This window comes from Canis lupus, chromosome X, assembly GCF_003254725.2.
Source record: "Canis lupus dingo isolate Sandy chromosome X, ASM325472v2, whole genome shotgun sequence".
In the NCBI taxonomy this organism is placed as follows: Eukaryota; Metazoa; Chordata; class Mammalia; order Carnivora; family Canidae; genus Canis; species Canis lupus.
In genome coordinates this window covers 120239725-120291944 of record NC_064281.1, presented here as the reverse complement: position 1 = coordinate 120291944, position 52220 = coordinate 120239725, and the positions used below count along the sequence as shown (strand labels likewise).

Genomic DNA, 52220 nt, shown 5'->3' with positions numbered 1-52220 from the left:
CCAAGAAAGATTTGTCTTCTATTATTCCTACTCCTTCTCTGCTAGGAACAGGCCCTCCCTTCAGTCTTGTTGCCCAGCAACTGCCCTGCCACACACATTCCAGTTCATAAGACCCACCCCCTCATGCTGCTTGCCAGAGAGCAAAGGCAGGCAGCTATCTCCTGGCAGTGCAGGCAGCTATGCCAGTGGTTCTCATCTGCATCTAGTCCTAAGGCTTCTAGTACCATCATGTCCCCAACCAGGCATCTCTCCCAAGCCACTCACCCATATCTCCAGCAGCCTGGTAGACATCTCCTTTGAGGTACCTCAAATGCAACATAGCTAAAACTAAACTTGACACCTTTACCTACAAATTGACTTCTCCAAGTTACCCATCTCTTAAAGGGGGACTACCCTATACCCATCGTCCAAATCAGAAACCTGGATGTCAACCATAACTCTTGGTTTCCTCCAATCAGCATATCCAGACAACCTCTGTCCTCAGTCAGTCGTCCCCCCCAAAGTGTCAAAGATCTGTCCATGTACTGCCCTCTATTCCCAAGGCCCTGGCCTGCTCTCAAGCCTTCACTGTTGCTCTCCATACATGCTGCAGCAGGCTCTGGACTAGAGGGTTTGCTGGGGGTTAAAGCTCTCAGAGTGGATGACCAGAAAAGGAGGCTGAGGGGAGCATCCTGAGGATCTGCAAAGGCCACATGGAGCTGAACAAGTGAAGGAAATTGGTGACCTTATCAAAAGCAGTCTCCTGCCCCCCTCCCATCTAGCAGCCAGTAGTTTTTTTCTCCGTATTTACAGGTTTGATTCTGCTGCTTGTTTGTTGGTGGGAAGATAAGCAAAATGGGTTAGGCAAAATGGGTGAAAGAGGGTGAGAGATACAGGCTTTCAGTTGCAGAATGAATAAGTAACAAGGATTAAAACAAAACAAAAAGGATGAAAACAGTACAGTGTGGGGGATATAGTCAATGTTATTGTAATGGCATTGCATGGTGACAGATGGTAGCTACACTCGCAGTAAGCACAGCCTAATATACAGAGAAGTTGAATCACTATTATGCACACCTGAAACTAATATAACATTGTATATCAACTATACTTCCAATTTTTTTTAAAAAAAATAGCAGCCTCAAGGAGTGATGGTAAAAGACAGCATGTTTTACAGGGTTTCATAATGAGTAGTAGGAGGTGAAGAAAAAAGCTATGAATATGTCTAACTCTTTCCAGGAGCTTGATTGAGAGAGAAAGGAGAGAGATAGAATGGAAACCGAAGAATGTGGGGTTGCAAGAGGTTCATTGTGTTGTTTCTCTTATTCTTTTACTGAAAGGAGATAATAAAGCAGGTATAAAAATTCTGAGGAGGGATTCAACAGATAATGAAAATATCTGCATATCCGTCCAACTTCAGTTAAGACATCATGAAAGATGGATGTAATGAGTGGGCCTAGGCACTAGAGGAGTAAGAGGAGATTTATCAAGAACATAGGCCAGGAGGGAAGGAGGTGACAGACAGTTTAGATGGGGATAGGGATACAGTGAGAAACAGCTGAAGGGGCTCATTCATATAAAACCCCAGAATTCTCAGTGAAATGACATCAAGTTTCACCTTCAGAGGCACCAGGCAACAGTAGACACAGACTTTGGAGGAGGTCAAAAGGTTTGAAATAGCTGCTGCAGAGGTGCATGGGGAACCTGAGCAAGTGTGAGGGCAGGACTAGGCTAGGCAAAGAAGACAGGAGACCATGTAATTGGCAAAGACGAGAGAAATGGGCTAGGTCCTAGATAGAATGTGGAACCCTCAAGAAGGGAGGCTTTCAAACAGAGTAAGACGTAATGATTCTGTAAAAAGCCTGACATCAGTCACGATATACTTCTGGATCTCTTTCCTTCTCACCCACAAGTTGAACAACAGACCCAAGACTTTTATAGAACAACCAGCCCTGGTCCAAGTAGTCTCTTGGACCCTGGTTGAGAGCATTCTGAGGACAATTATTTAAGAGATGCTAAGACCAGGGACATAAGGGACAAGTTACACATACAGCCAAGAGAAGAAGCCAGAACTACTAACTTCCAGTTTGTGTCTCATTCAAATGCTCATTGTTGCCTGGTACTCTTTTATTCATTCATCTAGCCCATGCATGTTCCCAAAGCACCCGCTATGCATCAGGTCCGTGCTAACTGCTGAGGTCAAAGAGATGTTTCTGGCCAAGCCTTTGACCTCAGTGTTGCTCCCAGAATAAAAGAGACGATAGGAGCACAATTCATCCTCAGAGTCACTTCTAGATTCATGCCTGTTCTGTTTCTCAGAAGCATTTGACACAGCTTGTCTACTCTCTCCTCTCCTCCTTTCTCACTGGCCACTTCTTAGTGTCTTCTGAAAAAGCCTCTTCCTCTTTCCTAACTCCAAACTTTGGAGTTTCCTGAACTCAGTCTTTGGATGGATTCCTTATAGTTCTCTTCATCATTTCCTCATCCAGTCTTGTGGCTTTAAACACATCTGTATGATGATGACTTGCAAATTTATAACAACAGCTCAGCCTCTCTCCAAAACTCCAGTTTGCGTCTCAGATATTACCACTTGAATGTTGAATAGGCATCTCAGACTGAATATGTCCAAAACTGAGCTCTTGATCTTCCTCTCCAAGCCTTATCCTCCGGTACTCACCTGCATCTCAATAAAGACAATGCTATTGTCCCAGTTATTCAAGTCAAAAAACTTCAGAATCATCCTTGACTTCTGTCTTTCTATTATATCCACACACTCTACCTGTGCAAGTCACAAGGACTCTACCTTCAAAACATACCTTGTATCCAGTCATTTCTCACTATTTGTACCATTAATATCTTAGTCCGAACTACCATCTTATCTCAGTGCCTGACATATAATACGTGCTCAATAAGTTTTGAACGAATAGTCAATGGACGGTACCTGCACTTTCTCCAGTCCATTACTCCCTCTCTTTATACATCCATTACTTTTTTTAAAAAAGATTTTATTTATTTATTCATGAGAGACACAGAGAGAGAGAGAGGCAGAGACACAGGCAGAGGGAGAAGCAGGCTCCATGCAGGGAGCCCAATGTGGGACTCGATCCCGGGTCTCCAGGATCATGCCCTGGGCCGAAGGTAGGGGCTAAACCACTGAGCCACCCAGGGATCCCCACTACATCCATTACTTAGCTTAGGCCACTACTATATAGAATAGGTCATTTTAAAGATTTTATCTGTTTATTTGAGAGAAAGAAAGAGAGAGAGAGGGAGAGAGAGAGAGAGAGAACAAGCATGGAGGAGATCACAAACAGGGAGGAGAGGGAGAAGCAGATTCTACGCTGAGCTGGGAGCCTGACACGGGGCTCGATTCTAAGACCCCAGGATCATGATCTGGGCCAAAGGCAGACGCTTAACAACTGAGCTACCCAGGTGCTCCTAAATTAGTCATTTTAAAGGACTATATGAGACTTCTGCTTCTGGACAAGATGGATTATCAGGGACTGGATATACCCTCCAGAATGAAACCCAAGTTCGGCAAAATAAATGAAACAGCAGCTTTAAAGACATTAGGCAACAATGTCAGTGACCCCTAAGAGTCAGGAAACAAATGAGGTGATCTCTACAATTGCCCCAGATTACTTTTATGAGAGATGCCGGGCCATGGCACAGAGAGAGGAAATCCAGGTGGAGCCTGATAGATTACCTGGATTGAGAAGACAAACATGAGAATCCAAGGAGAGCAAGGCAGCTAGAGTTTGCAGAATAGAGTACGGGGGAAGAGAAAGCTGCACAGAGAGAGAATTCTAGAGATCTGCGGAGTCCCTTTCAAGTTGTCAGCTGAGCATTTATCAACACATACCTATGAGGAACGAAGTTATCCAAGGCTGGGGAAAGAACCATTCCAAAAAACTAGAGTTACATTTCCCAACCCTAACACAGGGCATGGAAGAGTGTCTGATGCCACCAACTACACTGGAAAACCTAGTAATTCATGGACTATCTGGTGATGTATCCAGGAGGATCCTGTTACTATAGTGGGGAATAATTTGTTCCTCGACTGAACACTGTTCTGGTCCTGCTGAAAAAGTCTGAAAAGCAAGACTCAAAAAATCAAACTCTCTCCAAATAAGTTAACTTCATACCAGGGCAAGACCCAAAAATATTTTTAAGAATAAAAAATAAGTATTTAGCATCCAACAAGGTAAACTTCACGATGTGTGGCATCCACTCCAAAATTACCAAGCATATAAATAATGTCTCTGCAATGAAGAGCAAATGATCTATCAATCAAAACAAACCCAGAACTGACACAAATTACCAGACAAGGGTATTAAAACAGTTAATATTACAAAGAGAAAAGAGAATCCGAAAAAGAAAGAGCAAAGCATCAAAGAGCTATGGAACAACTTCAAGTGGCTTAACATAGGTGTTGGTGAAGTTCCCAAAGGAGGGGGGGAGAGAAAAAAATATTTGAAAAAATAATAGTCAAAATTTTTCCAAGTTTGACAAAAACTATAAGCCCACAGATACAAGAAGCTCAATGAGCTAAGCACAAGAAACATGAAGAAAACTACACCAAGTTATTCTATATGTTGGCAAATCGAACTCTAATTAAAAAAATATATACCAAAAAAAGGACTACATGTGCTGTGATGAGCCCTGGGTGTTGTATGGATGTGTCGAACACTGTATTGTATATCTGAAACTAAGATTACACTACGTTAACGAACTGGAATTTTAAATAAAAACTTCTTTTAAGAAAAAGAAAAGAAAACTACACCAGGGCATATTATAATCAAATTCCCCAAATATATTGATAATAAGAAAACCCTAAAAGTAGCCAGAAATATAAGACACATGATGTACAGTCACAAGAGTAAGGATGAAATCAAATGTCCAATGATAACAAAATAATAATGAAAATCCCTCTGCTGAGCTTCAGACTTTCCTTCCAACTTCCAACTGGACATTACTTTCTGGCTACCCTTGAACAGGGGCAGTTCACCTCATCCCAAATCACACTGAATCCACCACCACCATCAGCCCTTAGACAGACATTTGTGACTGACTGAGACTGCAAGCCTTCAGCTTCTGGCCTTCGAGGTGCCTTGGCACTCAAGCTTCTCCCTAAAGAGCATGTCCAGGCTCATTGTCCTTGTGCACAGCTTCCTGCCAAGTTCCCAAAGTCCTACAGTGAAGCCCGAGTCCAGACTACGCCACTCTTTTTGCCAGCAGCACCCCCCCCCACTAGATCCTGTACTGCCTGAGGGCATACATCAGGTTCTGCATTGTTATGCACTGCATACCCATGTCTCACCACAGCTGGTTCCTGGAAAGCACTCCACACATGCTGATGGAAGGAAAAAAGGGATGGAGGGATGGAGGAGAAGACATAAAGGCTAGACTGTGGTGCCATTCTGAGAAATCTCAGAAGACAGAGCTTAGAAGAGGGAACTGCTAGTAGAGAGATTTCCTCCAGTGAATCCTTCCAGGTCACCGGGTATCCCAATGTCTTTTATCATTCAGGCCATCCTGGTCTCAGATTCAAGTTAAGACTAGCCAGATTTTTTTCTCCTATGACTTGGGAAGGGAAATCTTCCATAACTGACAGCCTAGAGAGGCAGATTCCGAGTCTCAGCCAGACGCTTATCACCCCAGATATTCAAATCCGGCCATTACATCAGAGAAGGTCCTGGGCTGCAGGCAGAGAATGGTACTAACAGGTAATGGGGATCATGTACATCATAGGTGGCAGGACAGTAGGGGCAAGCAAGCAGGAAAGCAGGGAGGTAAGGTGGGCAAGCAGTCAGTGACAAGGAGAGCCAAGAAGAAGCCAGAACCTGGGAGTGCAGGGACAGTTTCTAATTCATTAAGCAGCTACCATGTGCTAAGTACTTGCCCTGAGTTAATCCATTTAATCCTCACAACAACGTGACAAGTCTGATGCTATTGATATTCCCACAGCGTGGATTCACACCTAAGCAATCTTGCTCCAAAAAGTGATCCACCTTTGGTTCTGGCCAGCCATCCAGAGGTGAGGTTCTAGCCTGCCACTTTTATGAAACAGATGCTTAAGAACTATTTGTTGAATAAATTAAATCTCCAGAAGGATGCACAGGAAGCAGGGCTTTGTACAAAAGGTCTGGCAGGTCAGTAGAGCTGGCCGTTCATTTGACAATGGGCTGCAGCCTCTTGTGTGGACACCATGACATCAGAAACTTGCCATGGTAAAAAAAAAAGAAAAGAAAGAAAGAAAGAAAGAAAGAAAGAAAGAAAGAAAGAAAGAAAGAAAGAAAGAAAGAGAAAGAAGAAAGAAAGAAAGAAAGAAAGAAAGAAAGAAAGAAAGAAAGAAAGAAAGAAAGAAAGAAAAAGAAAGAAAGAGAAGAAAGAAAGAAAGAAAGAAAGAAAGAAAGAAAGAAAGAAAGAAAAGAAAGAAAGAAAGAAAGGAAAGGAAAGGAAGCTTGCCATGGTTGGGCTTCTTTTACCAAGATAGACTTTATTTCTTTACAGACAACTATGGGAATGGGGCAATATATCTGACATCAGCCACACTGAGTCCGTACTCCAGGCCAAGGAGGCCTCTCCTAGGATAGGCTGGACCCTAGAGACAGTAGCCAATCCCATATCCCCAAACCCTGTTGTCCTCACTGAGAAGCCCCTCTTGTGCTCTACATTTCTAGGTGCCCACAGGCCAACTCTATCTCTGGGTGCAGACATGCTGAGCCCTGGACTCAACATGTCCCAATCTGAAATGACCTTCTGACCCTAGCCCTGGCTTTTACCTCCACAATGCCTTATCTTAAGAAAGTCACACCTCTCCCCACGCGTGCTCAGTCCAGAAACCTAGGAATCATCCTTGGTACCCACCACCCCATCTGCAAAGCCTGTTGGTTCTACTGCTGAAATCTTTCTCCAATACCTTCTTCTTTCTCCAGCCTGACTGCTGCTTCCCCGGGTCTGGCCTCAACCTTGCCAAAGCTCTCTGACTCTTTACTTATTCACCTCCAGACTCCCAAGCCTACCTCTTCTCTACCTTCCGCACCATCAGGGTGAGTTTAGTAAGTCAATACCTGGGTCTGTCTGTCACTCCCGCTTCTAAAACACATGGACAAATGCCCTCACGTTAGAAATAAACTTCACCAGAGCAGGAATTTGTCTGTTTTGTTTAGTCATTAACCTCAAGACCCTAGCCCAGTGATAAGCACATATGTATTTGGGAAGTGAATGAATGAACGAATTAATAAACAAATAAATTTCCTGAACTGGCAGTTTCCCATATCTACACCTCGTTTCAGTTCACTATTCCCCACTTTCTTTGTATTGTAAACTTACCATGTCCTTACATTAGTTTACTGTGTCTCTCATAAAATGGTCAGTCACATCCATGTGAGCAAGGACTGAGTAGGCCTTATTCCCTGCTAAGTGCCAGAATTAGGGACAGTGTCAGGTACTTATTGAATGGATGGAGGAACCATCTACATGAGAAATACCAAACTCTGCTTTGGGGCATTCAAATCCCTTCTGGATCTCACCAGACCCACCTTTGCAGCCTCATGTCTTGTGGGGCCATCTCACTTTGGAGCCTGGTGGAGTGTGGCTATATCTGGTCCTGGCAGTTCTGAGGATGCTGCTCACACTCTGCCAACTGCAGGGCCACGACACTGGCAGGAAATCTAAACACCAGGCCACCCCAACATTAGCTGCTTCTTTTTTTTTTTTTTTTTTTTTTTTTTTTTTACATTAGCTGCTTCTTACGACCACAGGCCAACAAGGATGAAGCTGACACTTTCTGGACTGGCATCAAGATCAGCTGAAGGGCCAAAATGGAGAGCCTATCCCTGCCCCAGGCCTGAATGTGGAATCTTCCCTCAGCCAAAAGTTCCAAGAACTTCATTGCAGATGCTTTTGCCCAAATGGCAGAGGGGCTGGTTCTCAAAACCTGAGAGACCTGCAGTGGCCATTCTCCCTCAAGGCTCTTCAAAAGAAGCCAGGGTGCATTTGAAGGGCCAAAAACAAAGACTGCAATCCCAGTAGGGTTTCTGGAAGAAGCATTACATAACCCCCACCCCTACCTCCATCACTTCTCATATGCAGAGAGCCATGGAGCTCCGAGTGGCACATTCCATGCTCTGAGACTGGGATGCCCAGAAATGCCCTGGGTCAGGCAGGCAGTGGAGGAGGCAGGGGCAGGTGGTAAGGCCCACAGGCTTTTCCTTCCCTCCCACCAAAGCCTGTCCGGCCAAGCAGCCCTTCAGCCCCTCTATTCCAAGTCTTCCTCAGCCACTCTCCCTGCCACTCTCCTAGAAGAGAACAAAGACAGCTGCTTTGGGCCAATCCTAGCATGGCACTCAGTGCCTCCATACTTCTGGAGCCCCAGGATTTGATTCAGCTGCTTTGACAAGGGACAATGGTTCCCCACACAGTCACTTTCCCTCAGCTGGGAAAGACCAGTCACACGAAAGCCCTGTCAAGACACACTCTAGGACCTGCACACTTTCATGGGCTCCAGCTCCTACCGCATGGAGGCCACCAGCCCTGGTTACAAGAAGGTGCCAACCCTTGATCAGCGGCTGCTTCAATCCAATGCCAGCTCCTTTCCTCACCAATCAGATGGCTTCAGAGGCAGGGTGTCCCCTGGCCACAGTCAGCATCCGTTGGTCCGTCTGTGAAGCTTCCAACCAGAGATAAGCCCTTGGGGGTTCATCAGCACCTGAAGCCAGCAGTGATTTCCTGGTATTCCTGTTCCCAGGCCAGTAGGGTCCCTGATTCCCCCACACAGCTGGCAGCCTCCCAGTCAGAGAGCTGTCCCACCCCACCTGACACCAGCATGGGAAGCTGGCAGTGGCCCAGAGGAGCTCATGCCTACGGCTGCAGCAAGCTCAGGACCCTGGCCCCAGGGGGCATCTGCCCACTGGAGAAGCTGCCGTGCCTGCTGGCTGGATGCGTGACCCTCTCACTATGGGCCCTGTACAGGTCAGGCTGCAAGAAGGTGAAGGCTGGATGCTGGGCTGCCTGGCTTGTGTAAGCTGCTTGTCCGCCCAGATCCACGAGCCAGCCCCTCCCAAGCTCCCTGAGGAACCCTCCCTTACATGGAACATGCATCACTCAGGGCTTTGTGTCTGGGGACTCAAAGCTGCGAGCTCACTGCCCCTATGCACCTGCCTCCCGCCTTGGCCACAGTCCTGGCCAGCCTACCTCCCAGAATGCAAGCCAGGGAGAAATCTAAGAGGGGCCATGGTTGGAGAAGTGAAAGACGACAAGAACCATCGGGTGACAGATCATTAACTCCTTTTCAAGAGGCCAAGTACAACCAAGCCCCCTCTGTGCACCTCACATCTTTCTCTCCACATGCCCACCTTCCTCTGCCAGGCTTCCCCAGCTGCTGGGAAGCCAACCTGAGACAAAAGAACCAGGATATGGAGTTTCAGCAATTACAAGGGCTGGCGGGGGTCTCAGTGCCAGCCTAGTGGGACAGGCATGATCAGAGGCTTATAGCTGCTATAGTCACCCGCACACGCAGCTAGGAAACTGGCCCATCTCTCAGTGGGTTGTATGGGGCAGCTCACGTGAGATCCCATGCACGAAGCCCAGGACTCAAACAAGTAGACACATCTGCATAACACCAGGAAGTCACTGCTGGCTATGTCACATATGTGACCGTGAGAGTTTTCAGGGGTGCGTAGCAAGCTGATCGTGGGAGTTAGTTCTATAGTGAGGCTTAACACTGTGGGACAAGGGGCTTTGTTAGGTCCACCTGTAAGGTTTGCCTTTCTCAGGAGGCTATTACCAAGCAGGACTCGTGCAATTGTTCAGATTGTCACCAGAAGGCCTGGTAGGGGGTGCCAGCCCCCACAATAGGGCCCCTCCCAGAACTCTGCAGAGGAGCCCACTGCCTGCCTCTCAGGCCATCCTGGAGGCCAGCATGGGGCAGATCTAGCTCCAGTTCCCTTCTAGAGGCCTCTGTAGATGGAGCAGGCAAGGCTAGCAACAGTAGTCACACCACAGGGTGAGGTGTGGAGGGGAGCCAGGGTCTATGCAAGTGCTCCACCTTAGCTCACCTAGCCCAGGAGACATCTCTCCAGGGGGCTGCCGCAGTGTTTGTTTGCATCTCGGCTAAATTGCTCCCAAGGGTGAACCTTTGTTTCGCAACATATATTCAGCCAGACTTTTTCTGCAAACATGTCCGTGTCTGCTCTCACACACATGCACACCCATGTCCCAGAGGGCAGGTCTTGCTCTGACCCTCAGCAGACTTCTCTTTGAGCCTTCTGGCACAGCCAGCTGGAACAGAAGAGAGGGGCAGCTTTCAGAGGGCCACTCAAGGGCAGGCTTCCTGGTATCCTTAAATCCAGGCCTCTCTGCTCGGCTTGCCTGGCCTCCTTCCACATCCTCAAAGGCAGTGGGGACTTTGGACTTGTGGCTGTTCCCCTTGATAAGTCCCTGCAGCTTGGGCCCTGGTCTACCCTGAGGCTGTGGGGAGGGATGGGGTGGCCTACAAGGACGTTACCCAGCCTTCCTTTTAGCCCTTGGATGATTCCTGGGCAGCAGGGTCCATTTGGAGTGGACAGGGAGGCTCCAGGTCATCTCCAGGCCTCTTGGCCTTTCCCAACTAGAAGCACTTGTGTCTGGAGGCCGCCCTCTCCCCATTCCACAGAGGGCCTTCCTCTGGCACTCCATTACCTTCTCTACTCTAGGACCAGAGGGGGAAGCTCTCAACTATCTTCATTAAGTGTTCTTGTCTCCACTTTCACCAGGGCCCAGACCCAGTGGCCACATGCATGGTATCCCACAGGGCTGACAGGCGGCCTCCCAGAGTCAAGAGTAGAAGAACCCCCTCGTTGTCTGGGGGCCACTAAGTATCAGAGGATGGGGCAGGAGCAAAGCAGGCCCACAGCTCCAGTCTCTCTCTCCTTCCCTCCTCCCTTCCATCCCTCTCCCACTGTCTCTCTCACATCTCTTCCCATTGTCTCTATCTCTGTCTCTCTGCCTCTGTCTCTATCTCTCTCTTTCTCTCTCTCTCTCTCTCTCTCTCTCACACACACAGTCATGTTGATTTTATATCTAATGACTAACATACTCTGTTACCTTTATAGATGAAGAAGCTGGACAGATTTGGGGGATTGGGGAAGGTCCAGTTAGCCACTAAAGCCAATGAGAATTTTCTGGGTCCCTGCCCCCCCAAGAGACATGTATTTATTGCTTGGCGCCAGGCAAAGGGGCAACAGCTCTTCCCAAGGTCTCCTGCAGCCCAGCGCATCTGGGATCAGGCCCCAAACAGTGACACTCCCATTTGTTCAGCCCAAGTCCCAGCGCCCTACCAGCAATCCGCCCTTTGTGAAATTAGCTTCATGGGGGCTGTGGACATGGGGGAGAGGGGCAAAGCCCCTCCATGTGGCCTCCCATTTGCCTCTAGAGCTGAGTCAGGGTGTTGCCCTCAGTCAGTCTGTATGAGACAGGCAGGGCCTAGGCTGGAACACAAGAGAACTCATTCCAGACCTAGCCCTGCCCCAGGCTTGCTGGATGACCCAGGGCCATGCTCTTCCTCTCAAGGACTCAGTTTCGTCCTAGGCAAATGGAAAGGCTTCTGGTGCACTCCAAGTTTCCTCTGATTGAGTCCTTGCAGCACCTGGCCCGGACACACTGTGGAAGAATAGCTTCCCCACGAGCACTCATGGGCATGAGCCCAACAGGAAGGACCTTGCCAAGCCCTGCCCCTCAGAAGGCTCCCTGCCTGGGCAGGAGATCTTGGGGGGGAGGGGACCAGGACCCCTGGGGTGGGGCATCAGTCTAGTCCCTGCAACAGTGACTGTCCACAAGGGCTGTCCCTACATGAATCCCGGATGAAAGAAGCTCAGCCACCAGGGTTTGCTGCTATCAGTAAGCGTTTATTGAGCATGTTCTGCGTGTAGAGCCCCGTACACAAAGTGGAAGAAAACTGGGAAGGCGCAGCCAGGGCCCTGCCACAGACGATGGAGCGGAAGGGACACCGAGGGTGCATTGGCAAGGTTCAGCTCTCAGATGGTGATCATGGAGCGCTGATGGGCCAGCAGGACGCTGCCCTTTTCCGACCTCCCGGCAGCACAGGCCTCCCCAGGCCAGCGGGGGAGAGGTGGACAATGGCTCTGATGCTGCTAAGGGCTGCTGGGAGATGGAAGGAGCACGAGCAAGAGTGGGGCAGGGAGGAAAGGCAAGAGGAAGGAGAAAGGGGCTCGGGCGCTGGAGGCATCACTGGCGCATCCACAGCCACAGGTTGGCAATGCAGGCCGACACCAGCACGGTGAAGAACAGAGCTTCCCTGTGGCGCCAGGTGGCGCCCTGGTCCTCCAGGGCTCGCAGGCGGCTGGTGATCACCTGCAGCTGTATGGACGAGGGGCTGGTGAGTGAGTGACGGGGGAGCCCATGGCTCACCCCTGGGGAAAGTACGAACTTAGTACAGGAAGGGGCTTTGCTGCCCTCTGGGTGAGAAGCAGGCAGAGCCTCTGAAACCAGGGGCTGGGGTCGGCCCAAGGGCCGGACCACCTGTGTTGGCAGGCGCAGCGGCCTAGGCCCCTGGTTGGGGTTCCAAACCCCAGTTGTGTGGAGGAAGCCAGCCTGTCCCAGCTGTGCCTGGGGAGTTGGGGGAAGGCGTTGCAGTCCTGGGAAGCAGCCAGCACCTCCAGAGTGAGGGCTCCAGGATGGGTGACACCCAGAGGCTGAACAGGGCCACCAGAGCAGATGTGCCTCCAGGCCTGCTGTCCTCTGTCCCTAGGAAGACAACACCTCCGCCAGACCTCTTAGCAACATTCTCTCTGCACAGACTTCTACCCTTTTCTGTTGCCTCTTCATCCTCCTTTTGGCTTCTCCCATTCCCTCCCCACACATCTCAGGGAGAGACACAGAGCTGAGGCTGCCATCAAGATGGGACACGAGAGCCCCGAGGACCAAGAGGGAAAGGAGGGGAGCTTGACTTCACCTCTACTGCCAGAGGCTAAGATGACTTCAAAGGGGGTGGTCTGGTTGCTGCCGAGGCCCACCTGCCCCTTCCACCCTCCCAGTGGGTCCATGGCATGGGAGATACTTACCTGCCTTTTCATGACTTCCATCTCCAGTCCATTGAGCTCTTCTAGGCCAATCTCTGTCATCATATCAGTCTCTGGGTTGCTGGGAAAGAAGAAAAGATGGAGGGTCAGAGGTGCTGGTGGTCCTTGGCCAGGCATGGCAGGGAGCATAGGAAGGCCATGAGGGCAAGCAGGTAAAGTCAGGGGCTTTTGTAGACAATGACTCTGTCTTCCTGAGTCCTTCACTTCCCAGGTAAGTAGGTCCTGGGAGCTGAGGGCTGGAAGCCATCCTAGCCCAGGCTCAGGGTACTCAGAGTCCACAAATGGGTAAGAGGCCAGGAGTTTCATGAGTGATGGTGAGGGGGCAACAGAGCCCCAGAATTCCAAGCATGGCCAGCTGTTCACAACACCTTTCTGGTCAGTCTGCTTGCTAGCCCATCTGATCCACTCTGGTTTCTGCCCAAAGAGCTCCAGCTTTCCTCCTGCAGGGGCCTGGGATCTTTCTTACCGCTCATAATGGAACCTCATGTTTTGGAAGCCATGAGGATGCTCCTGGGAATGGGCATCACCGTGGCCTGGTTCTCTCAACATTCTGGGTAATGGCAGCTGGGGCCCCTAAAGAAAGGAATGGTCAGTAAAAGTAGCCTACTCAGTCTCAGCTGAGCAGCTGCCTCACACTACCCAAGACCAATGGTGTACCCTATCAGGAGTCATGTGGTAACTGATCCTCTGGAATCAGGGACTGGCAGCTTCAGACCACTAGAAGAGCCTGGGAATCCCACAAGTTGGCCAACTGTCACCACTCCACCCACACCATGGTCCTCAGTAGCTTCTAGCCATCCAAACGATGGGGAAGGAAGGATCCCTGTTCTCTGCCAATGCTGTCACATGCAGACATCAGCTGAGTCAGAGAGGAGAATAGAAAAACTCAGTTTTAGAGCTGAGTAAATTGAGGCTTGGCAAACGACTGGACTTTTCAAGGACACACAGTAAGTGTTGGAGCTCAGGATAGAACTCTGGCCACTGGGAGACTCTGAGTCTCTGAGTCTCTGAGTCTCTGAGTGAGCACATCTCTGAGTCCCTGAGTGAGCACAGCCATCTCAGCAGCTGTCATTTTTATCCGTATCTGGAGTGGATGTGTCTGGCCCACAGCTCTGGGGCTAGGGTATGTCATGCCTTGAGGAACTAGTGTGGGCTAGAGGAACAGAATGTGCCAGACCCACCTGGGTTCAAATCTCAGCTCTGGGCTTCCAATGCAAGAAGAAAAATGTCACAAGCTATTTGGTTTCACACATGCCACATGTCATTCTCTAAGCCCTAACCAACATCAAACCATTAAATCCTCATCACAACCCCTCAAAATAGGTATCACTATCATCTCATTTTGAAAGATTGGAAAACTGAGACACAGAGAGGTCATGTTACTTGTCCAAGTCACACAACAGGTAAGTTGCAGAGCAGTCATTTAAAGCCAGGAATGGGGGCAGCCAGGGTGGCTCAAAGGTTTAGCACCACTGCCATCAGCCCAGGGTGTGATCCTGGAGACCCGGGATTGAGTCCCACGTCAGGCTCTCTGCATGGAGCCAGCTTCTGCCTGTATCTCTGCCTCTCTCTCTCTCTGTCTCTCATGAATAGAAAAATAAAATCTTTTAAAAATAAAATAAATAAAGCCAGGAATGGTTGTGAATTTAGAATTATATGCATAATAATATATAAGAATTTTATAGCTAGCACTTTGATGGAGATTAAGAAAATCTATGAACTTCATTAACTCCTAGCTTCTGCCTACTACTTCAAATAGTGTTATTTTTATTTTCATTTACTCTTCAAGGCACACTACTTCCTCAACACCCAAATCAGCAAAACACTATCATGAAATTTTGGCCTTTCATGCTGTGATTCTGTCAAAGGTGGTGGTAGTTCCATTTGGGGGGGGAGGTGCTCAAAAGTCAATGATAAATAGAATTGGTAAATTTCTTATTTCTAAATGTCTAATTTCTAAATTCAATATATTTAGTATATAATATATATCAGTATATCAGCTGTTTCTTTTTAAAGTATTCCTGTGGTCCTAAAAGGTAACTGTAATTAATCCAGATATTATATCTCCCCACTGCCCCCCCTCATCCCATTCTGCCTCAATCTCATGGGCATGGGTGGCTTGCTGGAGCCTGACCTGCTGGAGCAACCTGATTTGACTTCTGCCATTGGAGACGAAACCAATTCAGTATTTCTAGCTTATTTCCATTCCCAAGAGGTCTCTGGGAGCTCTTTTTCTCTTTATTCATTGGCAGTGGAATCACTTAGGCATTTATCATATCTCATTCCCTAGAACAGCCAGGCCTCCGGAATCTCCAATCTTATTGACTTTCCCCACTAGCTTCTGCAACAGTGTAACAACCATGGTGACTCTGGCTAACAGAATCTGCTACAGAACTACCTGACTCAACTGATTCCCTAGAATAGTCGAGTCATCCTTCCTCCAACATGGCTACCTTTTCCCAGTAATCTTTGCAACAATATGGCTGCCATTTTTTTTCTAGAACATTCCCTCACCCAGAGTGAATGTAGCTTAAAGGATTAGCTACAGAACAATGAGACTCAGATGATTTCCAAGAACACTGGGTTTCCCTTCCTCTGCAACCGAGTTGCCTTTTCCCAGTAACATTTGCAACAGTATAACAACCATTTTTCTAAAGCTTTCCCTCCCTCACAGTGAAAGTGTGGAACAGATTGGATACAGAACTTGAAACTCAGATGACTCCCTTCAACAGTCAGGTCCCTCTCCTCTCCAACTGGGTTCTCTTTTTCCAGCAACTTTTGCAACAGTATAGCAACCATGTTTCCAAAGCTTCTCCTCACTTAGCAGTGAATGTAACCTAAAGGATTGGCTACACAGTGAGAGATCTCACGGGATTCCCTAGAACACTCAGGTCTCCCTCCTCTCCAAAATGACCACCTTTTCCCAGTATCCTTTGTAACAGTGTACCTGCCAGTTTTCCAGAGCTTTTCTTAACCCACATTAAATGTACTTTAAAGGATTGGCTACATAATGGTCAGATTCAATTGATTGGATTTCCTAACAGCCAGGGAACATAGGAACCTAACTTGTCTTAATCTTTTTCCAGACTTGAGAATCATATTGTTTTATGTATGTATATTTCTATTTAATAGCGTAGATGAGGTCCATCTACAGTATCAAGGATTACTAATGTCTTTTACTTAAAGTCCACAGAGTGTAGATGCTAACTAAAATTCCAAAATGATGGGGATCCCTGGGTGGCTCAGCGGTTTAGTGCCTGCCTTTGGCCCAGGGCGCGATCCTGGAGTCCCGGGATCAAGTCCCGCATCGGGCTCCTGGTGCATGGAGCTGCTTCTCCCTCCTCCTGTGTCTCTGCCTCTCTCTTTCTCTCTCTATCATAAATAAATAAATAAATCTTTAAAAAAAATAAAAATAAAAATAAAATAAAATAAATTCCAAAATGCCTTCATGGCAACACCTAGACTAGTGTTTGATGGAATAACTGGGAACTACAGGCTACCCAACAAACAGGTAAACTTGACCCTCATAGTGATCTAATCATTAGGGAAGCTGAGGGAGAATTTGGACTTAGACCAGAGACTGTAGGACCTGTATGGGGACAGTGGGGCCTCCAATGGCTACAGACAGATTCTTTCTTTCCTATCCTTCCTTCCTTTTATTCATCAATGATTCTCATGATTCCAGGCTGATTATTTAGTTGATAATTAAATAATTTATATAGTTATAATTTATATAGATAATATAGATAATATAGATATAGGAAGGAAATATACATATAGAATTATTTATTTATAAAGGAAAGTGTCATTTCACACACAATAGAGTTTTGCAAAATAAAGTGTATATGTAGTCCCCAAGGAATATGTGAATCCGGTGTTCTGGAAACCCAAGGTTGAGCTCCCAGCCTACCAAAGGATGGCCCTGACCTCTCAAAGGACATCCCTGCCTTCATTGCCTCACTGGTACACAAAAGCTTTTTCCTTTGGCCCCAAGTCAACATCTGGCTCTGCTCAACCTACTGTCATGAAGCTGGAGCCCCTTTAGTCTGTTGTCCCAACCCCAGCCTAGCCACTGCATGCCAAGGACTCCATACAGTACCGCTTTCTTGCTCCGGTTGCCAGTCATATTCCAACCCGATTGACCTGCAGCAGAGCCAGCAGCCTTTGGATCCGCCTTCTGTCGCCGCTGAGAAGCACCCACAGACTGGGATCCATGCTCCATCATTTCTAGGCAAAAGAAGAGAGGCCCCAGAAACACCCATAGAGGCTATACCAAGGCTTCCTGGACACAGGACACACCAGAAAGAGGATAAGGTACCCAAACTTCTTAGGAGTCATTCAATATTCATTCACTGTTGTCCCCTGGCAGATCCCAAGCCTCAGTCTGTTCATTTGTTTAAAAGTTTAGTAAGTATTTCTTGAGGGCCAAACTCTGGGCTAGGTTACTGGAGGGAGAGCAATGACCAAGACACAAGATCTCAGCAATCTAGTAATCAACTGTCTATGTGTGCTTAGCTGAAGTGAGGGGTGCAAAATGGGTATAATCTATCAGTGTTAACTCAGATCAAGAGATACATGCTCCCAAAATGATAAGAACAGGGCAACATGGTGGAAGGAAGGGCTACTTCTAGAAAAGCCAGAAACACCTGTGAGGCAGAGACCTGAAAGACAAAAATGATGGCAGCCATGGAAAATCTAGGAAAACAGCATCCCAGGCAGAGGTAGCAGTCAACACAAAGGCTATCAGGAAGAATCAGCCTTCGGGTATTATGAGGACAAGTATAAATGCAGTGTGCTGTGGGTCATCATACCACAGCATGAAATATATTGAGGAGGTGGCATTGGCTGGCTCTTGTAGATCAAGGAAAGGAGTTTGGATTTTACTCTAAAGGAGGAAAAGGCATTAAAAAGGAGAGAGAATTGGTCTGAATGATCTTATAAATTGAGCGCTCTGGATACTTTGCCATAAACACAGTGGTAGCTTGGACAGGGGGAGATAAGGACCACACATGTGGATCCCATCCTACTCTCTCACAGGCTTCAAAATGTTCACATCATCAATACCTTTCCCCCCCAGCTTCCTGTTCATCAAGGCACAAATACAGGTATACGCACACCAAGGCACAGACACACACATAGCCACACATACTTGCATATATATGACTCTTCCCAGCCATGAACACACCTTCTCCAACACATGTGACTGGGTGCAGACACCCAAAGGAAAGGGACATTACAGGGGCTCCTCACCTGCTATCACCAGGTGCTCCTGGCTTTTCCCATAGTTTCCAGGAACCAGCTCTTCAGCGATGGATGTTTCCATCTCCTCCTTGATAGTAGGGGGGCCTCCTGCCATCACAGCTAGCGCTTAGCTATTAAGCTATAGCCAGGATACACAGGAAGCCGGGCACAGAGCAGACTCTTGGAAAGTCTGCTCTTCCAGGGGCAGGAGCTCGAGGAAGATATATCTGGCCATGGGGGTGGAGCCACACTCTCCCACAGGACTCAGGCCTTGGACCCAGCACCTTGTGTTCCTGTTGTATCTTATTGGCTTGGTTCACAGTCTTCTCCCCTGCTACTCTGTAAGCAACTTAGGAGGAGGAGTTTCTGATACTTATCTCAGAAACTTTGCCTGTGAGAACTACCCTGGCTCTCGGGTCACATGATTTGGCCCCATTGAGGGGCCAGTGGGATCTACTCTCCATCATTTCTAAAGAGAGGTAGATACTGGCACAGGACCCCAAAGCCAGTCAGTAGCCAGAACAGGGTTAGATCCCAAACTTGTTGTGGCTTCTGCAAGCCCAGCTCTGGCAAGTATTTCAGGCCACAGCTCCCCTCAGGAGGCATCCTCTACAGAGCACATCTTGTTTCCCCCCAATGTAGAGTTCCCAGGGGAGATGGCCTTTTAATGCCTTGGGTCAGTCTGAGCAGGAACCATGAGAATCTAAGGAGGGAAGGGCAGGAAAGAAGGGATCTACCTGTAGCCACTGGAGGGCCCACTGTCCCCAGGCAGGCCCTGCAGTCCCTGGTCTAAGTCCAAATTCTCTCTCAGCTTCCCTAATGATTAGACCACTGTGAGGGTCAAGTTTATCTGTTCGTTGGGTAGCCTATAGTTCCCAGTTATTCCATCAAACACTAGTCTAGGTGTTGCTATGAAGTTATTTTGGAGCTTTGGTTGACATTTGCACTCTGTGGACTTTAAGTAAAAGACATTACTAATCCTTGATAATGTGGATAGGCCTCATTTAATGAGTTGAAAGGCCTGAAGAGCAAAGACTGAGGTTTTCCAGCGAAGAAGAAATTTTGCTCAAGAATGCAACATCGGGAAACAAAAGCAAACAAAAACTCCTGGGACTAAATCAGAATACAAAGCTTTGGCACAGTAAAGGAACCTGTCAACAAAACAGAAAGGCAACCTAGTGAATGGGAAAAGATATGGGCAAATGATGTATCTGAGAAGGGGTTAAAATGCAAAATATATAAAGAACTGATACAACTCTCAGCACTAGAAAAACAAAAAAATCCAATTTAAGAAGGGGCAGAGGACCTGAATAGACTTATTTCCAAAGAAGACATACAGATGGCCAACAGACATGTGAAAAGATGCTCAGCATCACTCATCATCAGGGAAATGCAAATCAAAACCACCATGAGGTATCACCTCACCCCTGTGAGAATGGCTAAAATCAACAATACAAGAAACAAGTGTTGGTGAGGACATGGAAAAAAAAAGGAACCCTCACGCACGGTTGGTGGGAATGCAAATTGGTGCAGCCACTATGGAAAATAGAATTGAGTTTCCTCAAAAAATTAAAAATAGAAATACTGTATGAAACAATAATCCCACTACTGGGTATTTACCTAAAGAAAATGAAACAAAGGGCAGCCCCGGTGGCTCAACGGTTTAGCGCCACCTTCAGCCCAGGGTGTGATCCTGGAGACCGGATCGAGTCCCATGTCGGGCTCCCTGCATGGAGCCTGCTTCTCCCTCTGCCTGTGTCTCTGCCTCTCTCTCTCTCTCTCTCTCTCTCTCTCTCTCTCTCTCTGCCTCTCGTGAGTAAATAAATACATTTAAAAAAATCTTAAAAAAAGAAAATGAAACAAAACAACAATAAAAAAAGAAAATGAAAACACTAATGTGAAAAGACATATGCACCCCTATTTTTATGGCAGCATTATTTACAACAGCCCAGATACAGAGTGACCTAAGTGTCCATCAATAAGAATATTGGATATCGAATGAGGAAGACATGACATATACACATACAGTGGAATATTGTGCAAACATTAAAAAAGATGAAATCACGCTGTTTGTGACAATGTAGATGGACCTAGTGGGTATTATGCTAAGTGAAATAAGTCAGACAGAGAAAGACAAATACCATATGATTCCACTCATATGTGGAGTCGAAAACAACAAACAAAAAGCACATTCAGACCTATAAATACAAAGAACAAACTGCTGATTTCCAGAGACGAGGGGGGTAGGGGATGGGCAAAATAGGTCCAGGGGAGTGGGAGATATGGAAGGAATAAATCATGGGAGTAAAAAGCACGGCAGGAACACCAGGAACACGGAGTCAGTGATATTAAAATAACATTGTATGGTGACGGGTGTCAGCTACAATTGTACTGAGCATAGCATAATGTACAAACTTGTTGAATCACTATATTGTACACCTGAAACTAATGTAACATTGTATGTGGACTATGCTCAAACTTTAAAAAAAAAAAAACAATTTTTTTTAAAGACTGCAGCATCTCTCCCTGCCTCAGATTCCAATGTGCAGGCCTGCCCTGCAGATTTTGCCCTTGCAAGCCCCATAATGGCAGGAGCCAATTCCTCAAAATAAATCTCTGTATACACACACATAGGCATTTGCACATACATACATGTACTGACATAAGTCCTACTGGTTTTTTTTCTCTAGAGAACCCTGACTGATACAATCACCAGAGGTGAACCCTGGGCTCTAGGGAATAGCTCCAGAGTCCCTGGGGGGAAGAGGAGGTGATTTGCAAAAGGAACCAAGCCCAGCTGGGGCCAGGAAGAGGAGGGAAGAAGAGGAGGAAGCAGGGAAGGAGGAGGGAGGAAGGAAAGTGTGAGAGAGAAAAGGAAGGGCTGCAACTTGCCTAGAGAGGGTGACATGGTCTGGACTGCCTGGCCCCCTCCCTGGCCCCACCTGTCCAGCACTGGGACTAATCTGGAGCCCAGCAGACCCAGGCCCTGCCTGCATTCCTGAAGGCCCTGAGGAAGCCCTTCCCAGATCCAGTGGAGCAGCTGCAATGAAATCCGAGCTTTCTGGAAGGCCACCTTAAGAGTGGAGAAGTGTGCTTTGGGGGGACCCAGGAGCCTGGGAAGCAGGAACCATAGGCTTCTGCTGGCCAGGGCTGCCAGACTGAGCAAATACAAATACAAACCGCCAACTAAATTTGAATTTCAGATAAAGGACAAGTAAGTTTCTTTTTTTTTTAAAGATTGTACTTATTTATTCATGAGAGACACAGAGACAGAGAGGCAGAGACACAGGCAGAGGGTGAAGCAGGCTCCCTGCAGAGGGGCCCCAGATGCGGGACTCAATCCCAGGACCCCAGGATCACGCTCTGGGCCAAAGGCAGGTGCTCAACCACTGAGCCACCCACGGGTCCCAGGACAAGTAAGTTCCTAGTGTGAGTACACTCTGCGCAACGTTTGAGACAAACTTACACTGAAGATGTATTCTCACGGTTTATCTGATATTCACAATTGACTGTGTATCCTTTATTTTATCTCTGGCAGCCCCTGTGCTCTGCCCATTCTAATCATGATCTCACGATTTGGCCTTGATCAAGTCTTTCCTTTCTTTGGGCCTCTGTCTCCACACTGGACGATGGAGCTAACAATCCCTACCTTACAGCATGGCTGGGAAGCCTCCACTGCCTAGTGTGACAACCTTGGGGCCCGAGGCCTGGAAAATCCCTAGAGCACAGGGGACTGGGCCAAGCCTTATGGCGCCTGAGAAAATGGCTCATGCTTAGTGAAGGTGGGGGGCTACAGAGACCTAGACCCCAGTGGAAGGCTCCCAAAGAAGAAGGCCAGAAAACACAAAGCTCTTTTCACCCTGGAGATTAGACAGATGCCTCTGGAAAGAGGAAGGAGGGGCCCAGAGAACATCTGGCCGAGATGTGTGTATACGTTTGCAGTGCTCTACACAAATGAGATCATACATTTGAGGTACGTGCTGTTCCGCAGTTGACTGTTGGTTTTGGTTGGCTTTTTTTTTTCTTTTTTTTTCCAAGTACCTGACACATATTAGGAAAACCCTTATAAAAGGTAAAAAGAAAAATGGATAGAAGTGTGTGACCTTACATGTATACATTTACATGAAGGGAAGGACAGGGGGTTCTTGTCTATCACTTTTCTTAAAAGGGTTTTGTGGAATTTCCCCCCAGTTTATTGAGAAATATGCAAGTTGCTTTTTTAAGTGCACAGCGTGCCTTGGGGATCTTGCATGTCAGAACAAATCTCCCTCACGTCTTTGAAACACAGCTTTTGCTGCACAGCTGCGCCCCTGTTTATTGACCTGTTCGTGGACATTTTAGGTGTCTAAAGCTTTTCGCTTTTATAAACAAGATGCAGTGAGCGTTCCTGGACATGCCTCTTTGCACACATATGTAAATATTTTTGTAGGGCGGGTGCCTAGAAGTGGAATTGTGGGGTTCTAGGGTGTGCATGTTGACGATTTTTGCTAATATTGACCAATAATCTCCATGCCCCTCCTAAGAGACTGCAGCAGGTGGGACCTCACCAAGTGGAAGAAAGTTCTGTTTTCTTCAGAGCCTTATCAGCAGGAGGTATTATGAGACTTTCTAAAAGGCATTGGTATGATGGGTAGAAAATGATATCTATCTTATTGTTGCCTTAACTTTATTGCTTTAATTATGAATAAACCTGAGCAATTTTTAATATGTTTATTGATTTTTCTGTATTTCTTTCCCGTGAACTGTCTGCTGGAGGGCTTGGATCCTTATTAAAATAAGAGTGGTTTTATTAACAGAAAAACATGGGGATGAAAGCTCCCCCTCCCTTCAAGCTAAACGTCTCCAAAGAAAACATATCATCTTTTTCACTAAAGGTGATCATGAGCACAGAGCCTCCACTGGGGGCCAAACAAATCCAGTTAATTGCATCCTCGTTTGTGCTGAAATCTAGAGAGCATCCAGCCCCCCACAGAGCAGGTGTCTGACTCCGGCTGCTGCCTGCCTGTCTGCCTGCCTTTGTCTTACGTCTGTCTGTCCCTCTGCCTGCTGGAGCGCAGGCCTCCGCCAATGCCTTCCAACCACTGGCCTTTTCCATCTGTTCAGCCAGCCATGTGCTGGACTCAGATTCCTGACAAGCATGGGTCCCGGCAGTGCTGTGCACCGCCTGCTCCCACCTCCCTGGCAAGTAGCAGTAGAGGGTGACAGGAACCCAGGCCAGGATCAGCACACCTGGGAGTGACACCGGGGCAACTTAGGCTAGTTGTTTCCCAAGCTCTGAGCATCTGTTTCCCATCTTCACATGGAAGATTGGGCAAAACCCAGTTTTAAACTATGTTTTACTGTTGCAGGGAGGTATGTTGAGGCTACTTGGGCTTCAAGGCAGCCTCCAGCCTCTCTTCACACAGAGCAGCTCTGCTTTTTTTTTTTTTTTTTTTTTTTTTTAGCAGCTCTGCTTTTATCCACTTTCTCATATCCGGGTTCTAGGGAAGAGACCATTCGAAGCCAATATCTGGGTTCTAGGGAAGAGACCATTCAAAGCCAATGGGCACAATGGTCCATGACATCCCAGCTCTGCTCAGAGTCCAGTTTCAGGCCAAGCGAGTAACCTGATTGGGGCTGCAAACTCAGATCCCAGGCATCTGGGAGTTTCCTCTCCACTTGTTAATGAAACTTATGAACCTATAAACAATTCTCCTTCCTGCTCCTGGAAGCAGCTGGCACTGATGTCATCCCTGGAGCCCCAGGGCCTCCCCAACCAGAAGGGAAGGGGAAGGGGAACTAGTGCAGCCTTGCAGCTGTCCCTCCGTTCCTTAAAGAGACAGGAAGGACAGATGCCTAAACTTGAGTCACTTCATAAGCAGAGAGGGAGAAATAAGTGGCAGGAGCATGTGGGGGCAACCCTTCAGACTCATCCCCCCGCCCCTGCAGAGACAGGGCCACCAGCAGGAGGTTATAGAGAGCTCCTCAATTTCCAAATGTGGGCCTCTCTCATTCAGTATGACTGTCATGAATCACGACTGACTCGGTGCCAAGCCCTGAGACCAGGGACAAGTTTCCTGTCTTCGTGGAACTTATGCTTAGAGGGCAGACAAGAACAAATAGACAGGAAGGCAGAAAGCCCATGGGTCTGAGGGACGGTAACAGGGGCTCATTTTTTTGGCAGTCCTGCCCTGAATCCGGCTACACTCTGCCTTCCTGGAAGGGTCGTAGGTACTCTCTTGAGCTTTGTCAACCTAAGAGCAAGAGACTGACTCTTGTCCCCAAGACCGACAGCCTCTGCCTACACACCTCCAGGACAGCTCACTGCTTCCCGAGGTGGCTTGGACTGGGTGGAAATGCTGGTCACACACCCCACCTCCCAAACTGGTCCACCCTGGAGGGAGCAGCCCCAGCAGAAGTGGGGTAAAGACACTGACACAGCCGCAGCCCAGACTGACAAGCTTATGTCTCAGCAGCCATGTCTCTCCCTGCAGCCCCTGGGGCAGCCCCCACAGGAGAACTCAAGTGTTGCTAGCTAGGCACCTGGTGGGGAACTCAGGACTGCCCTGTGTGCACGTGGACGTGGGACAGAGCAGCCCTGAAGAGCAAACACTGGGAAGCTTGCCTTCTGCCTCCCGGTGGAGCCGGCTGCTGTCTCTGTTGTTCATGTCTTCTCTCCACTGGCCTGAGAATCCCTTGCCCCAAAAGCTGGCAGCAGATTTGGAAACCGAGAGGGATTTAGTTGTCTGCTTGCCACTCACTTTTGCCCCATGTGCAGGGAATCCTTGGAGTGGGTGGGAAAGGCCTTCCTTCCTGATCCTAGCTAGAGGCAACGGTGTCAGATAAGGTGACCTCACAGAACCCGCAGCCTTCTTGTTTGCAGGGTGACTCCCCAGATTGAGATGCATCTGCTCTCAATTGTTTCTATGTCCAATGACTGAGACGTGAAGTGTATGTACAATTCAGGAGAATCAGAAGCCAAAGGAAAATGGCCAACAATAATGAAGAGGTGGAAAAAAGTGGTGCAAAGTCTCAGACACTGACCAGCTCAAAAGCATAAGCAATGGCAGCTCTTCTGAGCCAGAGAACAAGGTGGAAGAGAGGAAAAACCCAAGGTGAGAAAGACAGGCCTGAGAAGCTGTAGACAAGTAGATACTTTTCCTGTTATCCCCCATTTTATTTTATTTTTTTAAAAGATTTATTTATTTATTTATTATTAATTTATTTATTTATGATAGACATATATATATAGAGAGAGAGAGAGGAGGAGGGAGAAGCAGGTTCCATGCCGGGATCCCGACGTAGGACTCGATCCTGGGTCACCATGATTCGCGCCCTGGGCCTAAGGCAGGCGCCAAACCGCTGAGCCACCCAGGGATCCCCTATCCCCCATTTTAGATGCACAACCTGGGCCCAGTTCACTTAGCAATTCGGTGGCAGGGCTTAGACGCAAACCAGTGGCTTCAGACAGGTGACCTGGGGTCCTCGGAGAAGAGGAGAAGGCCCCAGGGGGGGGACTGGCTCAGGAGAGCCTCAGCAAGCCTCCTCCAGCCCCGTCCCCCCTTGCCCTGCCCTTCACTCTCCCAAGACAGCGGTGGATCAGAGCCCAGGCTCTGAAGTCCAGCTGTCCCCTCCCCACAAGCCCTTAGGGTTGGAGGCCTAGCTCCTCACTTAGTAGCAACGTGCCTTGGTGGTTCTGTTGGGAAAAGGCGGGTCACGAGGCATGGCATATGAAACACTGAGCTCCTACTAGAGTTAGTGCTTGAAGCCCAGCTGCTGGGATTCTCACAGAGGCCACAAAGCCTCCTCCTTGCTCGTTACAATAGATGAGCTGCAGTGCTGCTAGCAAGGTTGGTGGCCCCCTGTACTTGGGCTCATCTCCAGCTCTATCAGTAACCCAGCTCTGCGCTCTCCAAGGCCTTCAGCTTCTCCCCCCTTGCTAAGATAATTCTCTTCAACAAGGAAATATCATCACTTCTTTCCCAGCATGGGGATGTTGGTTCCATTAGGGCAGAGACCTTGTCAGCCTCACTCACCACTCTGTCTCCCATGCACTTGGCATAAGACCTGACTCATGGTAGGAGCTCATTAGGTAGTTGTTGAAGTAAGATGACCTGGGATCCCTGGGTGGCTCAGTGGTTGAGCCTTCAGCTGAGGGCGTGATCCTGGAGTCCTGGGATCGAGTCCCATGTCGGGCTCCCTGCACAGAGCCTGCTTCTCCCTCTGCCTATGTCTCTGCCTCTCTCTGTTCTCTCATGAATAAGTAAATTAATATTTTTTAAAAATAAATAAATAAATAAATGAAATGACCTGAAAATTTTAAAAAGGGGAAAAAACTGTCTTCCCTTAGTATCTTGTCTCACTTACTTATGCTACTGTCCTTTCTCAACTCCTTGAAAGTGTCACCCCCACTGTGCATGCACACTGTCTCTGCTCCTTTACCTCCCAGACATTCATCTCCTCATTCTAGTCTGCCTTTCTCATCTGCAACTCAATTGAAACTGCACCAGGCCAAAGCCACCACTGACCTCCCGGCTCCATCCCATGAGCCCACTCCACTCTTCATCTTACTTGACTTCTTGGAAGCATTTCACATCATTGTCCTTTCTCCTTCTAGAAACATTCTCTCCTCTTGGTTTCCAGGACTCTGCACCCCCATGGTTTTTCCCCCTGCCTCTGGCCTCTTTCCTGGCTCATGGGTTCATACACAAGACTTCATTTATCATCCTTTTTGTATAATCTTTTTTAGATGATAAAGTGAATAGAATTCCGGTAAGCAGAATAATACCTCCCCCCCCCCCCGAAAGATGTCAATGTCTTAATCTCCAGATACTGGGAATATATCAGTTTTCATGGCAAAGGTTGAAGATGGGATCCAGTTTGCTAATCTGCTGGTAAAAATAGGAAGTTTGTCTTGGATTACCGAAGTGTCCGGTATAATCACAAAGGTCTATAAACATGGGAGAGTGACAAATACAAAAAATGTCAGGGTGATGGGATGTGAGAAAGACTTAACTATGCAGCATTTTTTTTTCAATTGCTTATGTTGGATTCTTTCCTCATTAGCAAAGAATTTCATTCAGTGTAATTGTACAAGTAACTTTGGGTATGTTTATCATCTTTATGGTAACTTGACCCTAGTCCTCCCGCCTTAGTCCCCTCAGACACACTCCACACCACACACTTCGCATGCTCCCCCGACCTACTCTTCCTCTGCTATGACCCTTCCCATTGAATGGTTTTATGCCTCAATCTGAGCCTCTAAGCCTCAGAGTCATCTGGGACTCCTCCCTACCCATCCCAACCAATCAGTCACTATGCATAGTCCCATCCCACCTGTGATAGTAAATTTTACGTGTCACCTTGACTGGACCGTGGGGTGCCCAGATTAAGCCTTGTTTCTGGGTGTGTCTGTGAGGGTGTTTCTGTATGATATCAACATTTGAATCAATGGACTCAGTAAGCAGATGGCCCTCCCCAGTGTGAATGAACATCACCCAATCCATTAAGAGCTCGAATAGAACAAAAGGAGCTCACATGCCGTAATGAGCATGGGGTGACATATAGAAGTGTTGACTCACTACATTGTCCACCTGAAACTAATATGACACTGTATGTTAACCATGGAATTTCAGTATAAACTTTTTAAAACAGATAAAGCACAGATGCTCACAGACACAGTTCAAAGCTGTGGCAGCTGGATACTGAGGCACCAAGTGCAGCTGGTGAGGAAAGAGCCTGGTGGTGTGGCTCCTGCTGCTCCGGGTGCACACAGCCCGTGGACCAGATCACTCCAAGACAAATGTTGGACGATGGATGCTACTGTTGCTTTTGGCCTATTTTTATAAAAGCAAAAATCTTCTGCTGGCTTCTTTCAGTTAGCGAAAACAGGTGCTAATGCAGGTCTTTCATAAAACCCAAGTGGCATAAAGCAAACTTTTGAAAAGCGGGGGGTGCCCATAAGTCCAACTCTCTATCTCTGTATACGACTCCTACTGGTTCTGTGTCTCTGGAGAACCCTGATACAATATCCTCAATATATTATTCAGTGTTTGAGCAAAAAGCTTCTCAGTAGTCTACTTCTCTCTGTCTCCTCTGTCACTACCCCAGCCAGTGCCATCACCACCTCTTGCTTGGATGACGGCATAGCCTCGTACCTTATCTCTTGGATCTTATTGTGACCCCTTCAGCCCATTACCCACATAGCAGGCAGACTATTTTAAATATAACACTCAGCATAATACCCTCCAGTTCCATCCACCTCGAAGCAAATGGTGGGTATTTGTCGTTTCTAATGGCTGAGGAATATTCCATTGTATACAGAGACCACAGCTTCTTTATCCATTCATCTTTATGCTGAGTGAAATAAATCAATCGGAGAAGGACAAACATTATAAGGTCTCATTCATTTGGGGACTATAAAAAATAGTGAAAGGGAATAAAAAGGAAAGGAGAAAAAATGAGTGGGAAATATCAGAAAGGGAGACAGAACATGAAAGACTCCTAACTCTGGGAAACGAACTAGGGGTGGTGGAAGAGGAGGTGGGCAGGGGGTGGGGTGACTGGGTGACGGGCACTGAGGGGGGCACTTGATGGGATGATCACTGGGTGTTATGCTATATGTTGGCAAATTGAACATCAATAAAAAATAAATTTATATAAATAAATAAATAAATAAATAAATAAATAAATAAATAAATAAATACAACAGGCCTGGCCATGTCCTCTTGCTCCTCAAAGCACTCCTCAGTGCCTTCCCATTCTCACTGCAGAGTAAAGACTATAGCCCTGAGTGTAGCCTCAGGGCCCTGCATGGGCTGCCTTCCCTCAGCCTCTCCAGGCTCATCTCGCTCAAAGATTTCCCCTTATGCTACCCTGGAGTCTTCTGTTTCCTTAAAAACTTGACAGCCTTGTTGGACTCTAAACCCCTTCACGTGGCATTCCTCTGTCTGATTTAATTGTCTTCCATGCTCTTTGCCTGACTGATTCCTACTCATCCTTCAATCTTTAGGTTGGGCATGGCTTCCTTAGGAAGGCTTTCTCTGGCAGCCCGCAGCCCCAGCCCCCCAGACTTTCCCTAGCAGAAACTGCAACACACGTCATTGCTGTGGCTTATCTAATGCTTTCCCCACAAAACTAGTCCCAGAGTTCCAGAAAGATAGGACCTAGGATGTTACTATACTCCCTTCCAGAGCCCCATGGCCTGGCTTGAAGCTTGTAGAACACCATGCTCTGTCAGCACCTACCCCCCTATGCCCTTATCAGCCCCAGGATTCAGGAGTTCTAGGAGTGACTGGTCTACTCAGTGCGCTGCTGCGATTTAGTGTATCCAATCTGATATGAAATGATAGCCGGCCTCTGTTTTGTAGCACGTAAAGCCTGGTGACACTGAATCCATCACGCAGTGTAAGTTCCTCGGAGAAATTGCTGAACGTCACTGTTATTGGAGCTGCTAGTCTTGTGATTCCTAAAAACAACATATTTTTCCTATAAACAAAATGTGAGTGGTCACAAACATTTTGTCTATTTTTCAGGCTTTGGGTTCTCACATCACTCTCCCCAGAGGAACCCTGGAAAAACTATTCTGAAGCCCACTTCTCTCCCAATCCCATCTGGCCTGTCGGGACCTTTGGCAACTGTCCCAGACCTGTCCGTTTGTGGCAAGGAAGAAACTGCTCTAGGAGGCCTGGTTTGAGGCTGACAAGGTGCCCCTGTCTTCACTGGCCTCTCAGAGAAGTCCTGATGTCCACCCCTAAGCTTTTCCAGAGCGTGTGTGACGTGCCCAGGGTTGGGATAAGGAGCAGCAAAGACTCTCCCTGCTACAAATGGAATGTTATAGCCTGAATTGTGTTTCCTGCCCAACTCTCACCCCCAAATTCTTTTTTTTTTTTTTAATTTATTTATGATAGTCACACACAGAGAGAGAGAGAGAGAGAGTCAGAGACACAGGCAGAGGGAGAAGCAGGCTCCATGCACCGGGAGCCCGACGTGGGATTCGATCCCAGGTCTCCAGGATCGCGCCCTGGGCCAAAGGCAGGCGCTAAACCGCTGCGCCACCCAGGGATCCCTCACCCCCAAATTCTTATGTTGAAGTCCTGACCTCCAATACCTCAGCATATGACGGTATTGGGAGATAGGATCTTTAAAGAGGTAACTGAGGTTAAATGAGATCAAGAGGAGATTAGGACACCGACACACACATAAGGGAGACCATGTGAGGTCACAGGCAGAAAAGAGTGGTCTACAAGCCAAAGGGAAAGGCCTCAGAAGAAACCGACCCTGCCAACGTCTGGCTCTCAGAGCCCCAACCTCTAGGATCCTAAGAGAATACATTTCCATCATTTAAGCCATCCAGGCTGTGGTACTTTGTTATGGCCACCCGAGCAAACTGACATGTGAACCCTGGGTCTTAATTGGACAAAAGAATCAATCGACACATTTTATTTCATTGAACACTGACTGTGAGCCACTGTGCTGAGTTCTGAGGAAGAAGTGAGGAGAAAAATGTTTTACACGGTCCCTGCCCTTGTGGAATTACCAGTTGGGCAAGAGGAGGTGTGGGGACGCTGGCAGGTTGGACAAGCCACAGGAAATCAAAAGCAAAGTGACCTCCCAAGAAGACTAACAGTGTCATCTGAGTGGCCAGGGTGGGACAATCAGGGCAAATGTGAGTTCCCGCGATGAGGGCAGCACTTCCTGCTCGTGAGACCTTGGCCAAATGGCATACCTCCCTGGCCTTCCTTCCCTCAGCTCTCACAGGTCTCTTGGGAGGACTGTCTCAGTTATTGTGTCCATAAGGCCTGGCATACTCCAAGTGCTCAATAAATGCTGGCTATGATCATTTCCAAGCACATCTCACGGATCCTTCCGACGATCCCTCCATCCCTTTGCTAGGTGCAGTCTCGGACCAGCTGCTCGAAGGGTTTGGGGATAGTATGGGATGGAGGCTTAGGGAAAGGATGACAAAAGGGATCCCAAGTCACACCCAGGAAGCAGTCTCTGGCCCCTTCCCTACCATCACTCCTTTAAGTCCCTGCCCTGACTTGCCCTCACCATCCATAAGCAATCCCAGAACGTGTAGTGCTGTGGTACAGCAGGCAAACAAGAAAGGGAGACCCAGTCCCTTGGATGGTGCCTGAACAGGGACTTGGGAAGCCTGGGAACTCCCTCATGTATTAGCTTCCTCACATGGGCTAGCCTGGGACTCTACGTCACTGCCTAGAATGCTTGTTCCTGACAAAAAGAGCCTAAAGTGCAAACCCCATGTTCAGAATGTGACCCCATCTGTGCCCTGGAGTCCACTTGAAAAGTATTCATTTGACTTCTCCACATCCCCAGAAAGTTGGCATCACTCGACAAGCCAGTCCGGGATAGGAATGGAACCCAAGGCCCCTCGCTGTCATTCTGGCATTTGGCCTCCACATTCAATCCTCGAAGGAGGCCCTACATTTCATGGTCATTTTCTCTTCACTGCCATGGCTTTTCCTATTTGAGGGTGGATTATTTTCATTACTGGGGATTGGTCCAACTTGCACCAGTGATGTCCCATGGCCATATCTCACCCCACACCAACAGCTGGGAGTACTGGGGGCTGAGACTATGCTTCCATCAAGGGGAAGCGAGTGCATCCTTGCCCTCTGAACAGTCTCTGAGTCTTGCCATTCTCTGAATTGGGCAAGCAGAGCCAGGGCAAAGCCTGAGTATTAAGTCCTACCTTCACGGGACACAGAAAACTTTCTCCCTCCCACCCCTCCCCCAGCCCTGAAACCAAGCAAGGTATCCTTTTAGCAAGAGAGACAACCCTGTTAGTAGCCAGGGATCAGGTGACAGGGAAATTGCTAACTTGATTTGTGACAGACTTTACTAACCTGTCCCAGGAGGATGGGTCAGGAGATCATCTTACACATAAGGACAATCTTTTAGGACCAGGACATCTCTGCTTCCTGCTTCTAAACTGGTTTGGGCTGTTTCCTTATCTACAGCCTGACTTTGGGGGGGAAAAAAACCCCACACATTTGGCCCACAACCATCCATGCCCCAATGAAAGTTCTGGAGTCAGCAGGGATCCGAGAGTGATGAGGACAGGACACAAGTGAATGCCATGTGCTCTTTATTATTATTAATTATCTTCTTGTACAGAAAGAGACAAAGTCGAACAGCTAAACTCAACAATTATAAAAAGAGAGAGAGAGAAAGAATCAGAAGCAAGAGGGTTGGTTGCTCCCAGGCTCCAGTGAAATCCTGACATACTACTGAATGTACAGATTTCCCAGCTGACATGGGTCAACACATGAATACAAGCACAGTTTAAAGTGGTACCAAAATGAATCCATTTCACAGTAATCATGTCTAGAAGCTCAGTTGCACATATCAGGGTTTCCACTATCACAAATTCACAATCACAGAGTGAAATAGCAGGTGTGTTCAGGCCTGGGAAAGTGGCATCCGGAAGGGGAGACAGATAGGGAGGCAAAAGCAGCTGTGGGATTTGTTTCAATCTTGAATATCTGTGTTAATGCTCAGGCTGGGGGCGGGGGAGGGGCAGGCACTGTGCAACGGTCAGATGTCTCAGTACAGTAGAACAACTGTTGAGGCAATGAGCCCGAGGGGGTGTGCTGTTTGGATATCCTTGTCAGAGAAATTCTTGCTAGAGAGAGACTCGCCGCCCACAGCCTGTGAAAGGAAAAGCTCCCTACGTTCAATATTTGGGGGCGAATGATGGGAGTGGCCAGTCTGATAGCAAAACATCGGCTTCACAGAATATTTAGCAAGATACACAGCTACGTTACTTTAAATTGCAGGCTACGAGAATGAAAAGCTACAGCACCCACCCTTCCCGCAATGGAGAGAGACCAAGAGACCATCCTACGCACAAAGAGCCTCACACACGAGAATTGCTGAACCCCAAAGCTGAAGGCACGGTGAAGGGATCCCTGATATCTTGAGCCTTTTCTTTGAAAAAAAAAGTGCTCATTTTAACTAGATCCCTCTTACACATAGGACCCTGAACATCGACTAACATCGCGAAGACTATGTCAAACCTTTCTACGGAGCAAGAATCGCAGATACCGTGAATTAAGATAATTTAATAAGATAAGTTGTGATTTGTCTATAAGTTCTGAATTAGTGGGCTTCAAATTAATAGGCTTTTACCATGGTTGCAGGCAGTCTGATTACAGTACTTTGAAATTAGCTAATTATACTGATTAGTAGGAGCAGAGTTCGGTGGGGAGGATGTGCTTGTTTCTGAATCGGCACAATCCTGAAATGGAGCTTCATTACTTGTCAAGCTGGAAAGCTTTGCTGCCCAGCTCTCCATCTCAGCCTTGAACGTGAGGGCACGTGCAAGACACAGCACACAGGCACACTCCTAGAAACACAGGGCGTAGGTGAAAAAGAGCCCCCCTCCCCACCCCTTTCCCCAGACAAAAGAACAATCTAGAGGCAGTGTTGTTTTTTCCTTCTTCTCAAGGGATGCCATTCGGTTGTCAAAAGATCAACCCGCAGCCAGAGAGGAACCATCTGGTTCAAACTCCTTAACAAAAAAAGACACTTTCCTGTCCTGAATTCCTCATATTCAGGCCACCAGAAAGGCAACATCCAACCCACCGGGCAGATTCCTGTTTTCCCAAGCACCCTAAGGAATTCGCACTAATGGCAGTGGGATTCACAAGCGGAAGAGGAGGCTCCTGGCCTCCAGGTCAGCCTGCTTGGTGTTGCTGGGCACCTGTGCGCTTCACTCTTTCTCTTGTGCTTTCATTTTGAAGAACCCCAGGCGATGGGGAGCAGCGTGGAGGGACAGGTTTGCGATTCTCGTTTTAAAAAGTCTTAAAAAGTGTTTTAAAGCCTTTTCTCTTTTTTTTTTTTTGTCTTCATGAAAAATATCTGAACAACTAGCCCCACCATTTCCAAAGGCAAGAGTCACACATTTGTTCCACCACAAAAGAAAATGGAAAAAGAAAAAGGCCCAGGAGTGCTCAGATCTCCTTCAGCTGTTGAGACCCGCAGAACAGGGGCAGAGGTGGGGGACACGGTGCCAGAAGGGCGTGGGGGGGTCCCACAGGGCAGAGGCCCACAGGGTGGAGCTGCTTAGTCTTCTCCTAAAACTTTTCGTGAAGTGGGGGCAGAAGGTGGTGACTCTGCGGGGCTTGGACAGCCAATCTCAGCTTTCCTCCCTCAGGGTCCCGTCAAAAGGCTGTCCAGCCCCAGGAGGTGACATTCCTCCCTTCAGACCGGAACCCTCCTGGTACAAATATAGCCACACACCGGCTATTGTTTCAGATAAGCATATGAGAAAAAGGCAACGTGCACACGTGTACAGGCACGCATGCACAGGCGCACGCACGCGCGCGCGCACACACACACGCACACAGGTCCCAATACAACAAAAATGTAGCTACTACAGATTTAGCATTGTATCAAACCAACGTCCATACAAAGACACAGTTTGAAAAGGTATATACAGAGCATTCGTAAAAGCCGAGTGTGCACCGTGAGGAGTTATGACCCTTGTGTACTATAGACTTTGTTTTCTACAATAGACTGCAAAAAACGTCCCAGAGACCACGGTGGCAAGCCCACCTGTTAGAATCTCGCGGAGCACCTTAGCGGGAGCACACAGGGCCCCAGGAGCTGCTCTCGAGCTCTCCCTGCAGGCCCGCACTCGCTGGCCTGGCGCCCAAGGACGCAGCATGTGCTGCCCTCCCGCAGGCCAGGCTCCTGCCTCCCGCTCCCTCCCAGCTCCACCCGGCTTGGCAGGGCAGGGCTCCGCGGATGCCAAATGCAGCAGGCCTTCCTTGGCATGCTCCCTTTGGCTCTGGTCAGCGGGGCCTGTGCCCGGCTCTCTTCTCAGTGGGGAAGAGACACACGGGGCGGGGGGTGGGGGGGGTCAGGGTCTTCTCCCCCGCTCCCAGGTGGCTCACAGGCCTCGGGCTGCCCCCGGGTCCTCCACCACAGGCCAAATAGGAGAGACCGCAGCCTCCGTCGTGGAAAGAGCAGGGCCCTTCTAGGCTAAAAATCCCTTTGTGAAGAAGGGCAGGAGTGTCATGTTAGAGGTCCAGAGGGAGAAGAGGAAGGAAGGGAAGGTGGGATGCACCTGGTTGGCACCTGTGGCATCAGGGAGCTCTCATGGAAGGACAGACGAGAGAACAGAAAGCATCACCCGGCAGGACACTGACTCCCCAAGTCGAGACTCAACATCAGAGTCACGTGAAGGCCCCCATGAGACGGGTCTCCTGTAAGCTACACATTTCCAGAAGCATCTTCTTAAGGGCAAACTGCACTAGCTCCCTGATGCTTCAGGAACTGCACAGGCATTATTAGCTCAGTCAGCCTCCCTTGGGTCCGGGAGGTGGGGGGAGGATGGAAAAACCCAGCCACCGGGTCAAGCTGTCGAAGTCGGTGGCCTCAGTGGGATAAGAATACAAGTCTCCTAAACTTGAAGTGTGTCCCAGGGCAAGTGTTCAGGATGGGAGGGGCCTCCAGAAGTCACCCGCGGCCTCGAGGCAGGGCTGCGGTCAAAGGACGAGGCCCGATGCCTGCCTTGGAGAGCTGTTTGGACGGAGAGAAGCTTGTCTTGTCAGTGGGTTTTGAACTGCTGTGGTTGCCAATAGACCCTGGCTGTGCACTCTAATGGACCCCACAAAGATTTGCTACATTATTTTAAGCACCACAGAGAAAAAGTGATTTGGCTCCGAGGCCAGGAGGACGGACATGCAGGGCTAGGGGGGAAGCAGTGTCGAGAATCTTTTACGTGGTCACGGTCAGTTCAAGGGCAGGTCACTCCTGCCCCACTGCTGTCCAAAACCTCCCTGAAATGCAGAAGTGGACAGCTCCTGGGCCGCAGAGAGGGGTCACTAAAAATGGACCAGCACCTGGCCATAACACAGGAAACCCCGAAGGCGTCTTCAACCCCAGGTCACGGGCTTCCCCACCTCCCCTGCCAAGGAAGTTCTAGAAAGGGACACTTTGGGATCTTTTCCCCAGGTGAGCACCATTATTAAGGAGAAATCAGTCAACTGAAGTTCAAGTTCAACTCAATGCACCTGCTCACGAAAAGGGAAGTATCCTCAAAGTTCAAAGCTGAGGAGGCCAAGTTCTTGGGTTTTGTCATCCCAGGGTACTATCAGCCTCAGTAGGACAGAACTCCAGCGCTCTGGCCCAGGCTTGTAGCCCTGAGCACTCAGAGGCCAGGGGCTCCCCAGGCAGGGTCACCAGCATTAGTGTTCCCAGAGCTACGATTGGGCTCAGGCCAGTGGGTAGTGGCTTTAGCACAGCCGGTACACATCTAGAAAGCCAAGGTCTTCAGAAGGCCAAGCACACTAGAACCAGAGCTAGCTTCCAGGATAGCAAAGTTCGCACAGGCCTCTCACTCAATCTGGCAGCCAGCCCCGTGCCCCTCATCCTTCACACAACCCGTCCTCCTTCCAGCTGGCTCCAGATATTCCTTTTAATCTGGTCATGAGCGTGTGTGGAGGTGGGTGTCGGGGCAGGGGAGTATCACAGATCTGATGTCCCTCGGTCCCCTATGAATGGCCCAGGTTGTATTGTTTTGCTTTATTGTGTTGGTCGTTTATTTACTCATTATTACTCTTTTTTGTGGTTGTTGTTCAGTCCTTGTCCCCGTCCTCAAAATGTTAAGCAAGGACGGAAAGCAGAAGACAGGGGAGGAAAAGGGACTGCTGATCACCTAGCTTCTCTCCCTCAACCTCTGTGCCCTAGGCTCCCAGCCAGACACACACAGGTCTCCAGCCCGCCACACGGCCCCGGGGCCTGAGCCTACGCACATTCGGGCCACAATCCACTCAATGGGCTAATACCTTTGGCATAAGAGAAGCCAGTTCCTGATGGGAGGACAGGATGGCGGGAGCATGGGGGCTTCTGGGAGAGCTGGGCTCTCTGGCCTGTGGCTCCCCCAGGGGCTTTGACGCATGTGTGTTCCCTACCCCCCCCCCCCGACCTGTCTCTGACAGCTGACTTCCTACAAATCCACGGTTAGGAAATTATTTGGCAACAGGAGGCTAAGGCTGTTTTGTGGTGGCACAGTCTTTAAAAAGTTAAAAAGAAAATAGGAGACCCCTGAAAAGAGGCTTTCACTCCGGACAGGACAGAAGTCCTACTACTTGTCCGAGCCGGGGTTGGTGGCCACTATCTCCTCATACTTTGGGGGTGGGTCGCTGTAAGAGACACTCGCCTCCTCACTGCTGCTCTCCTGAGGCGCGGTCACCTCCTCGTAGGACGGGGGAGGGGTGGCACTGGACAGCCTGGAGAGAGAGAGCTCAGGGAGGTAGAGGGTGCTCTCGAGGCGGACCGTGGCTCTGCCCCCGCGACTGGGCCCCAGCACCACCTGCGGGTTGCCCCCCGCCTCACGATGCCCAGAGGACTCCCCCTGGCTATGCACAGTGCCCCGGTACACCATGACCCGGGGCAGGCTGTGCCCGGCACGACTGGCGAGATACCGGTTCTGCGCGTACGACGGGTGGTGACGGGTGGCTTTCTGCAGCTGGCACCTCCAGATGATGAACAGGGCGATGACGATCAGGAGCGCCACCCCCAGAAGGGGCACCACCACGTACATGGCATCTGAGCTTTGGGCCGGATCTCGGACCGAGTAGACGGCGTTCGGATACCCCTTCCAGAACTCCATCTACAAGAGAAAGGGGGCCGCTTGCACCTGCACGCACGACCTCACGGCCCAGATGGAGCCCCGAGACCTCTGGCAGGCCTGGCACGTTCGGCGGGGCCTGTGGCCGCCCCCGCCCCCAGCTGGCCTACCGTCGACAGCTGCCAGGACAAAGGAGGGTGCTCCCAAGTGACGAGGCCCCCAGAATCGGGCGGCTGGGGCTCTAAGGCCACATCCTTCGATGGCCCTGGCGCCCCTGCCACAGACCAGGCGGCTTTGCCCGCACGCCTTGTGATGGGCCCCAGGCTCCCCTGCTCCCACAAAGCCGCCCTGGGGCAGCACATGCCGTTTTCTCTTTGTCCTCGAACACCTCCTTGACCTCCTCGTAGCTGCAGACCTCTTCCATGCACTCTCGCTCGATGGTGCCCTGGCGCAGCTCCTCCAGGAACTCATTGGCGCGGGGGAACCGTTTCAGGACCGAATGGGCATTCTTGGCCTCCAGGAACACTGAGGAGAGAGCCGTACTGAGGCCTGGCACGGGCGAGGGCCCTGGGGCTCCTTCAGGCCCGACTCAGCCCGGACAGGGAAGCACAGGGAGGAAGGGAAGCAGGACAAAGCCGGCAGGCGCCGCGCCACCCCGGATACGGCTGCGCCTCTGCACCCGGGATCGAAGGGCTGGCTGACCTTCTGCGATGCCACGATGCACCTGCTTAGAACACCACGGACCCGAGCAGACGCATGAGTGTGGGGCCCCGGGTAGTACAGAGGAAAATGGGACCAACCGCAAATCACCCCATAGGACTCTACCAGGGCGGTGCCCTGTCCCTCCGCCTGAATGGCCACCTGCGACGTCACCAATTGCCCAGACCCAGACAACCTACTACCAGTCCAGTCTGGGCTAGATCGGGGCACTGGGCACATACAAATCTGAGAGTGCCCCGGGGAAGAGGGTCACAGGGATCTATGAGGAGAAAGGAAGCCCCAGGAGACTGGGCACAGACGCGTCCTCCAAAAGTGTCACTGAGTCCTAGCCATATCTACTTATTCCCAAGGGAGGGACCCAGGCCTAGTCGAGCTGCCCCACATGGTCTCAGCTACATGCTCTGTAAACCTGAGCTAGTATCCTATCCACCAGCCCCTTGCAGTGCCCAGGCAGGCAGGGCTTTCCCAAAAAGCAGGCGCCCATTACCAAAAAGTAGGCCTGTCGTATTAGTTTCTCTCATACAGGCTTGGGCAGGTGCACATCTACAAGTGGGCACACACTCAAGGATGGATCCAGAGCTGAGAGGGGAAAGCTGCGACCCACCAATGAGACAGGGGCTTCAGGGACACCCTGGGGACGGGCAGGCTGGACAGGACTTGAGAGGTGAGCATGCACCTTTCCTGTGAGTCCCTGGGCACGGCCACTCACCCCTCCACCCGGGCCCTGGCAAACTCACCTGCCATGGCTGCTCCCTCAGCTCCAGCGTCTCACTTGCCTGGCAGAGGAGAAAAGCAGAGTTACAGTGAGGTCACACCTCAAAGCCTACAGGGCACCCCCTCGGCCCTGGGATGTGACTCCCACCCCCACTGGCCTGGTCAAAGGTCAAAGCTCATGTCACCCCCTGTGCCACTCACAGCCTCCCGTCCTCCCCCAAGCTCCCTGAGGCCCAGCAGAACCCAAAGCTAACCTTCCTTCTGACTCTTCCCCCCATGACCAGAGTCTGAGAGTGTAGATGACCTTTAAAAGAAAGAGGGGGGATCCCCTCCTACAGGCCAAGTTTCCTCCTTCCTCACTTCCCTCAACAAGTCTTCGCACTTTTAAGTCAGAAAGGACCTCCGAGGGATGGAGAATTAGGTGAGGTCAAGCACGCCAACGGTGACAGAGACAGGACCCACTCTTAGGGACTCATTTTGCTCACAATGGCGAGTCCCAGAAACCTCTAATGACAAGTATGTTCCTTGAAAACAGGCGGCCCGTGTTGAAGAAGCAGGTGCTGGCAGCGCTGAACGGGGCGACAAGCATCTCAGAAGTCATGGCCCAACCCCGGGTGACCCACTGTGTCTGTCTGCACCGGACAGGGTACCGAGGGTCTCCTGCAACTAGCTCCCTCTCCTCTCATGGCATCGAAGACCACTGCAGTGGGGCATGAAGATAGTGACCGGCGTGATTGGAACTGAGATGCTTAACTCAACGCAAGGGTTGCCTGCAATGTCCCAAAGCCCCGCTCCTGCTCAGGAATTCTCCAGCCACTATATAAACCAGGGCCAGTGCTCCCGCGCACGCGCACACGCACTGCCCGAGCTGTCCGCACCTGGGAGCCATCACCCCACTGCTCCCTCCCCAAGCAGAAGCTGGGGGTTTATGACTACCTGGACGCAAGACACGGGAACGTGCAACCCGTCGTGCTACCCTTTTCACCTCGGCTGCCAGGAAGCTCAGTGTTAACGCTGACCGTGAAGCCCAGCTGGTGAAGCACCTATGCTCCTCCTTGGCAGCGTGGCACACGCTTTTCTATTCACAGGTGCAGGGCCTTGTGTGTATTTCAAATATACCTTCCAATCCGATCGGCAAACACGTAGGCTATAAATGGTAAATAAAATCAAAGCTAAAGGAAAAACAGCAAATCTATCCCCTGTCTACAAGAAACCCCACGTCAAGGGGGATTTTGTCTTTTGAACCCCAGGACGATCCCACCCAAAACTCGGGGAGCGACTCCGTCCCCCAGATTGGTCTACCATGGTAAGAAGAGTTGGCCCTCGGTGTGGAAGGAGTGAAGACTGACTATTTATCTCAAGATTCTGCCTCTGACTGGTCTCTGGGGTTCCCTGAGGGCCAATGCCAGTCACGTGGTGAGGGTGTGGGTGTGGCACGCCTAACAGCAAAGGGTTTGACTGAATTAAAAATGGAGCTGTTGTGTCACAGTTTGCAAAGATTGAGTAAAGGCTGTCCTAGCGAGTGAAGATCCAAAGCCACACATTGCATTGTTTATCGAAGAGAACTGCCGTGTCGGTTCTGTTCATTTTTACGTGTTAAAATTACATAACAGCTTACACACAGCCACATCTTGTCCCAAACACACCTGACTTGGGTGCATGCACACCCACACCTATCATAGCCACGAATGAGTGCTCTCCTGACACTTGCCAAAGTTATTAGTTTATTTTTAAGGTTCAAAAAAGGCAGGAACTCCTCCTTCCCCCCCCCCAAAAAAAAACCCAGCTCACAGGGAATGGCACACTCCATTAACAATTCTGCAGCCACCATTACTGCTGCTGCTGCTGCTGCTGCTGCTGCTGCGAGGCCGCCTCCCCCTCCTTCCCCAAAATTTAGCGCCTGCTTCTTCCCCTATAAATACACCATCAATAGGGCGTTGCTATGGCAACAGTGAGGAAGCGTGAGGGCTCCAGACAGAGAATGCTGCTGCAGTCACGCATATACATGATGTCCCTCCTACCCCTGGTGGATACTGTAAGGCTGATTGTAGGCCCAAGGAATTTTTAACCCACTCCCCCCAGGAACACAGCTGAATCCTGAGGGCCTGGAGAGGAAGGAAGGCAGGGACAGGCCGCCACAAAGACCTTCCTTAACCCCAGCCTGGGCTGAGGCAGCCAAATCACAGCAGTCTGAAAGGTCGCTCCCCAAATCCCTCGCATGGAGACAGGAGGCCATCAGAGCACCAGGTGTCCCAAGACGTGGCCTGCAAACCACTTCTCCCAATCCTAGCCCTTTTCATTCCCCTCACTCAGAACTAGCTGTCGCCAGGAAAGGCTTCTGTGATCGCCAAAGCTCATGACTCATCAACCCACCCAGTGACATGAAACTCCCAAATTATGCTCCAACTCCAACTCTGGGCCCTCCTGGTCCCCTTCCGCTCATGCCAGCCCTTAACGTGCCCGTCCTTGCCCACCGTCGCCCGCCAGCTGCGCCCTGCCCAGGAGCGCCAGCCTCTGGCCCGGGCACACTCTTCTCCTGGGGCTGCTCGGGACCCCCAACGCCTTGGCCCGGCCGGGCCTCCGGACCCCCCCGCCCAGCAGTGCCCGGCGCCCAGCTCAGGGGCCCTGTACTCCGAACCATGCCCTCGGGGCCGGGGCGCCCAACCCCAACGGCCTCACCGTTCTCTGGGCCCAGGAGGCGGCCGCCCTGCTTGCGCACGCAGCCCGCCACCTCGCTGCGGCGCCTCTGCCAGCAGGGCCCTGTCCCCGCCCACCTGCTCCCCGTCGGCCAAGCCCCCGGCCCGGCCCAGCCGTCTCCGCCCGCCCGCCCTCCCCGCCCGCCGCCCGCCCGCCGCCCCGGGGCCCCCCGAAGCCCGCCCGGCCGAGGCCGGGGCCGAGGTGCGCCTGGAGCTCCCGCCCCTCGCAGCCGGGCGCCCGGGCCCTGCCCGTTACCTCGGACCCCCCTGCCCTGCTGTCCTCTGGGGACTCCGCCGCTGCCCGCCCCCCACGCCCCGCTGCGCCAAGTCTGGCCTCGCGCCCCGCGCCTCGCGCGCCACCCTCGAGCGCCACGACCCCCGGGCCCCGCTCGCCAGGCCGCGATCGTCGCGCCGCACCGCGCGCCGGGCCGCCGGGCCGAGGACGCCAGAGGGCAGGGGGCGAGGAGAGCGGGCCGAGGGGGAGGGCGGGCGGCCGGCGAGCTGGGCCGGAGGGGCGGCGGCGCGCACCCAGCACCGCGCGCCCGCGCCCCGCTCCGCCGGCGCCGCCCCTGCCCCCGCCCGTGCTGCCGGGGGGCGGGGCCTGGGCGGCGGGCCCGGGGCGCGCCGGGGACCCCCCAGCCGAAGGCGCGGGCCCCGTGGTGCCCCCGGGCCCTGGCCCTCGGAAGCCCGGGCGCCAAGGCGAGCTGGGGCGGCCGCGCCCAAGGCCCACGCGCCCGGGCCCCGCGCAGCGCACCCTCCCCCACCTGTCCCCGACCCAGGCTCACCTGTCATTGTGGCCAGCCCGCCCCCGAGAGCCGGCCGAGGAAAGAAGGGGCTCGGGCCAGCACCCCGGGCCCACCTCGCAGGGCTCCAGCGGGCCCGCGGAAGGGCTGGGTGGAGGCTGCGTTCCGCCAATGACTGGGTGACCTTGGCTCCTTCACTTACCGCCCCCCCCCCCCCGCCCCGGGACGGCAGGCTCCCCGCCGGTCAAATCTGGTAAATGGGGAGAAGCCTGCCTCCCTCGCGGGGCTGCAGCGAAATAAAGGAGGAAATGGGTTTGGGAAAGTCTGAAGGCGCAGAAAGGGGAGAGGAAGGGGAGCGCGGGGGGGAGCGGGGAGGGGGCACAGGAGGCCGCGCTGCGGGAGGTTCGGCATGACAGGACCAGGCGCTGGTAGAGGACACTGGTCCCAGGAGAAGCACGCGACACGGCGGACTGCTAAGGGGGGACCGTTGCGGGTGGGGGGGCGGGGGACTCGGGGTCTGGGTCTGCCCAAGCTTCCCCGGGGTGGTCCAGGGCACCTGCTGAGTTTTCAGGGTTCCGTTTGTTCTCTGCACCTCTGGAGCCCTCCTGGCAACTGAAGTGGGCGCCTTTCCCACCCCTTTTCCTATTTTGGGGTTTCCGGCAGGATGATCCAGAGAAGGTACACCCGGAACTATCCCCACCCCCATCCCAGGCAGAGAGATTCCAATGTCCTGCCTCCATCGGAAAATAGGGGGAAGGCTTCCATCCCCTCGGGCCTCTGGCAGTCCAGCTCCCAGAGCTGAGCAGCCCCCCTGCCCTTCTCTCCTCTCCCAACCCGGCTCCCAAGGGCGCTTTGCACCTGTACTCAGAGCCCCCTTTGCCCAGGACAGCCCTCTGCCCTCCTTCATGAAGGCAAGAGGCCCACATCCCCCCGCCTGGGGAGAAGGCTTGCACAGAAGGGAATCAAGATCACCCGGGGATAAGAACGGGAGTCCTTTGGGACCCAAAAGGGCTGTGTAGGCTTTAGAGGCCCTCTCCGTTCTGGGGGAGAGGGTGTGGGCCGGGCTGCTAGGAGAAGCGCTTTGGACCTCTCCTGAAACTTACTTCCTGGGTCTCCTAGTCCCACCCCCAGCTTCCCTTCCTGATCTTAACCATGTCCACAGGCAACTTCACACAACTCTCCGCGTTGAGGCCAGGGTCGGTGGCTTTCACACGCCTCCCAGCACCCCCACCTAAGCTACTAGCTCCCTCCCTGCCCAGAATGCCTTTCCTCCCACCAGCAGCCTCTGCTCACTCACATTCATTCTTCCCGCATAGCTCAGATGACATCTGTCCTCAGGTCGGGATTCTCCGCCCCTGCCCACGCTGACAGCTGGGTTCTTAGCACTCTCTGCAGATGCCCAGGGTGGGAATGGTGAGGAGCGGCCCCTCGGCAGCAGCAGCAGCAGCGCAGGAGCTCCAACTCCTGACAAGACCATGCATCACCTGCGATCCTGAGCAAGTGACTTAACCTCTCTGCATCTCAGTTTCCTCATCTGTCAAAGGAAAATGATGACGATAATGATAATAGCTCCCTCAAAGGCAGGGAAGAGAGCAAACGGCAGGGTCACATCAAAGTCACATGAGTGTGCCCCCATCCAGCTGCATTCTGTCCGTTTGGTCGCTCACTTGAGCCGTGCACCCGCCTCCTCTATCTCGGGGGCCAGGGACCTCTTCATATGTCCCTCACATCCCACACAGGGCCTCATCCACAGCGCCCGCTGGATGCTTGCAGAGCCGAGGTAGGAGAGGCCCAGTTGAAGTGAGGAGCTGGAGCAACGGTCCATCTTCAACTTACCACCAAGGTGTCCCCAACACCACCAGAAGCTCTGGGCCCTGCTTCCTCCCCATGGGGATCCTGAGTCTGGGCTTCCTCCAGACTTTGGCTTTCTTCAAAGAAGACTTCCTAATTCCCCCCAGGAGGGCCCCATGCACTCCCAGGGACCAGGAGTTGCTTTGAGATATGGCCTGAACAGCCCCTGCTGTGCACCAGGGTGGGAAAGGTTTGGCCTCTTGGCTTACCTGCCTGGGCTGGGCACCCAGCAGATTAGTGCACTCAAGGGACTTTATTTTCCAAGCAAATTGCTCCTCCCACAGACTAACGGTGCAGTCCAGACCCTCATTATCGAAATCCTAGAGAGATGCTCCAGTCTCCCTGCAGGTCTTCACTCTCCTCCATTTCCATCCCACCCAACATGCACCCTTCTCTTACTTGTTACCAAGCGGTGCTGGTGACAACAACCACACCTCGGCACACATCAAAATCACATAGGTAGGGCACTAAGGATTGTGGGAGGAACTACCTCCAAAAAGTGTACAGTACAGTTGCTAATAATAATAAAAGATGGCAAAAGGCAGACCATGTTTCAATAAAAATCTCCAGCACATTGAAGAGAAAAGACTGTTTTTACCCAACCTTATCCTAACTTCTAACCTATCTCCATTCCTGATCCATATCCTATTGGGCAGGACCAGCTTTATGGCTGTGTACCCTACACTTGGTTTAAGACTCTGCTGTCTCCGTCTTGAAATTCTCAGTTCTTAATGCTTTTTGAACAAGAGACCTGTATTTGCATTTTGCACCAGGCCCCAGAAAGTATGCGGGCAATCTCACCCACTGGTGACATTCTCAACATCCTCAAACCTACTCCAGCTTCTCAACCACCCCACTGCTCCTCTGATTCCTCCCCTCATCCCCTCTGCAAGCCTTGGCCAGTCTCTCCTTTCCTCACCTCTCAACTGCACTGATTCCATTATCTTCTGTCACATGGCCTCTCCCTAACACCACCCTTGTGTCGCATCCTTTGGCTGAGACAAGTACCCTCTTCTGGCCTCATTCACTCTTGGCACCTCAATCCCTATCCGACTGTCATCCATCCCAGAATTGAATCCTTCTATGAACGCTACTGCCCCCCTTCCCTTTATAGCCTCACCAAGACTCATCCTGTCCCTGAGCCTAAACACTGATCTTTACCCCATAAAAGCCTCAATTCATCTTTGCACATGGATTAACCAATTAATCAAGTATCATGGGCTGAACTGTGCCTCCCCACACAATCTACATGTTGAAGTTCTAATCCCTTTACTTCAGAATGTGACTGTATTTGGAAACAGGGTCTTTACAGTGGTCATTAAGTTAAAATGAGGTTATTAAGGTGGGACCCACTCCAATCTGTCTGCTGCTCATATGAGAAGAGGAGATCAGGGCACAGGCACACAGGAAAAAGCATGTGAAGACACAGGTAGAAGGAGAGAGATCTCTGAATAAACCAATTCTGATGACACTTTGATCCCACACTTCAGGCCTCCAGAATCGTGAGAAAATAGATTTCTGTTGCTTAAGCCGGGCTGTGGTACTTTGTCAGGGCAGGCTGAGCAAACTAAGACACCAAGTATTTACTCAGTGCTATTGTGTGCGGGGTAGTATTCTAGGACCTGGGATTACAGAAGCCAATAAAACAAACAAAAGCTCCTACCCTCATGAAGTTCAGACAAAAAAGACAAAGAAGTCAAAGATACAGGATGTTGGGTGATGACTAGTGCTGTGGAGAAGAATGAAACAGAGAAGCGACTTTGAGTGTGGGGTCTTTAGATACAGTAGTCAGGGAAGACTGCACTGAGGAGATGGCATTTGAGCCAAGATCCAAAGGATTTGAGGGGCCATACTGTTCCACCTTGTGGGATCCACACATGCCAGAGCCCTGGAATCAGGTGCACGCCTAACACACCCTGGGGGCACCCAGCAGGCTGGTGTGTTGCAGTGGAGGGACTGAGAGAGGAGGACGGTGGGGATGAGGCCAGAGAGGCCACAAGAGAGGGTGGTGAGAGATCATGCGAGGCCTTGCAGCCCATCGCGAGGACTTTGGCTATGAAAGTGATGTGGAGAGACATTGAGGGGTACTGTGATCTGACATCTATTCTCATCCAAGCGATCAATTGGGCTGCCCCCGAGAACATATTAAACAGAGAAAAGACTGGAAGCAGGGATACTATTTTGGGGTTCTTGAAATAATCCAGGTGAGAGACACTGGTGGTTTACACCAGGTGATGTGGCAAAGGCAGTGAGAAGTAGGCAGATTCTGGGTAGTTTCTGATGACAGATTCGTATTGAGCTACAGCAGAAAGACACAAGTCCAGGACAGAATGAGCAGCGAGGTGCAAGGAAAGAGGATCAAGAAGGAGGGATTGGCCACTTCTTCAAATCCTACCAACTGGATGACTAAGAGGACAAAGAAGTGACCACTGTGTTTAGCTGTTTAGCAATGGAGGGCTCACTGGTAGCCTTCCTGAGCAGTTTCCACGGAGACGCGGGGGCCTACAGGTGGATCAGAGTGCTTCCCGTCAAGAGTCAGAAAAGAGAAATTGGAAAGTGGTGGTTAGTAGGAACACGAGGGAACAAGATAAAAGTATTGTTTTAATGTGGGAGAAATTACAGCACAGGAACAACATGTTTGTGCGCCAATAAGCCAGTTAGGAAGGAAAAAGTTGACGATGCAGGAGACAGATGCACAGGTGCAGGGAGATAGGAGAGGTCACGGCGGAGCTTGGAGCACTTGTCTTCTGGTGCTTTGTCTTTTCTCAGCGAAACAAGAAGCCAGGCCACTAGCTGGGAGTGAGGGTGGGAGAGAAGTATCAGTGCTTTCAGGAGAAAAGGAAGAGTTTCTGGGAGATGCGAAGGCTGGACTCTGTGGAAATGCAGCAGGACCGCTAGGCTGTATCAAGGGCCCACTTGAGGTTGAGTGGCCGTCAATTTAAAGTGAAAATACTTACATGCCTCCAAGGTTTTCACCAGGCACATTCAATCTCAGGGGTGCAGACCCCAAGTCGGTGGAAGGTTGGGTTATATCACGGTTGAGTCTCCCTACATGAGTACAAAGAAATGGCAGAGGGACACAGGAGCTTTGCATGGTTCTAGGAAGCAGTGATGATGACTGGTCATGGATTAATGGGTAAGGAGAGAAGTAAGGATAGAGTCAGAATTTGGTGTAGGGCAGTGGAAAAAAAATGGTAGGATTGTTGGTTGAAGGGTCCCGGTGGCAGGCCACCCCACCACTGAGCCGGCACCCTAGCAAGCGCCACACCCTCTGTCCCCATCCCCCATATCTTCCCTGAGCCTTGCTCCTGAACATTTAATTGAGCACCTACTATATGTCGGGCGCTATGCCTGGTGCTCATGACATAAAGGTGAATCAAACAGACCAATGTCTACCCTGCTTCCCTTCTGGTTGGTGAAGAGAGACAATAAGCTAGAAAACACAGAGGATACCTAGGAAGGCAGTTGGTAGAGGTACAATGGAGGAAACCAAAGCTGCGAAGGGGGCTGGGGGGACCAGGTCATCCTTATTCTGACCCATGCCTGGAGCCTCCCAGTCTGTGGGCTGCTCAGCCTAGGCCAGCTCATGGTGACAATGTGTAGCTTCATCCATGCCCTTGCAGTCTCCCTACGCCAACCCTCCCCTCCCCTCCTCCTTGGGCATGGCCTCCGGATCAGCCCCCAGTGACGTTCCTGATCCTCAAGTGTTCCTCAGCCCTCAACTGAGCTGTATCATCAAACTTCATCTGCTCCCTAAGCTTCATGTTGCCCAGAGGCTTCCTTCCTCCATAAAGCTCCCCCAGCCCTGCCCGTCTCTCCTAACAGATTCTCTCCCCACTTCATCCCTACCCAGACCCCGACTCCATCTGTTCCTAGGTCTACCCTCAAGCCCCAATGCCTCCTCTCTTACTCCCCTCCCAGCTCCTGCTCTGGCTCTGACTATGTCTGAGCAGCTTCTGCCTTCCTGGCTGGTGTCAGACGGCCTTTCAGCATCCCCCTTCTTGCGGCTCAGCATGTTCCTTGGGGACACAGGGTCTGAGGGTTCAGGATCCCAGGAGTTTGAGGACAGCTGAGGAAACGCCCAAGATTGGAGGCTAGTCTTTCCCTAAAGAGGAAGAAAAAGTTCCCTCAGTGGCTTAAAGGTCCCTGGCACCTCTGCCCTGGCAGTGGGATCCTCTCCTTTTCCCTGGGCAGTCATCGTCTCTTTGGCCATCTGCCTCTAGACCGGAATTTCTCAAAGATTTTGCTGTACAGAACTGTGAATCCAAAGACGGGTCTGAGCAGCCATGAGGTGGCCCATCACAGCCCCACATCCCTTCTGTCCCAATGTACACACACGCACACCCTACTCCCCTACTCTGGGAAAAGATGCTTAAGCAGACAAGCAACCTCAGCCCCGGTGCATTTCATTTTTCCTACTGCCACCTCCTGGACACAGTGGACATTGTAGCCACCACCCTGACCCCATGCCCCCCACCCACCAGGTGCATTCCTTTCCTGTGCCAGGCCTCTCCAGATCCCATTATTACACCATCAACCATGCTTGAGGGCTCCTCACTGAAGTCCAAATACATCCCTTCTCCCTGGCCCTAATGTTTGGGGGGTGGGGAGCTGGAACCATGCCAGTTTTCAGAAGAGAACTGAGCCTCCTGGAGCTACCCCCTGACAGGAATGTTCACCAAGCAGCAGATAGGTACCAGCCACCAGCCTCTGGTCTCTGGGAGCAGACACTTAAGGGAGAGAGGATGCAGGTGAAAGCTGTGAGAGATCTGATGACAACTGTGCTGGGCAGAAGCACAGAGCTTCTTCTATCAGCCCGCTCCAGCCACAGTGCCCCCCCTTGCTACTCCGGGAGCACCACACACACGTTCCCCACCTCGGGATGTTTGCACTCGTTGTTCACTCTGCCTGGGATCCTGTCTGTTCAAAGTGCATCACAAATACTCATTGAGCACTCACTCTGCACGGGTATGTTCTAGAGGCCGGGGGTCCCAGCAGCGAACCGAGTCAACCGAAGGCCTGGTCGGCCTGGACGGTGCAGCGAGGGAAGACAGACGACACATTAATAACTAAGCCTGATGTAAATCACGTTTCATCAACTCTAAGATTGCATCAATTGCATGACCTCGCAATTAAGCCATGCTTCCAATTAAGCCATGATACAACACTTCCCTATCACATATAATTTTTATTTTGTCCTTATTGAAAGAGCTCTTTTAGACTTCCTCGGACATTGATTTTTTTTTTTTTCGGACATTGATTTTTATCCTAGATCTCACTGGTGCTTGCCTAAAAAGGAAACCACAAAGCAAAGTAAATTGGTGGAAGTAAATGAGGCCAGTCCTCCCGAATCATTTTTTGACCAAGCTTTGTAGATGGCAGCAGCATCCTCTGTGCCACCAGGAGTGTTGGGGAGGACGCCTTTCTTTAAAGAATTTTCTTTAAGCCTGCAGGTCCTAAATCAGGGTTTGGAATTCCCGGAGGCTTGCCCACTTCACACTCCCGCTTAGGGAATGTAGCTGATCACATTCGATTTACCACCTCGGCGCCACCCTCCACCCTGTGTCCGTGGCCGTTGGTTCCTAGAAGTTCAAGAAGTGATTCCCTATCGTCTCCGGGATTTCTTCTCGAATGCTGACACTCCCGCTGCAAGTTTTGATGTTGACACTTTGGATTGGTGCTGGCCTGGCCTGCACTGTAAATGAGAGTCATCTTGATTTTGGAGGCTGAAATGTGAACCAAAGGGAAACCAAAAGGCTCCTCTTAGCGTGTCAGATGACAAGCCTAGGGAGAAAAATAAAGCAGAAGGTGGGGTGAGGGGAAGGGCTGGGGGATGGCGGATTGCAGTTTTCAATTGGCTGGTTAAGAGAGAACTCACTAAGAATTAAGATTTGAGCAGCACTTGAAGCAGGTAATAGAGATAGCTGACCAGGTAGGAGGGTATTCTGGAATCCAGGAACAGCACATGCAAAGGCCCTGAGGCAGGCATGTGTTTGGCCCGTCTGAGGGACAGGGAGTGCCAGGGAAGGGCTCAGCCACGGCATTCCAGTGACCGCGCATGTCTCCACATAGGCCAGGTAGGCAAGGCTCAACGGCAGCCTGACTCAAGTCTCGGTCGAATGCCCTGTGACCCCCCCAGGACCATTGAAAGATGGGCAGTCCCGTGAGGAGCCATCACTAGACCCTTCCTCATCTGCCTTTGTGTCTGGTGCCAACAAGGAGGCAGTTTCTCAGCCACTTCCCTCGTTCCAGGGACGGAGGGAATTTTCCACCATGCCCCCCACCCACCTTTTGGGGACAGTGTCAACTATACCAGCGCCTTGCTGAAGAGCACCATGGTCATGTGTTGCCTGGCCCCTGACCCTTGTGTAACTTGGCCCCTGAGGAGGGGACCCCGGGGTGGAGGAGCTGCAGAAGAGATCAGAAGAGACCAGTCCACCCTGCTCCCCACTTCCAGTCACTTCCCAGCCGCGGGGTGCTTTCCTTCAGAGCACCTTCTCCCCATCTTTCTGATTCATTCAGGTTCCCTTGCAGCCTGCCCGCCTCCTCCACCTGATTGCACTCTGGACTCCTTCCTCCTTTTCTAATCTCCTTTCCCACCACACAGCTCAGGAATTGTACTTTTTTTTTCCCTCCCGATTCTGTTCATAAAAGAGTAATATGCTCCCGTTGTGGTGGCAATTTTAGACATCCCACCAGCCAGGAAAGTCACGATTACAATCTGTATATATTGCCTTCCTGTTTCTCACTCCACAAATCCGATTTCACATCATTTACTTCAGACGATGTAAAGACTTTTTTATTCCCTTTTTCTCTGCGCATTATTAAAATGTCAAGACAAAACACACATACATAAAAAGGAAAGTTAAAATCACCCCCGATCCTACTACCTGGTGAGAATCACATTAGTATTTGGGGCGTAGCCCTCTGATATTTTGTCTCACACACACACAAAGGAATTTTGAGCTTTTCCCCCCTCCATGAGGTCTGTGATTTCTCCAGCTGGTGTCCCTGTCACAGCAACACACAGACGTGTGAACCAACACCTCCTCATTTCCGAATTCTCTCCTGCTTCCTGTTTCCCACTGTACACCATGCTGTCCCGGCCTTGCCGGTGCCCACCCTTGTGCCATTGCACCATTTTCTCCATCCCCAGCATTTAAAACATTTATGGTTTTCACTGTGTGTTTTGATGTTTTTGTTAGTTAACATAGAAGTGTTTTTAAGGATTTTATTGATTTATTTGAGAGAGAGTGCATGAGCATGGGGAGAGGGAGAAGCAGACTCCCCGAGGAGCCCAATGTGGGGATTTGATCCCTGGACCCTGAGGGTCATGATCTAAGCTGAAGGCAGACCCTTTAGCGCCTGAGGCCCTCAGGCGAGCCAGCAGGTACATGTATAATCTGTCCACAATGGAATTTGGCTTAAGATTTAAACTAAGGATTAGCTGTATTTTTTGGTTTAATATCTGCGGAACACTGTCATTTCTGTAGCAGCATGGGAGAGAAGGCCAGACTCAGAAGGTAGGGTCTCTATGGGATCCATTAACTGTCCCCCATCCTGCACTTGTTTCATATGAACTATTTCCCGAGCCTTTGAGAGTCCTCCCCCC

At 50.5% G+C, this 52220-nt stretch overlaps 2 protein-coding genes and 1 long non-coding RNA gene across 11 annotated transcripts; 1 reads left to right on the top strand and 2 right to left on the bottom strand.

Moving 5' to 3' along the window:
* Positions 1–11846: 11846 nt before the first annotated feature.
* FATE1 (fetal and adult testis expressed 1) lies at positions 11847–18519 on the bottom strand. Its single transcript, XM_025460725.2, has 5 exons — positions 18312–18519; positions 17161–17288; positions 13528–13634; positions 13044–13122; positions 11847–12339 (listed from the first exon to the last, which is right to left on the bottom strand). The coding sequence occupies exons 1-5, from the start codon at positions 18415–18417 to the stop codon at positions 12208–12210; spliced, it is 552 nt and encodes a 183-aa protein (XP_025316510.1). The 5' UTR covers positions 18418–18519; the 3' UTR covers positions 11847–12207.
* A 2687-nt stretch (positions 18520–21206) lies between these two features.
* Positions 21207–31129, top strand: LOC125754681 (uncharacterized). The gene is made up of 2 exons (XR_007409429.1): positions 21207–22275; positions 29816–31129. It is a non-coding gene; the product is annotated as an uncharacterized LOC125754681 (long non-coding RNA).
* A 1245-nt stretch (positions 31130–32374) lies between these two features.
* Positions 32375–43392, bottom strand: PRRG3 (proline rich and Gla domain 3). 9 transcript variants are annotated; one of them, XM_025460717.3, is made up of 5 exons: positions 42800–42918; positions 40255–40465; positions 39342–39380; positions 38249–38409; positions 32375–37926 (listed from the first exon to the last, which is right to left on the bottom strand). In XM_025460717.3, the coding sequence occupies exons 3-5, from the start codon at positions 39346–39348 to the stop codon at positions 37399–37401; spliced, it is 696 nt and encodes a 231-aa protein (XP_025316502.1). In that variant the 5' UTR covers positions 39349–39380; positions 40255–40465; positions 42800–42918; the 3' UTR covers positions 32375–37398. The 9 variants fall into 9 exon arrangements, with proteins under 9 accessions (XP_025316502.1, XP_025316501.1, XP_025316500.1 ...); XM_025460716.3 differs by lacking the exon at positions 42800–42918 and adding an exon at positions 42271–42405; XM_025460715.3 differs by lacking the exon at positions 42800–42918 and adding an exon at positions 41998–42128.
* Between the last annotated feature and the right edge of the window lie 8828 nt (positions 43393–52220).

Bases quoted from the DNA above. Each gene is read 5' to 3' on its own strand.
- PRRG3 (XM_025460724.3), bottom strand. The intron at 37,927-38,248 runs GCATGTGCTGCC...TTTCTCTTGTAG, and splicing joins TCGAGGACAAAGAGAAAACG to ATGGAGTTCTGGAAGGGGTA.
- FATE1 (XM_025460725.2), bottom strand. From the start codon at position 18,417: ATGGCAGGAGGCCCCCCTACTATCAAGGAGGAGATGGAAACATCCATC. The intron at 17,289-18,311 runs GTGAGGAGCCCC...TCTTTTGCCTAG, and splicing joins GGAGCACCTGGTGATAGCAG to AAATGATGGAGCATGGATCC. The intron at 12,340-13,043 runs GTAAGTATCTCC...TCGTCCATACAG, and splicing joins TGGAAGTCATGAAAAGGCAG to CTGCAGGTGATCACCAGCCG.